The sequence below is a fragment of the Culex pipiens genome, chromosome 2, assembly GCF_016801865.2.
Source record: "Culex pipiens pallens isolate TS chromosome 2, TS_CPP_V2, whole genome shotgun sequence".
Taxonomy (NCBI): Eukaryota; Metazoa; Arthropoda; class Insecta; order Diptera; family Culicidae; genus Culex; species Culex pipiens.
Genome location: NC_068938.1, coordinates 189,486,734 through 189,558,822, shown reverse-complemented (window position 1 = coordinate 189,558,822; position 72,089 = coordinate 189,486,734). Strand labels below are relative to the sequence as shown.

The 72,089-nt window shown below is 36.5% G+C and overlaps 3 protein-coding genes across 3 annotated transcripts in view; 1 reads left to right on the top strand and 2 right to left on the bottom strand.

The window, feature by feature from the left end:
* The first annotated feature begins 6,079 nt into the window (after positions 1 to 6,079).
* Positions 6,080 to 27,361, top strand: LOC120428607 (RYamide receptor). The gene is made up of 7 exons (XM_039593629.2): positions 6,080 to 6,731; positions 16,431 to 16,516; positions 21,760 to 22,111; positions 23,017 to 23,371; positions 23,438 to 23,538; positions 24,084 to 24,174; positions 26,577 to 27,361. Exons 2-7 carry the CDS (start codon positions 16,432 to 16,434, stop codon positions 27,222 to 27,224), a joined length of 1,632 nt encoding a protein of 543 aa, XP_039449563.1. The 5' UTR covers positions 6,080 to 6,731; position 16,431; the 3' UTR covers positions 27,225 to 27,361.
* Positions 27,362 to 32,239: 4,878 nt separating this feature from the next.
* Positions 32,240 to 63,007, bottom strand: LOC120428604 (fatty acyl-CoA reductase wat). The gene is made up of 7 exons (XM_039593627.2): positions 62,550 to 63,007; positions 56,517 to 56,903; positions 56,080 to 56,236; positions 44,776 to 45,127; positions 44,424 to 44,543; positions 32,896 to 33,156; positions 32,240 to 32,620 (listed from the first exon to the last, which is right to left on the bottom strand). Exons 1-7 carry the CDS (start codon positions 62,835 to 62,837, stop codon positions 32,503 to 32,505), a joined length of 1,683 nt encoding a protein of 560 aa, XP_039449561.1. The 5' UTR covers positions 62,838 to 63,007; the 3' UTR covers positions 32,240 to 32,502.
* Positions 63,008 to 67,561: 4,554 nt separating this feature from the next.
* LOC120428609 (uncharacterized) overlaps positions 67,562 to 72,089 on the bottom strand; it is a 19,299-nt gene continuing 14,771 nt past the window's right edge. The window contains exon 6 of the mRNA XM_039593636.2: positions 67,562 to 67,666. Coding sequence (XP_039449570.1) covers positions 67,647 to 67,666 — 20 coding nt within the window. The 3' untranslated portion in view covers positions 67,562 to 67,646. The remainder of the gene's footprint in view (positions 67,667 to 72,089) is intronic.

Below are 72,089 nucleotides of genomic sequence, written 5' to 3'. Positions count from 1 at the left end.
CAACACCTATTTCATGGGGATACCAAAAAGTGCTGCTATGGAAGCCTACAGGGCAAAAACTAACGTTGTAAAATGTTTGTTATAGAAAAATCGTAAAACTATGAGAAAAACTGCGATTGGCCAAAAAGTTATTACCGTAGGCTTATAGTCCATGAAATTCCCTAACTTTTGACCTAGTTGAGTATGGGTGTTGGAGGCTGTTGCAAAAAGATATTAAGGTTTTAAAAAAATCAATTTTTAACAGTAATTTTCAAAAAAAAAAGGGTGGTTTTTGCATGGAAACCTGCCATATTATATATTTTTAGAAAGGTTTTGAAATTTGGATAAAGAATTTTCAATAACTGACTTACTTATCTAAAGTTACAAGCAGTTTAAAAATGCCTCAATCTATTTTCCTACGGCGGTGTATGTACAATATTGACAAAAAGTCTGTAGGCAGTCTGTTTCCATGAACCAGGTGGACACTTTATGGAGGTTGGAATCACTCTATAAATGAGAGGAAGGCACCAACCACCTAAAGGTGGATTAAGTAACGTTTTTAATATATTCAATCAATGTGACAAAATGAAACAGAATCATTATTTCACGCTGGTCATAATCGTTAAAATTAGGCTGTATTTTGATAATATTACTTTATTAACTTTTTTTTTAATTAAGGTTAGATGTTAGATCTTTTGATTCAAAATCAAATTTTTTGGCAGATTTTGGCGAATTCCGGACTTTTTTCAGACCTTCCCGATATCCCGACTTAAGTGGCCACCCTGGAGTCTCTTCAGAAAATTACCTTACAAAAAAGTTAACTGATATTATCTTGCAGAAAGTTATTTTGCAACAATGGAGCTGAAGATAAATTGCAGAAATCGATTTGAAGTTATCTTGTAATCTAGCGATCAAGAAACGATCTTCGAGTTTTTAAATTTACCAGGAATCGAAAGATGCCCGAGAACCAGCGAGTTGAAGTTACCGTTCCAACTTTTTTGGCAGGTTTGGGCGTCCGTGTAAGTTGGACAATGATGATGCGCTCGAAATTAAACTTTTCCATATATCCGTGACCACGCTATTGGACATGCGTTGGGCGTTTCAATGTACAAATTGGAAGTGGTCGTAATATTTTCCAAAATAAATTAATTAAAATAAATTCCTGTTCTAATCATTTGTACGTGCAAGATAACTTCAGTGGTTCTTATAAAACCAGACTACAAGTTTATTTCGATTTCATTCAAAATAATTGATCGAATAGTTTTATGAATAAATTAATTAAACTTAATTTTGTTTGATTTATTATAGAAAATATTTAATCAATAATTTCGAATTTAATCTAAATTATTTTGCGGTCTGGTTCTTTGAACCCAACTGAAGTTATCTTTCGAGTAAATATTAAAAAATGGGACTTATTTGCCTTATTTATTAAAGGAAATATTTTTATAAATTATTTTGAGTGAAACAAAATTGAAGTCTGGATCTAAGAGACCAACTAAAGTTATGTTGAGGGTTCAAATTTTAGAACGGAATTAATTTTGCTAAATTTGTTTTATAAAATATTTGATCGATTATCAAAATTATCTTGTAGTCTCGTTTTATGAAACCAACTGAAGTTATCTGGCAAATTAAAAATTGAAGAACAAAATTTATTTGGTTTAATATATTTTAGAAAATATTTTATCTCTTCAGGGTGACCACTCAAATCCCATTCATTGGACATGCGTTGGGAGTTTCAATGTACAAATTGGAAGTGGTCGTACCGCGCCTTCCTCACGAGATATCGAAAAATAGAGCTCAGATTCGTGATCAGTGATAAAAATTACCCCTTAGGACAAATTTTCACTGCTGTGTGAGTTGGCGGATAATTACCATATAACGTTACATAATGGAGGTATGTGTAATAATTCATAAACACCCATCTATTAAATGCCTCATCGCCAGCCATCAATTGCAAATGACTTCACACTTCTGTGAGCCAACATTGCAATGCACTCAAATTCCATGACTTGCAGTGGACGGATGTAAACCCTTTGCATTCACCACCGACCACACGCGTAACTTTGCATGACTGTCAGATCAAACGATTTTCGCGGTTTAATTGCGTAAATGCTTCGCTAATCCTGCCCCCGGGACCCGACCGTGCCCCCTCCCAGCCAAAGCGATTAAAGTGAATTTTATGGTTGTTCCTGCCACCCAAATACACCCACCACGCCGAGATCCATCACTCACTTGGGTTGTCTGGACAGTGGCACTTTAATTCCACGCGAATTATTCTCGTGTACCATATCGATTCGCACTCCATAAAATGTTGAACTCTGGCTGGCAGCACTGCTTGCCGGGTTATAATCAATAAATTTTACAACCTCTAGTTACAAAATTTACGACCTGCGTTTTATTGATTTGTTTACCGCAGGGGAAAGGGAGAGGGGGAATAAGGTGAGCGGGGTGTGTTAGTTTAGGCTTGGTGGTAATAAATCACTAACCACTAGTCGTTTGAACTGTCTGAGCGTGGGTGTTTCTGGTGGGAAATCGGAAGTGACGCGAAAGGGTCGACCGCAGTGTGCCAGACTGTGGAATTCAGAAGTAATCGGATTTGTGGGGAACATTGGCAGCCAAAAAGAAGCATCATTTGAGACTGACTGTAAATGTGATGGCAGGTTAAAAATATATAAAACTTAAATTAATGACAACAACCGCCATTAATCAAAGCAATTAACAAGATGATTTGGATGCGATAGAAGATTATATTTTCGATTTGAAGTTGATTAATGGCTTCGCACAAATGATTGCAGTTCTTTACAACAAAACATATTACAAAATTTTAATCAGTGTATCAAATCACTTATAATCTAATGAGTTTCAAAAAAAAATTGCAGCGCTTTACATGTTTTAAGTATTATTTTTTTTCAATACAAGTTTTCATTCGGAAACAAAGTAAAAGTAAAATTTGAAAATATGAAAAATGTGTAAAAAGCGCATCGAAATCGAACCAAAAATTTGTCGAGATATCATCTATGGAAAAACTAAATGAAATGACTGTGAAAAACTCGTTTTTCTATTTTTTTCTGATAGGCAGTAACTCAGCAATGAAGTTTTGGATCAATAAAATTAAAAAAAAAGAGAATTCATGGAAATTTTCCAGGCTCGATCAACATATTTTAAAGGGTTAATTTAACTTGCTCAGGCTAGAGCCTAAAATTTTCTACAAAATATGTTGTTATTTTGCTATGTTAAGGTTAAAGTGAAATATTTGCCTTTTTTGTGGGTAAACCCTAAAATATTAAAAAAAAGTCACTCATAAAATGCACGATACTTCGGGTCTACAAAAAAAAATAATACAAAAAATCATTTAGTAAAACTGTCTTTTTAAGAAACCGAACGAATGAATCGATATTTCTGAAAATTTTACTTGGAAACCTTAAAATTGACCACTGTTCTAGGGTCTACCCTGGTTAAAATAGTGGAAAACAGGGGCTTTTGTTGAACTAATGGAATAAAAAAAATTTAAAAAAATTAAACATACATAAGGCATATATTAAAATAGACTAGGCTGGTACAAATTTTATTCCAAATTATTATTCCTCAGCTCTAGTAATGGTCAAGAGTCCTCCCAGGCAAAAAAAAAAACAAATTTACAACCAATTTAACAAAATTCAAAGCTATTCTCTACGACCTTTGACAAAAATGTTTTTTTTTAATTAAAAAAATCTTTGAGGCATTTTTTTCTTACCAAGGAAGTAATTTTGCATAATTAGTTCGTCCATACAAAAGGCTATTCAAATATTCAAAAATCTGTATGTTGGGGTAGCATATTCTGATCGCTTTGGTGTCTTGGGAAATGCTGTAAGTATTTTATAGAACATTTCAGAAAAAATAGTAAACTCTAAAAAAATAACTTATTTTAAGAATTCGACATTTTAGATAAAATTTCTTGTTTGGATATGTTTTAAATGACGAAAAATGCAATCTTTCGAGCTATGGCACAAGTTCATTTTATTTGGCAGTGTTACCATTTTTTCGAAAAATAAAAAATAAATTGAAAGCGTGGAAAAAAGTATTTTTTTGCTTAATATCTTATTTTAAAATCAGTAAACATATTTTGAATTATGTCACATTTTCGCAAACATTTGATATGATCAAAGATATACGCTTTTGGGCATTTTTTTGCCTTCTATTGGATGGGGAAGTAAAACGTCGGTCCATTTGCGTAAAAGAGGTTTTGGGTGACTCACCACACTTAACCTTCGGACGCCTAGAAATTAGCAGAAACTTGCAACAGAGACCACAAAAGACCCGAGGGTCGTTAAAGTGGATTGCCTTGCTTTTTTTTGCCTTTTCAAATAGTAAGGTTGATTTAAAAAAAAAAATTCAGAAGTGGTCAAGTTTGGTTAAGACTTTTGAAGATAAACAAACACAATGAAAACAAAACATTTTTAGGGATTCATCTTTTATTACGTAACGAAGTTGGATCGAAGTTTTTTTTAAAATTTGTATGAAAATTTAGTTACGAGAGAGGAGGGGTCCAAAAATCCAAATTTTGGCGTAACGTAATAAAGGAACGCTCCCTTAGTAGATGTATAACTTGGAAATGGTGCACGATAATTTGTGTTACCATATTCGGTAGTTGAAAAATCGGTAAAGTTTAGTTCGGTAAACCATCTGTCAAAATGAACAAAATGTTACATAATTTCGGTTTTACGATGCACAATAAGGAACTTTACTACCGAATTTTGTTAATTTTTTACCGAATTCGTTAATTTTCAGTTCAGCGAACTATTCAGCAGTTGCAAATTCGGCAAAATTTACCGAATTCGGTAAAAAAAATCGGTTGTACAGTTGCAAATTTATTTTTACATCTGAAAATACAGCCGAGATATTTTATTGACTTTTTTCCACAATTGAAAATAATCATGAGTTTTTGAAAATTTTGCGTCACTGCCAAATGAGTTTTGACCAACTTGTTGCAGTTCTCTGCTGAAAAGATGGCAGTTTTGGTCATCTTATGCATATCCAACAATTAGAGTTTTCCAAAATGATTTTTTTGCGCAATCCTTTTATTTGTGCGTAAAGTCGAATTGAAAAAAATGTGAAAAGGGACCATCCATAAACCACGTAGACACCTAAGAAGGGAGGGTCAGCGATTGTCCACGAACCACACAAAAAAGATTAGTTTTGTATAGAAATTGTCCTCGAGGGGGGGAAGGTCGTTGGGAATTGAGATTTCAAAAATGTAAAATGTGCCACTTGGTTTATGGATGGTCTCAAACTTTTTTTTAGATTTGAACGACTTTTTTAAAAGAACTCCTAAGCCAACTAAGTCGAAGACATCAAATCGACCATAAAATCCGTTCTAATGATATGGGACCATCCATAAACCACTTGGCCACTTTTTTCGAAATCTCAAATTTCAAAATTGGTTAAAAGATTTGAAAAAAAAAACTTAATTTGATTAAATGTGCAAATGGAAACGTTATTCTGAATATTTCCCAATTGATCTTACAAGTTTTTTTTCAAGCAATAATTTTGGGGGGAAACGATAACTTGATATAAATATCCAAAGACCCTATTCATTATACCAATTGGCTCCATCAATTCAAACAAATTAATCATCTTATTGAAAATATTGGTAAAATGTTTCTTGCAAAAACTGTTTCGATTTCAATTAGTTCTAAAAACTATCGAACAATAAGTTTATTTATAGTAAATTTTCTTCACTTAACAAATTTTATTCGTTTGTAACATGAAATAAAATCACGACACCTTATGAGTTCTGCAAAAAAAAACAATATTGTTATTCTATTATTTTATTTTTTTATTTTTTTTATCCGCAAACCACCTCTCTCTCTCTCAACACGTGCCATCCGTTGGAAAACTCGCGCAACACGTGGTGGCGGCCACTCTCTTTCTCTTCTCCCGCATTCCTTCCCGCGAGTGACTCTCGCTGGAAAATGAGAGTGCGTGCTCTGTTTTGGCGCGCAATTTTCCGGCCTCGGCCTCCCTTTAAGACAGGGACAGAAGAAGGGAAGTCTGGACGTGGGGTTGGGGAGTCTTGGCAGTCTAGGACCATCCATTCACAGACACAGTTCAGTACGGTTCAGTTCGATTTCGACCGGCGCCGCGACAGGAAGCATTTTCTGAACGGGGGTTGCGTTTGAGGGATAAGTCAGTGCTCAAAGTAAAGAAGAGCAGCGGGGAAAATTGAAAAGAAGTTTTGCTTTCGATTTCGAAATCGGACGGAAAAGTTGGAAAAGAGGGAGTGGAGCAGATGAAGCGGAAAATTAATTTCCCATTGCCCGAGTGATGGTCAAGTGCGTAGAGAAATAAAAAAAAAGGAAAAACGAAAAAAAAAGTGAAGGTGAGCAAATGGAAAATGCAAAAAAAAAGGAAATAATTTAATGCTGATTTTCCGGGGGCAAAAAAAGCAAATACGAACCCAATACCTCCACTGATGGTGTTGATGGGGGAAAAGTTTTTCACTCAATTGTTGATCCAACCTTTGAAAAGAAGCTGCTGAAAGCGTGAGCTGCATGTTGATCCCAAGGAAGGAAATTGTGATTTAAAAGTTTTTCATCTAAATGGAATATTGTTCGATAAATGTGTTAACTGCAGGTCAAAAATATGATACCAGTTCAAAGGATGTAAAAGTTGTGCTAGAGTCGAGTTTTTGCTGACCAGTTGGAGGCGTTTCCCACGCAAGCATTGTTTGGATTAAAGTTAAAAGGGGTGCCAAATACCGATAGATTTGGAAGGTGAGCTGAGTTTATGGGTGTTTATTTTATTGATTGGATAAGTAAAAGACGTTGAAATAGAATCAAAAGATTTTCATGAAAGATCTTCCTGTGTGTCGTGTGGTTTACTTATAACATAAAATAAGTGTGTCATTTGTTGTATGGAATGTATTTTTTTATATTAATTTAAAATGTACAGTAGTTGTTTGGTAACTGGGCGTTGTTTAACTGGGCTGCTTTTTAACTGGGCGCTCGATAACTGGGCCGTAGCTCAGTTATCGACAGACAAACGTCAAAAAACCAAAACAAACCGAAATGACCGAGGGGTTAATGGATGCAAAAATCATGTCCAATAAATAAAAAAAACTTTTTTCAAACTTTTATTTAATTTCAAGTTACAACTAATGAAATATGAAAAGTAAGCATTGTAAATAAATTTGAGTAACTTTAATTTTTATATTTCATCTGGAAAATATTATGCATCGGTGGTCCCCTCGTTATTTTTTGTTCAGCCCAGTTAACGAGCAGCATTCGGGGACTGGGCTAAGTTCGCAGCCCAGTTACCGAACAAGTACTGTAGTTGTAAATATTTTAAATTTTCAAAGGATATCAGTTTCAGAGAAAACCTCTTGTAAAAAGTTTGCAAGAAATCAACTGAAATAATTGTTAAAAAACTATTATCAATTATAATAAACAATGCGGAATATATATTTTTTTGCAGTTAACGTGGTTCACGGATACATAGAAAAGACAAAAGTGTTAAATTTTGAGCGCATCAACCGGAAATGTCATGTACTCATGGTCATGGTCCCAAATGCTAATCTGAAAATTTGAGGAAAATTTGAGCTCATTTGGTTAAGGTTTGATGGTTCCATCTCAAGGGTGAAGTTTTAAAAGAATTTTTATCAATCTTATTTAAAAAAAATCAATATTAACTTTTTTTCTGAAAAAGTTTTCCTAACCCGATGCAATATTCTCATTCAAATGATTACTTATACAGCAGAGCAATTCTCTACCAAAACCGGAAATGGATTTTATTTGTATTTTTTGATTTGGCTCAAACTTTGTGGGGGCCTTCCCTATGACCAAAGAAGCCATTTTGCATCATTAGTTTGTCCATATAAATTTCCATACAAATTTGGCAGCTGTTCATACAAAAATGGTACGTATATATTCGAAAATCTGTAACTTTTGAAGGAATTTTTTGATCAATTTGGTGTCTTCGGCAAAGTTGTAGGTATTGTTAAGGACTATTTAGAAAAAAATAGGTACACGGAAAAAAAAAATTTCCGATTTTTTTATTAACTTTTTTTTTACAAAAACTCAAATTCCCAAAATACGTATTTTTTGATTTTCGAGATTTTTTGATATGTTTTAGGGGACAAAAATCCGCAACTTTTGAGCTATAGAGAAACATGGTCAAAAAATCTGCCGCCGAGTTATGATTTTTTGAAAAACTGGTGATTTTTGGAAAAAATCGATATTTCATACATAAAATTTTTTTGGCCTCATTTTTAAATGCAAAATTGAATTTGCAATCGAAAAGTACTTAACAGATTTTTTGATAAAGGGCTCCGTTTTCAAGATATAGGCACCGAAAATTTGATTTCAGCGAAATATTTGCAGTTTTTCGATTTTTAAAAATAGTGACCATGAGTGACCATTTCTAAAAATATTTTTTTTGAAAAGTTCAGAAAATTTGCTATAAAATTGTCTAAGAGACATTGAAGATTGGACCTCTGGTTGCTGAGATACAGCGGCTTAAAGAAAAAGAAACACGAAAATTGAAGTTTTCTAAGTCTCACCCAAACAGCCCACCATTTTCTAATGACGATATCTCAGCAATTAATGGTCCGATTTTCAATGTTAATACATGAAACATTCGTGAAATTTTCCGATCTTTTCGAAAAAAATATTTTGAAAAAAATTAAATCAATACTAGCATTTTTAATGGGCATAATATTCAAAGTTTGGCCCTTTTAAAATGTTACTCTTGATTTAATTTTTTTCAAAATATTTTTTTCGAAAAGATCGGAAAATTTCACGAATGTTTCATGTATTAACATTGAAAATCGGACCATTAATTGCTGAGATATCGTCATTAGAAAATGGTGGGCTGTTTGGGTGAGACTTAGAAAACTTCAATTTTCGTGTTTCTTTTTCTTTAAGCCGCTGTATCTCAGCAACCAGAGGTCCAATCTTCAATGTCTCTTAGACAATTTTATAGCAAATTTTCTGAACTTTTCAAAAAAAATATTTTTAGAAATGGTCACTCATGGTCACTATTTTTTAAAATTGAAAAACTGCAAATATTTCGCTAAAATCAAACTTTCGGTGGCTTTATCTTGAAAACGGAGCCCTTTATCAAAAAATCTGTAAAGTACTTTTCGATTGCAAATTCAATTTTGCATTAAAAAATGAGGCCAACAAAATTTTATGTATGAAATTTCGATTTTTTCCAAAAATCACCAGTTTTTCAAAAAATCATAACTCGGCGGCAGATTTTTTGACCATGTTTCTCTATAGCTCAAAAGTTGCGGATTTTTGTCCCCTAAAACATATCAAAAAATCTCGAAAATCAAAAAATACGTATTTTGGGAATTTGAGTTTTTGTGAAAAAAAAGTTAATAAAAAAATCGGGAAATTTTTTTTTCCGTGTACCTATTTTTTTCTAAATAGTCCTTAACAATACCTACAACTTTGCCGAAGACACCAAATTGATCAAAAAATTCCTTCAAAAGTTACAGATTTTCGAATATTTACGTACCATTTTTGTATGAACAGCTGCCAAATTTGTATGGAAATTTATATGGACAAACTAATGATGCAAAATGGCTTCTTTGGTCATAGGGAAGGCCCCCACAAAGTTTGAGCCAAATCAAAAAATACAAAAAATAAAAATGGTCGAAATCGGCCGGTTTTGTAGAGAATTGCTCAGCAATTCCCCACGAAAACAGCATGAAAAAAACAAAATGCTCGGATCGGGCTCAAAATTTGTCTGGGGGTTCCATGACCAAATTAATTAGACCAGTATTTTTTTGTTTGGCCATTAGGGTGACCTACGTCGTGTTAGGGTGGTCAGAAAAATGGCAATTTTCGGCAATTTTCGCAAATACCACTTTTTTCCAAAAATTTATAACTCCCCGCTATTTCAACCGATTTTATCTTAATACGCAAATTAAAGGTGATAAGTTGGCGTTTCAAAAAAAATAGTAAGCAGTTTCAAAAATCTAGCCTAACTTATGAGAAGGTCGTATGAAAAATCAAAATGTTGTTTTGACGATGTCTGGTCCAAAGAGCCTATGTCTGGAAATATTTTTATCGGATTCCTCGGACATTTTTTTCGTAACATACTAAAAAATGGAAGGAGCTTATTTACAGGATTCTAAGATATGATTTTTTGATTATAAAATCCGGGTTTTTCGACGAGCCGCGAGCAAAACCGGGAAAAGAAATTTTTTTCACTAAAACTGCGATAACTTTAAAATTTCAGCGATGGCCTATACATGATTGGATACAAAAATTTTCGTAATTGAAAGACGAAAAAAAAACCAAAATCACCTAAAAAAGCATCAAAATTAAGATCAGAAAATTTAACGAATTAGAGCGTCCAATTTCCCGTCCCGGGAAAAAAAATCTCGGGAATTCCCGGGATTTCCCGTAAAATTTTTTTCCGTTTCCCGGGATTTTTTGAAATTTCCCGGGAATTCCCGTAATTTAAGTGGAACTATGAATTTCTTAATTTTTTGGGACTTTTTTTACTTTATCAAAAAAATTATGAAAGAACTCAATTTCATTTTATAATTTAGTGTTTTTATAGAACTTATCAGTTCTTCCTAAAATTTCATGTCGAGGTTTATTTTAAATAATATAAATTTTTGAACTTTTCACAACAGAGAATAGATCTTGTTTATTTGTTGGGCAACAAAAATTACGATTTTATTGAAGGAAAATAAACTATTATAATTTTGGTAAGATTTTAAACGAAAATTGTTGTTATATGATTTAAAAATCAGGTATTCCTTCCCGCCAAGATCAAAATTGAGTTTTTTTTTATGTTTTTGTTTACCATGACCAAATTGGAGAAAAATTGAATTGGTATCATAAAATGTCTCAAAGAGGGTTGTGCAAGAAGAATTTGGTTTATTTGTTTAAATGTGTTCAAGAAATTACAGTTTAAAGTTGGAAATTTTTAGGGCCATAAAAACCAAGGGTCTAAGAGGTTTAAACATATACAAAATATCTAATCTTTAATGTTATGAAAATTCTTTTAACCAAAGATATTTGTTAAGCTCAATCGTAAAAAAAAATCAATAGCAAACTACTTCGTGTTATATAAATGGTGCCCAAAAATGCAAACATGCTTCAGAAACTCGCTACAAATTTATGAAAACTTTAAGTTGTGATTTCTTAAAAATGGTATTCCAAGAGAAAAAATGTATTTTAAATGTAAATTCAATGCTAGTCTATAAATGATGAGCTGAAACAGTAAGATTTGTTCTAGAAAATATATGTTTTCTGTATGCTTTTTGTTTTCATTTCAACTTAATGTGTCACTACTATTCTTGATCATGTTCTTTCATACTATTCACGGATACTTTATTTGAAAGCAATTTTATGGTTTTGGAGCATAGATATTTTACTCTTTGTCCAAATACTGTGATTAGAAAAATAATACTTCATAACAAAAAAATACTAATGATTATTTTTTATTTTTTAAACAAATTTTAAAAAAACAGCTTGAACAATTAGAAAATTTTCTTGAAATTTTATTTTTTTGACAAGCAGTCAAGGGATAAATAGATCCTAACTCTTATTTTGAATATTTAAGTTGCTAGTCTATTTAATTATATTGCAAAATAATAATCAGAACGAGGATGAGAACAACTTACAAAAATTTCAAATTTCCCGAGAATTCCCGGGATATCCCGGAAATTTTGTAACCCCGGGAAATTGGACGCTCATCACGAATGTTTAATTTATAAACATTGAAAATCGGACGTAAAAAAATAAATTTTCCTGTTTCTTTTTCTTTAAGCCGCTGTAGCTTAGCAACCAGAGATCCAATGTTTTATGTCTCTAAAACAATTTTATAGCAAATGGGAATGGACAATTATGGCCACCATTTTAAAAAGTAAAAGAAAACGGAATTTTTCGGACAAAATTTAACTTTGAATGGCTATTTAGAAAACGGAGCACTTAATCACAAAAGTACTTTTCGATTGAAAATTCGACTTTAAATTAAAAAATTGACTCAACAAATTTTATGTACAAGATTTAAATTTTTACAAAAATCACTATTTAAAAAAATCCTAACTCGTTGGCAAAATTTTGGTCCATACTTCTGATTTTTTTAAAAGATGCAGGGTTTTGTCCCTCAAAACTTTTTTTTTTCAAAAGTTCAAAAATACGGTTTTTGGGAAATTGAGTTTTTGTTAAAAAAAAGTTAATTAAAAATATTTTTTTTCCGTGTGCCTATTCTGAATAGTCCTCATCAATACCAACAACTTTGCCGAAGACACCAAATCAAATCAAAAATTCCTTGAAAAGTTACTGATTTTCGAATTTACGTAAAATGGTCGCAATCGGCAGATTTCGTAGAGAATTGCGCCAATGTCATATCAACGATAATTTGAGTGCACGTTGAAAGGAGGGTAATGCTTGTAATAAGATGCTGATCAATTGCTCCCAGAAAGGCGAATTCGATTTGAGTTCAGAATGGTGCGGGTGATTTCTCAAGTGCTCCCATTTTCATAAATCTTGACGATAATTGAGTTAAAACGCTTGCCTTGCCTTGTGTCATATTGGTTATAAGAATATGAGGTCAATCAACACCACTGGGCTTAAACTTTGCATATATTTCAAAAAAAAACAAAAAATACTCTGAAACCAAATAACGTCATCTTTTGGGAGAATTTTGAAAATTTTGCATTTCCCCATACATTTTTGCAAATGTTTACGTACAAACGCCAAAAGCGACCTTTAAACCAGTGTTGGGATTCAAGTGAGAAGAAGTAAAGCTTTTCTCACTCGCGAGCGAGGAAGAGAACTTGCAGTCCTTTTCTCTTCTCGCTCGCACACGCTTTTTTCTCGCTTTCTCGATCTCGCCGCGAGCCCCTCGTGCTAGCCATTCGTTCCAAGATAGCAATTTGTTTATCAGCTTTATGAATGCGAACGACACGATGGTATAGAAGTGTAACTTCAATAGTTGTGTTGTTGTTTTTTTCGTTGCCAACTCGTTTACTTCTCGTGAGCGGGCAATTCTTTCTCGCGAGCTAGCCCGTTCGCGAACGGGGGAGAGAACGGGCAATCAGCGAGTTGCTCTCGGCAGCTCGGGACTCGTGACGAGAACTCGAGACAGATGATTTTTTTTTCTCGCGAGGGTTCGAGAATGTCAACACTGCTTTAAACAATAACCGATTTGGCTTAAAATTGGCACGGTTACTGAAGCCGGGTCCCGTGGTGTAAGGTTCCCGGTGGCATTTTTCGAGACGAGATTTGTCTGATCACGCCTTCCGTCGGACGGGGAAGTAAATGTTGGCCTCGGTCTAACCTAGAAGTTAGGTCGTTAGCTCAATCCAGGTGTAGGATTCGTCCCTCTGGGCCCTGCCTCGGTGGAGTCACTGGTGGGCAGTTGGATTCACAATCCTGAGGTCGTCAGTTCGAATCCCGGGGTGGATGGAAACTTAGGTGTAAAAAGAGGTTTGCAATTGCCTCAACAAAATCAAGCCTGCGGACACCTAGTTTCGAGTAGGAATCTCGCAATCGAGAACGCCAAGGCAATGCTGTAGTGCGAATAATTTGATTTCATTATTTGAAACTTGCCAAAACCTAGTTCTTCTAACGTTGCGATGTGTACCTGTAAAAGTTTATCAGCTCATCTTTTCTAAGCTTCTCTTCAACCTAATGTGCCTAAAGGCAGCCTAGTATGCAAAAGTTCTACCGAAAAGGGTAGCAAATTTGCATACATATTTGCCGAGGGAGCAACTTAATCCGCGAAAATTTGCGAATACTTAGAAACACCCACGTGGGATGAAACATTTTATTCGGTGCCAACACATAAGAGCTTTATTCACAAAGCGCGAGCAGCGATGGATTTAAGGCAAACAAATTCAACGAGGGATCCTGAGTGTCAAACAAATATGGCATTCCAAGAACACAGCGTTAAAGTGATGAACCTTTCGTATGTTGCATTTGAGAAAGGTTCAATTCACTCGGGTATTGTTTGATAGATTTCGTTCTGAGAGATTCTGACTCTAGACGAACATTTGGTTTGATTTAAAAAAAAAAACTTATTCACTCTCAATCAGACAGTTTAAAAATTTCTTCTTTCATTTTAAATAAAATAAGTAAGTTACTTCCATGGCAAGTCAATTCTAACGTGCACACATGTTTAGTGAATATGCTACTCACGTCTTTTGTTCTCAAATTTATCGTTATCTTGTGGGTTTCTTAACCCCCACATTTAGGTTGGGGAAATCTTTGGTTCATCAATCTTAGAACCCGAAAAGAAAGGTTCACCACAAAGAAAATTACGGACCTGGTTGATTTCACGCATTATTAACTTCCAATTTGGAGGAAAGCCCCTTGTGCAGGACTCCCTTATCTGTTTTGTTTCAGACAGCATAAGGAACAAAATGGTCATTATTGTGTGTCCAAATGAACTTTTTGTTTCTCTTTGTAGACAATTTTATCTTTTTGTGTAATGAACCAAACAAATTTCACTTTGTTTTAAATATAAAGCTTGGAAGATTTTTACGGATTTTCCACCTTGTTTCCAGCAGTAAAAAGTCAATGTTTCATTTAAAGTGGAACTTTTGTACTTAGCTGATATTTTTTCAAATCAAAACAATGCACAATTAGGCTAAACCTGCAGCTTAACACTTAACACCATGGAATTGATTACGTGAATTCTTACTTAATTTGTACCGCAAATGGCGGCAAATTTATTATTAAACAAATTGACTGGTGAATCTAGTGGTGATGGTCTCATTCCCTGGATAATTTGGGAAAAGTAATAGATTTCCAGTGACAAATTGATCATAATGAACTCTTTCCCTTGGTATCCAGTTTTTTTTTTCCAAGTTACTTTTTGCGTTTCTCTTTGTTTCGTCGTCCGTGTCTGTCACGGGTGACCATGAACGGCCATGATCGATGACGACCAACTTTTTCAAAACTTTTTTTCGTAAAATCGTGATAACTCGTGATGTTTATAAGCAAACCCCTTATGTCTATATACCAAAATTTTTGTAATTGTCTGCTCTACAACTTTGTAGAACATTGTTACACTCTTAAAAATAACCCTGCAAAGTTAGAAAAAACACGAAATTTTAAAATGAAAAATTTTGTTCTAAATGAAAAAATGACCCTTCTGGGTCAATGTAGATTCGAAAAGAACATTAAATTTCCCATAAAATGACATGTTCCAAAAAATTTTACAGTCGAGTAACGGAAAATGGGAGAATTTTTAAAACTTTTTTAGTGTTTTTTTCGATGAAAAATACGTTTTTTTCGGAATTCTGAGTACGCCATCAAATCGGGCGTCTAATTTTACATAAAAGTCTCTTTGACACCAAATTTCTATCTCATCACCGTTTCAGGCTGCAAATTATTGAAAAACACCTCTTTTTCGCAAGTTCAAACATGGAAGGGGTCGTACCGCCCCTCCGTCACGAGATATCAAAAAACGGACCTCGGATTCGTGATCAGGGACAAAAGTTACCCCTTAGGACAAAGTTTCACGCAAATCGAAGAGGGGTCGGGGCAACTGCTGTGTGAGTTGGCGGAGAATTACCCAACAGAAAGTGTTATGGAATCTTCTTGGAAAATCCATTTTTGCATAAGGGTTAAATAACAGTTTATGTTATTATAACATAATTTGTTATTGGTCTAATATTGGTTGAAAGCCAAAACAACTTTGGAATAACATTTTTTGTTATGGAAGAACACCGCCAACTGTTTTTGGAATGATCGGATTAGTTGTTAAAATAACAAAAAATATTAACAAAGATTTGTTCGACGTATAACTAAAAATGTTTTTAATCTGTTATTACAATAACAATCCAATAACAAAAAATTCATAACGACGAATAACAAAACTTGTTATAAATAACATAAAATGTTTTTGGCCTAGTATTTTCAAATATCAAAAAATGTTATTCCCAAGTTATTTCCGTCTGCTCGGGATGGCTTGCCATAACAAAGTCGTAGATTCAGAGGTTGTCTTTAAAAATCATCGAGGAAAAACAAAAGCAGATTTTTAGAGTCTCAGTACTGCCAATTATTGAAAAAACGGCTAATATCCACTTTTGTCAAAATCAAGATTATCCCTCCAAGTGGTAGAGGATGCTCCAATGTATCTTCTGAAACTTGAATTTCACTAAAATATTGTTTGGTTTTGGCTGCCGAGGAAAATTTTATTTATAAAATTGAAGTAATTCATATAACATTTATTTGATCCTTACATAATACTAAAATAGATAACTAAAAATAACTGTATACAGAGGGTGTTAGTGCAAACCTTGGGCAAAACTGATGCCGAAATAATGCCATAAAACAAGTCAAGCACCCAAACCCGTAATATACTGAATATTGCTTTACTTTAATAAGATCATTTTTTCAATGCAATAAATTTTTGAATTTTGAAGAGTAATATCATTGGCAATACCACCAAGTGTGTAAACGCAAACTCACTCATCTTTTTTTCTGTACTCATTTCAGCATGCACGTTGCGGATACGATAACCTACCATTATGCAAATAACTACACGTTAAATATAAGTGATGCAGAAATAATCAACTCACACGGTAATGCAAAAAAAACATATTTGTATATTATAAATAAATTGAAAACATCTAAAGAGATAAACATTGACAAATCGGCTGAAATTACTTGCTTGCAAGGACAAATAAAATTGATGAAAATGCAAAATAGACAATATTTGTTTGGTTATGGTTGAATATTACCTGTTTTTGTGTATTCTTAACCTAGTCAAAAGAAACTGTGGATTTTACCAATTCATGATGTAATATTATGATGTATTTTGGCAGCTGGCCATACAAAAATGGTATGTAAATATTCAAACAGCTGTAACTTTTGAGTAAATTCTCTGATCAATTTGGTGTCTTCGGCAAAGTTGTAGGTTTTGTTGAGGACAATTGAGCAATTCTCTACCAAAACCGGAAATTGATTTTATTTGTATTTTTTGATTTGGCTCAAACTTTGTGGGGGCCTTCCCTATGACCAAAGAAGCCATTTTGCATCATTAGTTTGTCCATATAAATTTCCATACAAATTTGGCAGCTGTTCATACAAAAATGGTACGTATATATTCGAAAATCTGTAACTTTTGAAGGAATTTTTTGATCAATTTGGTGTCTTCGGCAAAGTTGTAGGTATTGTTAAGGACTATTTAGAAAAAAATAGGTACACGGAAAAAAAATTTCCCGATTTTTTTATTAACTTTTTTTTCACAAAAACTCAAATTCCCAAAATACGTATTTTTTGATTTTCGAGATTTTTTGATATGTTTTAGGGGACAAAAATCCGCAACTTTTGAGCTATAGAGGAACATGGTCAAAAAATCTGCCGTCGAGTTATGATTTTTTTGAAAAACTGGTGATTTTTGGAAAAAATCGAAATTTCATACATAAAATTTTTTTGACCTCATTTTTTTATGCAAAATTGAATTTGCAATCGAAAATTACTTTACAGATTTTTTGATAAAGGGCCCCGTTTTCAAGATATAGCCACCGAAAGTTTGATTTCAGCGAAATATTTGCAGTTTTTCGATTTTTAAAAATAGTGACCATGAGTGACCATTTCTAAAAATATTTTTTTTGAAAAGTTCAGAAAATTTGCTATAAAATTGTCTAAGAGACATTGAAGATTGGATCTCTGGTTGTTGAGATACAGCGGCTTAATGAAAAAGAAACACGAAAATTGAAGTTTTCTAAGTCTCACCCAAACAGCCCACCATTTTCTAATGACGATATCTCAGCAATTAATGATCCGATTTTCAATGTTAATACATGAAACATTCGTGAAATTTTCCGATCTTTTCGAAAAAAATATTTTGAAAAAAATTAAATCAATAATAGCATTTTTAATGGGCATAATATTCAAAGCTTGGCCCTTTTAAAATGTTAGTCTTGATTTAATTTTTTTCAAAATATTTTTTTCGAAAAGATCGGAAAATTTCACGAATGTTTCATGTATTAACATTGAAAATCGGACCATTAATTGCTGAGATATCGTCATTAGAAAATGGTGGGCTGTTTGGGTGAGACTTAGAAAACTTCAATTTTCGTGTTTCTTTTTCTTTAAGCCGCTGTATCTCAGCAACCAGAGGTCCAATCTTCAATGTCTCTTAGACAATTTTATAGAAAAATTTCTGAACTTTTCAAAAAAAAATATTTTTAGGAATGGTCACTCCTGGTCACTATTTTTAAAAATCGAAAAACTGCAAATATTTCGCCGAAATCAAACTTTCGGTGGCTATATCTTGAAAACGGAGCCCTTTATCAAAAAATCTGTAGAGTACTTTTCGATTGCAAATTAAATTTTGCATAAAAAAATGAGGCCAAAAAAATTTATTTTTGAAATTTCGATTTTTTCCAAAAATCACCAGTTTTTCAAAAAATCATAACTCGGCGGCAGATTTTTTGACCATGTTTCTCTATAGCTCAAAAGTTGCGGATTTTTGTCCCCTAAAACATATCAAAAAATCTCGAAAATCAAAAAATACGTATTTTGGGAAATTGAGTTTTTGTGAAAAAAAAGTTAATAAAAAAATCGGGAAATTTTTTTTTCCGTGTACCTATTTTTTTCTAAATAGTCCTTAACAATACCTACAACTTTGCCGAAGACACCAAATTGATCAAAAAATTCCTTCAAAAGTTACAGATTTTCGAATATATACGTACCATATTTGTATGAACAGCTGCCAAATTTGTATGGAAATTTATATGGACAAACTAATGATGCAAAATGGCTTCTTTGGTCATAGGGAAGGCCCCCACAAAGTTTGAGCCAAATCAAAAAATACAAAAAATAAAAATGGTCGAAATCGGCCGGTTTTGTAGAGAATTGCTCAATTGAGAAAAAATAGGTACACAAAAAAAAATCCAGATTTTTTAATCGACTTTTTTTTCACTAAAACTCAATTTCCCAAAATACGTATTTTTTGATTTTCGAGATTTTTTTATATGTTTTAGGGGACAAAAATCCGCAACTTTTGAGCCATAGAGAAAAATGGTCAAAAAATCTGCCGCCGAGTTATGAATTTTTAAAAAATAGTGATTTTCGGAAAAAATCGAAATTTCATGCAAAAACAAATTTGGCGTTATTTTTTTATGCAAAATTGAATTTGCAATCAAAAACTACTCTACAGATTTTTTGATAAAGAGCTCCGTTTTCAAGATATAGCTACCGAAAGTTTGATTTTAGCGAAATATTTGCAGTTTTTCGATTTTTAAAAAACGTGACCATGAGTGACCATTTCTAAAAATATTTTTTTTTTTAAAGGTTCAGAAAATTTGCTATAAAATTGTCAAAGAGACATTGAAGATTGGCCCTCGGGTTGCTTAGATACAGCCGTTTTAAGAAAAAGAAACACGAAAATTGAAGTTTTCTAAGTCTCGCCAAAACAACCCACCATTTTCTAATGTCGATTTGTCAGCAACTATCAAGAAATCAAGAAAATTCACTCAAAAGTTACAGCTGTTTGAATATTTACATACCATTTTTGTATGGACAGCAACCAAAATTGTATGGAGACTTGTATGGGTGAACCAATGACACAAAATAGCTTATTTAGTCAAATAAAAAAATATAAATAAAATCCATTTCCGGTTTTGGTAGAGAATTGCTCATTTGTGAAATTTTATGACCCCCTCGAAAGAATTATTTTTGAAGATATTGGAATCAAGACTAATATTTCAGAAGGACCAAACATTCTATAATACGCCCATTTGAAATGTGAGTCTTGATCTCAAAATTTCCAAAAACAATTCTTAACTAAGGATCATAAAATTTTACAAGTATGTCATTTTTCAGCATTGAAATTTGGACCATTAATTGCTGAGATATTGGCATTAGAAAATGTGGGAATGTTTGGATGAGACTTAACAAACTTAAATGTTTCTTGTTAAATTTTCCTGCGAATATTTAACTGAAATCAAGCTTCCGGTGGCTTTATCTTGAAAACGGGACACTGTATCAGAAAATCGATAGAGCACATTTCGATTGTAAATTCAATCTTCCATGAAAAATTGAGGTCAACTAAATTTTGTATGACATTTCGATTTTTTCAAAACATGACTGTTATTTCAAAAGTTCATAACTCGCAGCATTTTTTTCTCTCTATGGCACAAAAATTGCAAATATTTGTTCCCTAAAACATATTTAAAAATCTCGGAAAGCAAAAATTTGGACTTTGGGATATTGAGTTTATGTGAAAATACAAACTTAATAAAAAACATTCAACTTTGTTTCGTGTACCTATTTTTTCTTTATGGTCCTCATTAATACCGAGCAATTCCAAAATATTTTTACCGAAAAGCTCGTCCAATTTCCCATAAGTTTGCCTTTGACAGCATTTTAATTGGATGTATGGGCTTAAAGATATAAGCATAATTACATTGCTCTTAACTAAAAATAGTATTTTTTTTTTCAGTGTGGTAGAAACCTGGATAGTAAATAAGCTTACGTAAATATTAAAACGAGTCAAATTGAAAAGCTGTCAAAGGCAAATTTATGGGAAATTGGACGAGCTTCAAGTCTGTCATAAAGAAATTGCCAAAAACCACCAAAAAACCTATTTTTTCATCATTTTTATATTTAAGACCGCTGTATCTTCACAAGGATTGGACATAGGACAATGGTCAATATGGAGACTTTTATGTAAAATTGTCTGGAAAATCGATTCCCACTATCGGTTATCAAAAATTTTTGACGTTTAGACCACTTTTCAAAATAACTGTTTCAGTAAATGATTTTTGTATCTTTTTAGGAGAGACATACCATCCTGCAATTCTCGTTAGTCTTTTTGTAACATTTTAGGCTATTTCCTCAAAAATTTTGAACGAAAAAAATCGTGACATCACCTTGAAAATTAATTTTTAAACTTAAAAAACAAAAATCTCATAGAGGTGGCATGTATTTTTGTTTCAGTGTATTTTTTTAATAAAACCCGTCCAATTTCCCACAAGTTTGTCTATGACCACTTTTGATACGATGCAACGGCTTCGAGATATAGTGATTATTAAATTGCAAAATACAAAAATATTTAAATACCTTACGCCCTTCTCAAATGTTATTTTCGAGTACTAAGGCTCCACAAAAATGGCTTATATAGGCCTAGGATAACATGTCTACAAAGTTTCATTGAAATCGGAGAGGGTCGGATACAAAAGTACCAGACTAATTCCTGATTTGAGCTGGAATTGCTCTACATACAACTTTGCCGCAGACATTAAATTGATCAGGAAATTCTTTCAATAGTTACAGATTTTCGAATATTTAAAACTTTTAAAAATCTAAAACAAAAGTTATTTTGAAACTTTTTTCTTTCAGTTACTTTACCTAATCCATAGGCACCCGCAAACCTTGAGTCCAACTTTGAATTAATCAGAACCAAGAAACCAAGAAAGGAAAACTTGTTCATTGCACCATACAAAAAAAAAATTGAAGATATTAAATTTGATTTGTAATGCTAGGAAACAACAAAATGGCTTTATGTCAATGGTTAAATTGCAAAACAACACTTCAACGTGCTTGCTTTTCCGAAAGCCATCTAACGAAGTGAAATTCTCGTTGCAATAGTCATTCTGATGTGTATATGAGTTTTAGTGTTTTCTCTTGTTCGAAATGTGCATTTTTTGGACATTTCGTCAGGAAAGGTTTTTGTACAGCTACGCCCTTCTTTCGAAGAAAAATAGAAAAAAAAAAACACAGACTAACATTCCAAATGTGTGTTCCACCAAAGCAATAACACATTCCTCAACTCCCGGGCAAATCCTCGCTCCCTCTCTCTTTTCCTCTTCCGCAGACGTCCTGTACGACGTTCCGGTGGGGCTGGTCGTGCTGCTGTCGGTGTTCTACGGCACCATCAGCGTCCTGGCTGTGATAGGCAACTCGCTGGTGATATGGATCGTCCTGACGACGAAGCAGATGCAAACTATTACAAACATGTTTATAGCGAACCTGGCCCTGGCCGACGTCATCATCGCGATGTTCGCGATTCCGTTCCAGTTCCAGGCCGCCGTGCTGCAGCGGTGGAACCTGCCGGACTTTATGTGCCCGTTCTGTCCGTTCGTGCAGCTGCTCAGCGTCAACGTGTCCGTGTTCACGCTGACGGCGATCGCCGTCGACCGGCACCGGGCCATCATCAACCCGTTGAGGTAGGTGGTAGGTTGCTGGGTAGATATTACGCTCAGTCCCATTATCCAATTGAACCATAAATGAGGTTTTTAAAACTTTGTAAGGTTTTAAATGTAGTTCAGCAACAAGTCGTCAGCTGTGTGCTATCTTGTGACATAGACCATTTTGGTCGAAAATGAGTTAATGATGACGTTTTGCTATAATTAACAAACACTACAAGATGCTTCAACACGATTTTGGAAACTCGCTTCCGTTTCCCGGATATCGCAATACACACTTGTGACATAGACCAATTTACCATCAAAATGATCGTGCACACTTGTGACACGTCATACATGTTGTTGGAAAATGTGGAAAATTTGTCTTGTTTTTCACAAATTTATGTTGATACTCATTTTCTGAAGGCAATGCAATCATTTGTTTTTGAAAATATACTGATTAAGTCAGTTAAACTATTGATTTAAGCCTATTTTAGTTTGTATGGGAATTCTGTGCACACTTGTGACACGTAGTACAATTTTACTTTCGAAACACACTTGTGACACGGGCTTTTCAGATTTTTGATTACATAATTTACTGTATCTTTTAACTGGTGTAACCAAATTAGTTGAAACTTGGAGCGTTTGTTAAGCGATAGTATACGAACCGATTGCTTCAAAAGTTTGGCTCTACCATTCAATGTTTTGAAAATATTTATCATCAAACTTTAAAAATAGTTTTTCTCGAATAGTACTAAATGGTCGTTGTCACAAGATAGCACAAAGCTGACGAAGTATCTAGGTGGGATAGAGCCTAACCTGCATCTGGCTAAACACTGGGAAATCAAGGAAAAACGTAATCAGTTTAGGCTGATCCAAACATCACCATGTCCATGAAACATCCTCTCACAAACGAATTAGCCTGCAACAAATTTCTCCTCCTCCAGGGCCCGCACCTCCAAAAACATCTCCAAGTTCGTGATCAGCGCCATCTGGACGTTGTCGTTTTCGCTGGCCGCCCCGATGCTGGTCGCCCTGCGGGTCGAACCGGTTTCCAACCTGGTCCTGGGGGAAAACAACGACACGTACGTCAACGTGACGAAACCCTTCTGCCAGGTGGTCAACTTTGAGCAGTCCGAGATGCTGTTCTATCGGTACATTTTGACGCTGGTGCAGTACTTTGTCCCGCTGTGCGTCATCAGCTTCGTGTACATCCAGATGGCGTTCCGGCTGTGGGGCTCGAAAACGCCCGGAAATGCGCAAGATTCGCGCGACATCACCATGCTGAAGAACAAGAAGAAGGTTGGTATGAGAGGAAGGGGGGCAACGCCCGGATGCATGCAACTGCTAACGCATTGTTTTTCTTAGGTTATCAAAATGTTGATCATCGTGGTAGCCCTCTTCGGCATCTGCTGGTTTCCGCTGCAGCTGTACAATATTCTGCACGTAACGTGGCCAGAGGTTAACCAGTGAGTATTCATCCCTCCTATGGAGTGCTAATTAGTTTTCAGAATTCATAATTCAAAACAATAAAATTCAAATCAACACTCTGCAATGATATGATTGCATTAGGGTGCCCAGAATATGGGACTATTTTCAGAACATCGCTCCACAAGCTGAATATTGTTCCATGAGCTACTTTAGCCGTAAAACTTGATCCTGAAAAGTTATTAGTGATTTAAAAATGACATTTTTTTTATTAAAAACATTTTTTTTTTCATTTTTGGGCTCGGGGATCAATGGGTTAATCTCAACCAATTACGCTCAAAAATGGCACAGATGCTCAAAATAACCCAAAAAAAAAACTTTTTTCGCTTGCGGAGCAGGAGGTCACTTTTTCTGGGCACCCTTATATACGTTCCATCGAATCACACTCATAAATATTACACACGATTCTAACTTAATTAATTCATAGAATTTCCTTCCTGCTTTTTCCAACGGAAACCACTTCATCAGCACTATTAGATTTTAATTAATATTTCGAAATCCACTCTATCTTTCCAATTCAAATAAGGTACCGGTACATCAATATCATCTGGTTCATATGCGACTGGCTGGCGATGAGCAACAGCTGCTACAATCCGTTCATTTATGGCATTTATAATGTGAGTAATGTTGGAACAAACTCATTATTCTGTTTAAAAAAATCATTAGCTAAATACAAAAAAAAATATTGAATTTTTTATTGGACATAAACAAACATTAGATTTATTAAGTGGTTAGGACGAGAGTATTATTTGCCAAGGATAAAAAAAAAATCATCCATTAAAAAAGGAGACCTTTAACGTAACGAATCTCATTGACCACCACGATGTTCGATGTAATGTCGGTGTGCTTATGAAAGAATAATTATTTTATGTTCAAGTTTCTTAACCGGAAAAATGTATTAACTTAAGGATATACTCTGCCTTCTGATTTGGTTGTAGTTTTCCATCATTTTGGTCATTTTGGTCATTTTGGTCATTTTGGTCATTTTGGTCATTTTGGTCATTTTGATCATTTTGGTCATTTTGTTCATTTCGTTCATTTTGGTCATTTTGGTCATTTTGGTCATTTTGGTCATTTTGGTCATTTTGGTCATTTTGGTCATTTTGGTCATTTTGGTCATTTTGGTCATTTTGGTCATTTTTGTCATTTTGGTCATTTTGGTCATTTTGGTCATTTTGGTCATTTTGGTAATTTTGGTAATTTTGGTCATTTTGGTCATTTTGGTCATTTCGGTCATTTCGATCATTTTGGTCATTTCGGTCATTTTGGTCATTTTGGTCATTTTGGTCATTTTGATCATTTTGGTCATTTTGGTCATTTTGATCATTTCGTTCATTATGGTCGTTTCGGTCAATTTGGTCAATTTGGTTTTTGGTCATTTTGGTCATTTTGGTCATTTTGGTCATTTTGGTAATTTTGGTCATTTCGGTCATTTTGGTCCTTTTGGTCATTTTGGTCATTTTGGTCATTTTGGACATTTTGGTCATTTTGATCATTTTGATCATTTTGGTCATTTTGGTAATTTTGTTAATTTTGTTAATTTTGGTCATTTTGGTAATTTTGGTCATTTTGGTCGTTTTGGTAATTTTGGTCATTTCGTTCATTATGGTCGTTTCGGTCAATTTGGTCAATTTGGTTTTTGGTCATTTTGGTCATTTTGGTCATCTTGGTCATTTTGGTCATTTTGGTCATTTTGGTCATTTTGGTCATTTTGGTCATTTTGGCCATTTTGGTCATTTTGGTCATTTTGGTCATTTTGGTCATTTTGGTCATTTTGGTCATTTTGGTCATTTTGGTCATTTTGGTCATTTTGGTCATTTTGGTCATTTTGGTCATTTTGGTCATTTTGGTCATTTTGGTCATTTTGGTCATTTTGGTCATTTTGGTCATTTTGGCCATTTTGGTCATTTTGGTCATTTTGGTCATTTTTGTCATTTTGGTCATTTTGGTCATTTTGGTCATTTTGGTCATTTTGGTCATTCTGGTCATTTTGGTCATTTTAACATGTAAAATTTTGACTATCGTCACCCTGGAATTCGAAATAGAAATTTTCAACACAACTGTTTGCATGGTACATGTTTTAAATATTCTAAACATAAACTCAAATCCTTTATATGTCACCCCCGGTCTACGGTACGTGAGGAATGTCGTCGTTTGGTCCATATTGTTATTGAAATGATTATTAAAATTGAATAACAAAATGTGTTAAAAAATGTAACATTCATTGAACAATACCCAAGCTTTTAATTATGTTTAAATGTTTAGTGATACCTCAGACACTGAAACTTGTTGCGTCACTTTCGTTCTCATTTTGTGTCGCCCAAAATATTAAAGAGCTAACACGGTTCCCGCTTGTAGCCGCCTGTATTACAAAAAAAACACGTTTAACTATCGTCAATCATCATATTTCATCTTGCTGTCAACGGCTAGCGTTCCAAATCTATATTTACTTGCCGATGACAGCAACAGCAAAAACAACGCCGTATCGTGACGTCGTAAAAACTTTATTAATTAACTTGGCTTGATTAGCTTTCTGCTTCACTTGATGCTATCTTGACAGAGTTGTCACTGTAATTGTAACAGTTTCATTGTTTCAGTAATTCAATTTTCGGTATGATTCACATGGAACAAGCAAACTTAAATATTTAAATAAATGTTAATCGTACATAAAGCAATCCCAACTTTCTATTGCAATTCCGCTGTGAAACTAATTACTTTTCCTGTAATTCTGGATTGACGTAACGGACTTCTTTTCATCGCTAAAAATAAAAGTTCTGAAAATATTTTTCAGCATCTATTCGCGTGCTGAAAAGTTGAACTTTGCAGCACTTGTATTGAAAAGTAACACTTATTTATACAATTTTGAACTTTGTTACTTTTCTTGATGACAGAACCTCGTTGGATAAAAGTATTGCGTCAAGAAAGCATAACGACTACCCATTGACGTTGTATGTTTGCTTCCGGCACTATCAGCTAATCTAGTTTCATCACTCTTTATCTCTTGCCCTCCTTATCACAGGAAAAGTTCAAACGTGAGTTCCACAAGCGGTTTCCGTTCCGGGGCCGAGGCCAGGGCGGCTACCACCAGGACCAGTCGATTGATAAAACCCTGTCTATATTCACCCGCGTCAGCTCGGTCCGGTCCAGCTACGCGACGTCCTCGATCCGGAACAAGCACGCCACCGGACGGCCGGCAGGGGCCATCGGTGGCTTTGGAACTGGCACAAACTTTTACCACCAGCAGGCACTGCAGTACAAAACGACGAATCTCAACAACCAGGACCGCAGTCCGAACGGCCGACTCAACAACGGTCCACCGCCGTGGGATTCCAAGGGTTGTTCCTGCCGCAAGTCGACCAACAGCAACGGTTCGAACTCCGCCAGCGTGCAGCTGCTCGGCGCCGGAACCGACTCCGCGTTTCCCCGCAACGAACCGGATTGTCCGCCGAGCGAGCGGAAGCTAATCAACGGAACAGGAACGGCGGACAAGATCGATTTTATCGACATAGTCTCGTTGAATCATCCCCACCCGGACAGTGCCGATGACGGCGAGGTGGACGACGAGAATGGTCAGAACGATCTGAACCGGAGACAACAGTCGGTGGCTTCCGGGGATCGGTTTCACTTGTACTGTAACAACTTGCAGACCTTTAAGCTGTATGACTAGGTCCGGCAATGAGACAGGGTTGGGTAAAAGTGGCAGCTAAAATAAGAATGATTAATTAATTGGAGTTGTATTCAATTTCCCTTTCTATTGAAACCAAAGAGCACAAGAAATATATCTATGTATACCTGTTGAAACACTAACAACTACGCTGAATGTTGATAAGTGGTTTTATGCTCCATGATTAATTGAAGATTTTCAAAATTAACCGCAGCTACAAAACCAATTATCATTTTTTCATGTTATAATATTTACTGATGACATCTCTCAATTTTTTTAGCAGTTTTCAGTCTTTAAGGTAAGTTAAAATATTGCAACCGATATCTCGTGATGGTGGGGCGTTACGACCCCTTTAATTTTTCTAGATATTTACTAAGACACGTTTGTCAGCTATTAGTAGCTTGAATCCGTGAAGAGATACGTCTGATTTGATGGCGTTCTCAAAATTACGAAGAAACGTATTATCATCAAAAAAAAGTTTAAAAATAGTTTTAAAAATTTCATTTTATCGAAAATTTAATGTACAAAAAAAAACATTTTAAAATTACGTGTTCTTTTGTAACATTGCAGAGTAATTGTTAGAGTATAACAATATCACCATCGCACTATCATTGATGCATGTTTCGGTGCGTTCCTCGTCTCTTAAAATTTCTCTTCTCTTTCGCAGCCGAGTGATGGTCGGCTTGCTATCGCGAATATCGAAAGCCCATCACATCGACGAGAAATATTCTCGATTTCATTGGTAAGTTTTCAAACGAGAATTTACAATGAACTCACTTTCATGAGCGATGAACTCCAATGCATGTAAAAAGTCACAAACAGGAATAAGGGAGCAGGAAATAGGACGCGAATGTCAAGAAAATGAAGAAATTCGACGATAAACGAGGGAGAACTGAGCGAAAAGAGACCGGAAATGGACATTTTTCTCTCAATTCTCTCTCATTTTGCACTAACGATGAACGTTTCGACCGAACGATGATCATTTTGCTTCGTGCGTGTTTGAAAAGATCGCTGGCTCTGATGGAACTATCGTTCAAACAGAAGAGACACGCACACGAAATTGCTGTATACATACACTGGAGCTCACGCACACAAATGAACTCATTTCTACAGGGCTCACGGGCGAGAGAATTTCACGATTGCTCTTTCCCTTGCTTTTTGAGCGAGGGGACTGGCTGTGTGAGAGATTTTTTTCCGTCTTACGTATCGGTTTGTTCGTTGCTCGCTATTTCATCAGCGTCGTTTTCGCTTCGCTTCCTCGATGCAGTTTTGGGAGAGCGCCGAAAATTTGATGATTTGAGCGAGGGACGATATCTAAAAGCCCTCGCCATCGGCGAGGAAACGAGAAAATACCATCCCTGTTGGGCACTATGCACAATTTGTGATGAAACATGTAAACAATTTAAAGTTTGACTGAAACCTGGTACTACGTTTTGTTCAGAAACTCATGCCGAACATTTTGCTACAACATGCTCATGAAAAGATGATTTCTATAAAAAGTTATATAACAAATATTATTACAAAAATAAAAAAAGGTGCAAAAAAAGTGTGTACACCTTTCAAAAAATTAACATAAATAATGTTATTTGTTGACAAATCACCATAAATCCAGTCTCCCCACTTCAAATAGGCATCCTTGACTGATTAAAAAAATAATTTGGATTGAATATAAAGTTTACTAAATACTTAGTATAATAGTTTATATAACTCTGGAAATTCTATTTAAAACTTATCTAAACTTAATTCTGCAAACTTTCAATTTAACTATATGTCAATATATTACCAAAGAACTGCTAAAGAAACATTTTGGAGTGGGTATAACACCGTTTTGGGGGTCTTTGTATCGCTAGAATAGATTTTTTGTCGGAAAATCCGCCGGCATCCGTACCGGTCCACAATTCACAAATCACTATGTGGCATCGGAAAGGGCATAAAATTTTCGATCTTTTGATAACCATACATCTAGGTTTTCTATAAAACCCACGTTTTTAAATACCTAGGCAACCTAGAAATGTTTACTCATGGTCACTATTTTTAAAAATCGAAAAACTGTAAATATTTCGCTAAAATCAAACTTTCGGTGGCTTTAGAACGGTGAACGGAGCCCTTTATCAAAAAAATCTGTTAAGTACTTTTTAATTGCAAATTAAATTTCTCATAAAAAATATAGTCAATTTTTTTTGTATGAAATTTCGACTTTTTTCAAAAATTACTATTTTTTCAAAAAATCATAACTTAGCAGCAGATTTTTTGACTTACATGGGTGAACCAATGACACAAAACAGCTTCTTTGGTCATAGGGAAGACCCTCACAAAGTTTGAGCCAAATCAAAAAATACAAATAAAATCCATTTCCGGTTTTGATAGAGAATTGCTCATTTATGTTTGTTTTTGATAGTATTTGGCCTATTCTACCACCTCCTGTCATAACATTTTGCCATTCTATTTTTTTCCATGTTTTGAAAGTAACTTTTTCATTTTTTTGTATTTTTTCACATTTTCTGCTATAGAATGGCCCCATTAACATTCAAATTAAAAAGAAATGCGTAGAGGCATGGGCTTGGACACTACCGCATACATTACTGCATACTTCTTTTTACCTAAAATTTAGGAAACAAGCCTTACCTGACAAACTTCGTTCTGCCTTTTTTTTTCGTTTGCTGACGTATAGCTTGTTTGCTTATTCAGCCTCCTATGATCAAAATTTGAGTTTACGTAAATTTTCCCATACAATCTGCAGATGCTCCGGAATCGGTCCCAAAGTGGCCAAAGTGGCATTTTTTTAGCATATAAACCTTCCTTGAGCTTACACGAACCTAACGCAACAAAATGCGCAAAAACAAAAAAGGGTTAATTTGATTTGCGCATTACTTTTCATCAGGGCTGTGGAGTCGGAGTCGGAGTCGGAGCCGGAGTCGGTGGAGTCGGGTCTTTTTGGGGAACTGGAGTCGGAGTCGGAGTCGGAGTCGTCAAAACTCGAACAGCTGGAGTCGGAGCCGGAGTCGGAGTCGGCTAAATTTTTAAGCTGGAGTCGGAGTCGGAGTCGGAGCCGAAAATTTCTGATAACCCGGAGTTGTCTAAAATTCAACAAAAATTATGTTTTTTTATTGTTTAGTATTTGTTATAATGCAGGTTAATTCACAAAACTTCTTATTTTTGAATTGTTTTGTTTTAAGTCGCGTGCATTGCGTTGCCATTTTTTCATTTTTTTTTAAATAGATTTATCAGATGAGCAATTCTCTACGAAATATGCCGATTTCAACCTATTTTAATGTTTGTTTTTTTTTTTTTTGCTATTTGACTCAAACTTTATGGGGGCCTTCCCACAAGAAGCCATCTTGTTTCATTGATTCACTTCACGTAATCTTTATACAATTTTGACAGAAGTTCATATAAAGGTACGTAAATATTCAAGATCTGTAACTTTTCAAGGAATTTTTTGATTGATTGACACCAAGTCTTCGACAAAGTTGTAGGTATTAATGAGAACTATTAAAAAACAGGTTCACGGACAAAAAAATGGATGACTTTCTAAATAACTTCTATTTTCAAAATTTCATTTTCCCAAAATCGGTATATTAAATTTTTTAGTTTTTTGTAAGTTTTAGTTGACATCCCGCATCTTTTAAGCCATTCTGAAGTATGGACCAAAATTTTGTCGAAGAGTTATGATTTTTTAATAGCGATTTATGTCAAAATTGAAATCTTGTACTTAACATTTTCTGAACTAATTGTTTATGTAAAATCGAATTTGCCATCGAAGAGTACTTTACACAATGAATGTTTGGCCCTTTTGAAATGTTAGTAATTAGAAAATTTCACGAATGTTTCATTTTTCTATATTGAAAATCAGACCATTAATTACTGATATATAGACATTAGAAAATGGAGGGTTGTTTGGGTTAGACTAAAAAAATCAATTTTCCTGTTTCTTTTATCCGCTATATCTCAGCAACCAGTGATCCAATCTTCTTAGACGAAATAGTAGAAAATTTTCTGAACTTTTCGATAAAATTTTTTTAGGAATGGACAATCATGGACACTATGTAAAAAAAAATGGGATTTTTCGGACAAAATTAAACTTTGAAGGCTATATTTTTAAAACGGTGCACGTAATAAAAAAATGTGTATAGTACTTTTTGATTGCAAATTCGATTTTACATAAAAATGATGTCAAAAAAATTTAAGTACGTGATTTATTTATTTTTTTCAAAAATCGCAATTTTTAAAAAATTATATATCGTCGGCAAAATTTTGGTCCATACTTCTGAATTGTTCTTGTGAAAAGATTTCAAAACTGGAGATATTTTTTGATTTCTGTTTCAATTACGTTTAATACTTGTTACCTGGATTTTTTTTCAGTTTTGTGATTTGAACTTATTTTCCTTGAGAAATACATTACAATTAGAGAGTATTAAAATAATCATATTTATCAATGTTTTCGAAATAATAGTCAAATAACTTTTGAAACATTTAAAAATATGTGGAGCCGGAGTCGGAGTCGGAGCTAACCATTTGTTAAAAGCTGGAGTCGGAGTCGGAGTCGGAGTCGGCTAGAGTTTGTAGGCCGGAGTTGGAGTCGGAGTCGGAGTTGGTTCGAGCTGAAAGCCGGAGCCGGAGTCGAAGTCGGAGTCGGCTAATCTCAGAAAGCCGGAGTCGGAGTCGGAGTCGGAGTCGGCTTCATTATATGGATGCATGAATTTGATTGAAATAAGCATACAGAATAATAGTGGAAACTTCTGAATTGCTTTGAGTATAGAATTACACGGAGACACTGTTAAAGGCAAATCCTGATATCGAAGGATTAATTTCCGTTTTGACCAATGATTCGTTAAGATTGGGTAACCCTTCAATTGCTTGGTTTGCCTCTCTGTGTGCAGAAGTAATATTATAAAAACGATTTCAATGCACTTCGCAAAAACAATTCTTCGAACAGCATGTTTTATTCAATTTCATACCTTTCAAAAATACAATACAGTTGACGGAAACTATTTAGTTTACCGTTGTTGACAGTCAACATGTATATAGATTCCAATTTCTCTAAATTCAACATAAAAATTTCACTTGTATTGACACAAAACTGTCCACATTGAAACACTAAACGAACGTTGTATGTCCAGTGATTTTCCACACACACAAAAAACACAGTGAAACTTCCAACTTTTCCATCCAACTTATCCGACCACTGTGGTGAAACCACCTCTTTGATTTTGCACAATTTGTTGGCATTTCCTGTCAAGTTGTGGAAAATTTACGCCGAGATGAGGGGGAGGGAGCAGAGTTATGCAATCAAAAGTGCAAACAAATTTTCCGCCACAAACTTGGACGTGACTCGGGTCATCCGCAGGCAGACCCAGATCCACACCAGCTTTTGGACGAGCCTTTTCATGAATTGAAACCTGAAATGGAGAAGTGGGAGAAAAAGATTAATTAAAATGTGCACTTGATTGGTCAACATGTCGATTCAATGTTATTTGTTAGTTATGAAGTTTGTTGAGTTGGCACAAGAACTTTTATTTGATTTTGAATTTCCATGATTTTTTAAATTCCTAAAATATGATTTTATGCCTGGTGGGTTACTTTCAACGAACCACTGAAGAAATAATCCCCTTACAACAGCTTATCAACTTGACTAACAGATAATCCAATCAACCAGCCTGTCTACACCGCTTACCTCCGATTCGCTGCCGGTTTCCATCGATCCCCGCGAACAGCCCCCTCCCGGAACCAGTATCGCCGGATACCGGGGATGTACGTCCGGAAGTACTCCGCCCAGTTGATGGTTCCCATGTCGAACTCGAGCAGCCGGCTCTCGTCCGCGGACAGCAGCCCTCGCAGTCTCCGAACGTTTCCATTGGCGATGGTCCACTCGCGGGTGCCAAAGTAGGACATAAGCTCCAGGAACCGCCCTGTCTTCTGCATGGCCTTTCGATAGCTGCAAAAACAAAATGTGTGCAAGATAAGCTTCATTATTAATTACTGTACAGGAGAAGAGGAAAAAAACTTCTGGAATTACTTTTTCCTTCAATCTCATTCCATTTATCACAAGTTGACTTTCCTTATTTTATCGCTGATGAAATCTCTATTGATTTCCTGCCGACAGTAAGCTTATCGAATTTACTGACGGTGACGCAGATGTCAAAAAAGTTCAACCTTGTCCAACGGAAAGCCATCCACTCTGATGGAGTAAATGGAGTTGGGGTGGAGAAAATTGGTTGGGCAATGCGTGTCCAAGTGTCCGCTGATGGCGGATGGATTGAAATTGGGAAAACATTCCAGACCGGATGAGTCAAAATGGAAGATTTGATTTGAAGGCGGTCCGGTAAATGTTGCTACTTTTGGACGGAAATCGTGCATTGAGTTTTTGTTAACATTTAAAAATTTTAAAGTTACTCAGACCCTCGTTCAATTTGTGCAGATCTTTTTTTTCTAATTTTAAAGTTTCTGGTTAAGTTTTGGTTAGGCTCCTTAAATTTTATTGATTTTCCAACACACAGTTTTTAGCTTTTTCAAGGTTGTGCGTCTTGAAATTTTCCGGATTTTAGACTCCCTACTCTCTTTTCCGCCCCTTTTCTTCCTGATATGTATAACATTGATGTTATGGACTACCTACCCGAGCATGGGTAAATAACAAGGGAAATGCAAAATAATACCATTCAATGGTATCAATACCAAGTTTTGGTTTTCGAGAGCCCTTGAAAAAATGTCTAAAGTGTAAATAAATACCAATCATTGGTATTATACCAAATTTTGGTATTGTTTTGTTATTGGGCAAATTTTAGGAAAATGTCGAATTTTGACATACTGTTTCTTACTTACATACCGTAAAACGGGGTGACTTTGATAGCCGGAGTGACTTTGATAGGTTTGCGATTTGTGTGTGTGTGTGCAACCAACCAAACGGGGCCACGCGGCCGCTTCTTACAAATTGAGTTGTTTCCATGTATTTTAGATTTATATTCTATACATGCAAATAACTCGCATAGGCATTTGGAAGGTGTTAGCTCTGCCGAGCTTCGGTGACCCATTTCTACGCAGGCTAGCCGTGCGCGAGGTACCTCAGCTTGAATCGACAAGCCCCGCCCTGAAGAACGTTTGCATCAATCGGATTCAAACGTTATTTAGAACTTCCGGATCTTTGTCAACTGGACAAAGACCCAGCACGTATTTAGTAAGCAGATTTTTTTTTATTTTGGTTTTTTTGGATTGATCTCACCAAATTTCAGCTGACTTCCTCTAAAGATGTAGTTCCCCAACATAACCAGCTCCTCCTAGCCTCCCTCATTGTCGGTTGATGGAAAACATATAAAAAACCAGATTTCACACACATCAACGGAGGAAACACCACGAAAGTCCGCTTCAAAGTATTACAGTAAAATTTCTTCTTAACTAGCTCGTGTATAAAAAAAAAACAACGCAGAATTTGTCACCAGAACACAGATCTTCTCATTCCTCCTGTTCCTCTTCTAAGCGCGTTTTCGTCACTTTCTTCTTTTCTTCTTGAGCCCCAAATTTTTTTTCCGATTCTTCAACTTCACGACATCTCCCGGGCTTTTAACGCCACGGTCACCAGATCTGAACTAGCCACCGCACGTTTTCAACCCGGTGTCCTACCGAACGCGTGTCACCGGCCTGGGATTTTGTGCCGCACCATTCGGCCGGAACTAATCAGCACTCCAAAACGTCCCCCAGCTCATTTTCAAAATTATATTATCAAATTAATCAAAAAAAATAAAATAAAAAAAAAACAAGTAACAAAAACAAGATTCCACATTTTCTTTTTTTTCCTCTGTCTTGTCAAAACCAGTCACAGATTCAATAAGCATTTAGAGGCAACATTTGGCAGAGTTCGTCGTTCACCAATGTGCCCGTAATGCTTAATGTTTCTTATGATTTTGAAACAAAATAAAAAACTCTACACACGCGCAGCGATTTTTTAACTTTGACGCAACGTAACAACAATATTAAATATTGCAAATTTTGCAGTGTGTATTGTCCGTTTCTCTCGAAGGTACACGCCGCGCGGCATTTCAGAATGTGCCGCAGACACTGTTGCCAGCGATTTTCTGCACTTTTAGTGCAATAAAAAACATACCCGGCAACAATGCCATGCAATTCGAAGAAGAAGATCAACAAAAACAAAACGCACTGTTTGACAGCGCGCATTTGCCGAAAGTGCGGCGCGTCGTTTCGAGGCTGGTATGCCGCGTGTCTTTTTCGGGAATCGACTTTGATAGGTTTGCGATTTTTCCGCAAAATGAAGAGTACAATTAAAATACGTAAGGAATGGTTCAGAAACATACTGACCGTGGTAGAGAAGTGTTCAAAGTACCTCAAGAAGAACTTTTCATAAATTTTTGAAAGGTTTATAAAGTTAGTTAACTGTAGTTAAGAAAATGTTGATGAAAGTCATTATTTTAAACTTCTCAAAGTGTCATGATTTTCTCAATGATCATGATTTTTAATCGGAAAACGGAATGCATTTTCGGATTCTTTGGACAATTTTCCACTAGGAGAAGGTTAAATAAGTTTGTAAATAATAAATAATATGTTTCAAATACACACAGTTAAAAAAATCTCCAAATTTATAGGCATTTTCAGTTGAACAAATTTCATGTAAAATGTGAAAACTTGTGATTCGTGCTTCGAATTCAGTATAAAATGCAATATAAATCGATAATTTTATAAACAAAATCCTCCTCCGTGTACGCACGAGAGCAAGCAGCAGTCAAGTGCTTAGTGCTCTATCGTTTTTTCGAAATTTACCGCCGTAACTAACCGCGATTCCCCGCGAGTTTGCTCCTGCAGCATGCCAAAGGCCGGCCGTGGTCGTGGCAGTTCGAGTGCGGCCTCGAAAAACCCGCGAAGTTCGTCTACCGGCCGTGTGCAAAAAGGTAAACAAACCAACGCCGTGTCGACCGCCATCGCGCAGGGGAGCGTGAGCGCAGAAGGCATCGACAAAAAGTTACTTCATCCCGGATATGTTCCAAGATCACCAGTGCGAACCCGTTCAGGTACTTCCGGTGCCACGACCAACACGTCAACATCCGCCAACATTCCCATCAGGAACGAGTTCCAGATGCTGAGCGACGACGAAGAAAACAACAACAACACCGACGGTAGCAGCACTACCGACGACGACGAATACGATGGACGTGCACGGAAGAAAGTGTCGACGTCAAAAACGAACAATTCTCCAAAGGAACGTAGACCACCTCCAATCTATGTTTTGGACACGTTGGCGGACGATATTGACGAGTTGCTGGAAGGCCTCGGATATTGTCTGAAAATCGGTAAGTCGTCAGTGCAAGTCTACACATTTGACAGCAAGAACTTCGACCTGGTTGTGGAGAAATTGAAGAGTAATAACTTCAAGTTCTACACATTCGACCCCGTGCAGAAGACCGCCGTTAAGGTCGTCTTGCAGGGGTACCAAGACCGCCCGATCTCCGACCTCAAGAAGGACCTCTCGGGTGCTGGAATAACGCCGCGTGACATAAAAGTCCTCTCGCGGAAGACAACGGTCACAGGTACACACGCACTGTACCTGTTGTACTTCGACCGCGGCACCGTCAAAATACAAGACCTGCGGAAAACTAAGGCGTTGGACGGTTTTTGGGTAAACTGGCGGTTTTACTCAAAAAACCCGACGGACGCAGCGCAATGCCACCGTTGCCAAAAATTTGGCCACGGCTCGCGGAACTGCAACCTCCCGCCCCGCTGCGTGAAGTGCGGTGAAACACACCTCTCTGAGGCGTGTGCACTGCCGTGCAAGGCGGACCTGGGGGACAAGGCAGAGCAAACCAAGGCGCGCATCAAGTGCGCCAACTGTGGAGGTAACCATACCAGCAACTACCGTGGATGCAGCGCACGGAAAACCTACCTCGAGGAGCAGGAAAAGAGGAAGAAGAAAGCAGCAGCGTCCCACCCTCCTCAGCGAAGTACGAGCGTAACCGTGCCGGCTGCTGGGCAGCGTACGGTTCCCGCGGACAACTCAGCATTCCCTCCTGGCTGGGGGCAATCGTTTGCCAGCGTGGTTGCTGCCGGTAGCGGCAGTGCGGCCCAGCAAGAAGTCACCGGGGAAGATCTCTTCACCCTGCCGGAGTTCTTTGCTCTCGCGGGGGAAATGATGACGCGGTTCCGGACCTGCCGTAACAAGGCGGAGCAATTCCTGGCCCTTGGGGAGCTGATGATCAAGCACATCTACAAATGATTAAATACTGTGATTTAGTTATAAGCTTTTTCTCTTTCTTTCCCCTTTCCTTTGCAATTTTAGCAAGTTTTTTTTTGAATTTTTCTTGCTCTTGTTAGTGCCTTAGTTATAGAAATAATTGTTCCAAAATGGATTATGATGCAACACACAGCTGAAAGGAACTCCAAAACTCTGTTATGAATTGCAAAAGAACTGATTGTATCTTGATTATTCACCAATAAAACCGAATTGAAAATTGAAATTTATAAACAAAACTAGTTTTGACAAATTTCCGGCAAAATTCCGATTTTTTAACAATATTACCTAAAATTTTTATGTATTTTGTTAAAAAGCTTATAAACTTAGTAAACTTAACATAAACATTGATTAATTTTTTCTTACAAACTATATCAGCTACTTTAGTGATGGTACATTTAACGTACAAATAAAGTTTGAACATCTTAAATATGATTTTAACAAAAAAAAACTATGACTATCAAAGTCACCCCGGAAAATAAACTAAGAATTTTTAACGTAACTATTTTTCTAAACACTATTTAAAAAACTTTTTTTTCCAAAATAGTGCATGGACTTTGTGTGGCCTACCCCAGTACATGTTTTAAAAATAATAATCTTGAGAAAAACCTTACCTGTTGGAAAATAATCTAAAAACAGATTGAAATCCTATCAAAGTCACTCCGGTTTACGGTACTTAAAAACGCAAATGTACTCCAAATTAATGCCAACTTTTTTATTTTGGTCTCAAAAAGTCTTTTAATGATCTTCATAAATTAGGGAATACCATACATTGGTATTATAAAGATATTTTAAATAAAAATATTATAAAATAATGGTGATTCAATAAAAAATCTATTTGAAATGATGTTTAACATTCTTAAAAGTATGCTGATACATTTGAAAATGATAAGAAAAACAATAGGTTTAACGTGAAAAATTTAAAATTGTAGAATGGATTTTACTTAACATTGTTTGCCTTTTTCGTCAAAATCGATAAACTCAAAAAAATAATGTCAATCTTTGATAATTTGATAAAATAACTCTTTCAATACCAAAATGTTGGTATGCATGTGGCATTCGAACTTCGTTTAAAATCCTTTTAATATTGGATTTGTGTTGAATCCTATTCAGCTGGAATCATGCATCCTCGAATATCCCACAAAAAAAAACATGTTGATGCAGCAGCAGCTCGTTTTTAACAAGCGTTGATAGCTCAGTTGGTAAACGGGTAGCTAAAATGGTGTCTGCACCTTACCTGTCATGAGTTCGATTCCAGTATTCCTCTAGTTTTCTTTACCTGATATATTTTGGCTCTCCAAAGCAAGAGTTCGTTTTCCTGCCTGTTCGAAGGATTTAAATATAGCATCAAAATTCTACCCATTTCTCATTGCAATCCCATTAGCCAAATTAAATTCCAGCTGTAATCCTATAGAGAATTTTCATTGTTTTTTGTCCAATGAGATTTTTATTTACCCGTAAAGTTGTTTTTTGTCTGGTATTCATTTGCCCTTGGAATGGCACGTTTTGGTATTGCTTTAGTCTTCCCCATACAGTTTTTTGGTATGATTTCATGTTATTATACCATCTATTACTGGGCAACCAAGGGCACATTTTGGTATTTGTTATTGTGCCAAGTAATACCAAAATATGGTATTCCCGTGTTATTTACCCCTGCTCGGGTAAAGCTGCGTCCAAGTTCTAAAATGTTGGCTTTTCTTGTATTATGCATTGTAAATAATTATGCAAGTTTAGAAGCAGAATAAAGAAGGTTAAGAATTAAGAACTAAGCAGAATTTTTAACGATATTAAATAAATATGTTTCCATTGAAGAACAATTCTCTACCTAAACCGAAAATAGATTTTTTTTTATTTGGCTCTGATTTTCCCGGAAAAAGAAAAATCCGCCGTTTTTTAATTTTCAAAATAAATTTTTCAATATTTCGGCCTTTGAAATTAAAGCGCATTGATTTTTATTTACTTTTTAAGGTAGCTGTAAGGCCGTTGCAAATATTTTTGAAAGTTTATGTCGACCCCCCCCCCCCCACCCCCTTCAAAATTGGTCCAAAAAATCAAGGGGCAAAAAAAATATTTTTTCAAAAAACTTCAAAATTTTAATGAAAATAAAAGTCAAATCAACTGAAAACAATCTAAAATGCATTTTTCTGCATTGATGATCATATTTAGCATGTTTGGGCTGGATTTAAAATATTTGAATTTTATGAAATTCCAATGTTCAGCACCGCAAAACTTTATTTTTGGCAAAAAAATAAATTTTCGTCAATACTTAGGTATTTTGGAAACTAATGATTGAAAAACAACTGGACAATGCACCTGTGCATTTCAATGCTTTTTAATCACTTTTTTCATTCAAATGTTAAAATCGTGGCACGTTAATCCCCCCCCCCCCCTCGACTTTGGTCAGAGTCGAGGGACATAAACTTCAAAAAATATTTGCAACGGCCTTACTCAGCAACAAAAAGACAAATTTTCAATGCTTCTGAAAAAAAAAAGTTTTACCTGGTGTTCATTATTTTACAATAAGGCATGTACAATTGTTTTTTTTAGGTTTTTGCAAATCTCCCGAACCCTTTATATTTTTCCCATAAAATCAAATAAAGTAAGTATTGCTGAAAAATATAATTTTCATTGGTAAAACCTACACTATCACATAATCATAGTAATACTTTTCAGCACTGAAACGGGTGCAGATAAGTTGAACTTTTCAACACGACCCAAGTAATATTTTAGGCTTTATCAAGGCTGTCACAATCGCTATAAAACCTGTCAGCCAAAACCAACATTAAAACCACTAAGTTGTAACAGCCTCCCCAGAACCCCGATAAACCTCTGTTAAAACCCAAAAGAACCTCCGCAAAAGGTTGTCCCGGCCTATTTATAAAACCTACATAGGAGTTCAAGGCTTTAACATTGAATCCTAACAACCTCCTCAAAGCCTTAATAAAACCTTTGTTAAAACCCAGTTAGGAGTTATGGAAAAATGACATTTCATACGTCTTCAAACGTCTTATGCCAGACAGATTTTATTCTGGAAAAATAGTCTTTGTCTTGCCAAATGATATAATGGAGATGGTTTACGAAAATGGCGATGATGAAATAATATATATTGGAGGTAGTTAAAATAATTTGCAGTTGCTGACTTAATTTCAGCTGCGGTTAAAATTTTATCGATATATGTAGGGATGATAAAGCCAAAAAAAATCAACTCGCTCTATCAAAAACAATTCTTTCGTAATTACAATTTTTAATTTAAAAAATATTTTTTTGCGATTTTTTTGAAAGAAATGTTCAACACATTTTTGAACGTCGATGGTTATACTAGTTATGTCAGAAATTCATCATGAATGTGTGTTTTAATCAAATGCTTATCAAATTTATTGCTTTTTCAACTTTTTCTACCAAGATGGCGGTCAATCACAAACAATCAAACCACGCGTTTATCGCCATATTTATGCATTGCTATTTGGCCGCGTTAAAAACTTTTTTAGGAGCTTATGGTTTTAAGCATGCTTTTTGCATGCCTAAAGGCAATCGACAGCCACAACACTCTTGGTTTTAAAGAAGCATGAGATGAAACCATTAGGCATGACATTGCCATCGGGTTTTCAAGACTCTCTTAAAACTTTCATAAAACCTTTTTGAAAGCAATTTGGCTTTCATTGCCAACAGGTTTTATGTCCGAGGCATAAAACCTTCTTAGAACCTTTAAATCAGCTCATGCTTATTGGTTACTGTGAAAGCCAACATAAAACTTACAAGCAATCAAGATGCTACCATATAACCTCAATAAAACTAGGTGGTGGCTAGTTGGTTTAAAAATGTTACTTGGGTAGTATCGAATTGTAACATTTTTCAATATTTTTTTGTTCTGAACGATTAATTTACTAAACACTCGAATGTTTGACATAAAATTCCATTAAAGAAGCGTTTTTCGGAATTCCAAAAAATGTTGTAAGCAACTCGTTGACAAACTTGATTTTTTCAGCACTCGTCGTATTTATCCAACTCGGTAAACCTCGTTGGATAAATGTACAACTCGTGCTGAAAAAAACTTCTTTTTGCAACTTGTTGCTTAAACTATAATTAATTTTGTTATATTTTATTTTGATGAAACTTTGTCAATAACCCATACAAGCCTCCATAAAAAAATATTTTTTAAATCAAGAAATATAATGAAAAGTCACATCACAAACACCAATCAAAGTCAAACCCATCAAAAGCAACAAACAAGAGATATTGCATTCTGCACAAGCACTGTTTCCTGTTATCCAATATTTACACGCAAGTAGCAAGAATCATTCAACGTTACCAGCTTTCAATCTTGAACAGAAAAGTGTTTGCTTGATCCCACTTCACTTCATGCAAAAAAATCCCCCCTTTTAAGGAGAGTCCTTTTGAAGTCGTTATATCTGACACAAAAGTTATAAGGTGACCAGTTTTCAACAGGTAGAAAATCACATAATTTCATGTTACAGAAAATTTATTAAATCCACTTAAACATGATTTTCAATCACTCCTGAAAGTTTCAGGAAGATATTTCATGATTAAACTGAGTAAGAGACAATTAAAGCTCAGAATTTTGCCATGCGCAAAGCGAGCTGTCAAAATTTGTGAGCGTTTTTCTCCAAACACCGAGTTGATTTACGGGTGCCACAATACCTCGATATGGGATGGACCAATATGAATATGAAAAACATAGAAATATTTTAATCTTTTTTTAAATAAACTATTTGAAAATCGGCCTTCGTCATGCACACGGAATAGGTTTAAAGAGTCTTCACCAAAATTTTGAGCCGATTTGGTCAAAGCAGTGTTGAGATATCGTGGCACCCGTTTTTTGAAACAGCTAACTTCAAATAGCTATATCTCACCATTGGTACAATTTGTTTTGTTAATAAATAAAAATGTTTATTTGAATGCCCTGAAAACAGATTCAAAAAAATATGTGTGTGCTCAAACCAACCACTGACATTTTTGCCGATTTCCATGTATGTAACCCCTTAATTTGAAAATTTGTAAAAGCTAGTAAGTTTGAATTCTTCATTAATTGAACCCTGCCTTCAAAATTTTAACAAAAATTCAGAGGGGGAACAAAAAATATTAAATTTTATTGCCGAAAATAATAATTTAAATTGAAAAAAAAACTTGTTAAATCGATTATGACCCAAAAAGGACGTATTGCTTAAGGGTGTAAAGCAACCAAGGAAGTTGTTGTCTTCTTATTTCAAAATTGTCAAGCTTTCGGACACAATTTTGCAACAATCTAGTTGTAAAAATAGTAAAATTTTGTTGTAAATTATTTTGTAGACAGTATTTTAGGCGATGAATAACAAATTATATCGACAGTTCATGTAGTTTTGAAGACACTAAAATGTTTGTAACAAAAATCTTGGTGCAAAAGCTCTGGTTGATGTGCACCGTTAAATCGTTTATTTATGTATTTTGCCTTTCTCACTGCTCTAAAAATGAACTTTTCACAGGAAGCTCGTAAACCCACCTTGATGTATACCTATCGACTAAGAATCGAAAACTGAACAAATGTGTGTGTGTGTGTGTGTGTGTGTGTGTGTGTGTGTGTGTGTGTGTGTGTGTGTGTGTGTGTGTGTGTGTGTGTGTGTGTGTGTGTGTGTGTGTGTGTGTGTGTGTGTGTGGGAGCGTTCTTTTATAACGTAACGGGGGGAGTGAGGGTCGGATGCCGTGTTTACTCAAATACCACCATGTTATACATCGTTAGACAGGTAATTAAAGTACCTTCCAAACGAGTACAATATTCCGAAGATCTGGCAACCTTGTCTTAGGTAATGACCACAGGTCTCACTTATCTGTATACATCACCCGACCTATTATTGGATAGGTAATTGAAATACCTTTCAAACTGCTCCAAAAGTTTGAAGATCTGGCAACTCTGTCTCATGTTATGACCACTTGTGTGATATTTATGAACTTTTCGTTAGATTAAATTAGATTAGGCCAGTTTGTCTCAACCGGTGAGGAATTCCCGCCTGAGGGGGAATTTGGACTTTCTTTGGGGAGAATGAGGATGCAAATGAAATTCAAAGCCTTTCACGTGTTTGCAATCTTTCATGTTTTCATATAAATCACAAGAAAAATGATCAGTTCTTAAATATATTTGAAAAAGGTTTTGTTTATTATCATGATCATTGTCATCAACAAAATTCATTTTGCTGTCAGTAAATCTCTTTAAAGCTCTTTAAAAAAAAAACTTTTTAAATATTTTTTGGTGAGCTCTTGATTTTTTTTAGAACATAAGTGTGGTTTTATGTTGAAACAAGTACAAGTAAAAGTATTTTTTTCTCATTAAAAAACTGTGAATTTATATTTTTGTTGACAAACAGTTGACAGTTATTTCATTAAACATAAAAATGAAAAAAATATATCCAAAAATGATTTGTAAAAAAATAAATTCTGTAAACATTTTAACACAATTTAAATTTGTTTTATTGTTGTTGTTCCCTTTCTATCATCAATAAAGACATATTTTTATTCCTGGAAATAAACAAACTAATTACTTTTTTCCGTTCAGCTCTTTTTTGAATTCTTATGTCTTTCATTTCTTTTAAAAATATTTTTTTCAATTATTGTAGGTTGAATCATACAAATTGAAAAGAACAAAGAAATCATTTAATTCCGCGATCACAAGTTCACAATATTGTAAAATAAAAAATCATGGTTTTGAAACATCAAACTTTTATCAAATTGTTAATCCAAAATTATGTTTTTTTTATACAATTTTACCAAAACTAATTTAAAATAAGAGAGGAGGGAATTTAGGTCTTGCAAATAAGCCAAAGATGGAACAAATAATCCCTGTGTGACATCCAGATGACTCCAGGACGGTCAAAACAAATGATCACGTACTAGCTTCATTCCAGTTCTAAAAAACAAACTTATCGTTCAACGTTATTGTTTCGGTCACCCTAGCCGAGCACCGGAAACTAGCACATCGTACTTACATTGGCTTTTTTCGGCGAAACCGCTGCACCACATCAAGGAAAAAGGCAGGAACGGTGTGAAAGCAGAACGACAGAGCCCGGAAAAGTGGCCCGTGCGCTGTGATGATGTACGAGTAGTTCCTGGAAGCAGGGTGTCAACGTAACAGGAATTAGCTTTGCACAATGGAAGAGATTTCCGATACATGGCTTGATGGAATAGGGGAAAAATGTGTACAACAATTTTAAGAGAAGGTTACTCTGATAAATTGGTATGTTTCCGCTATTCCCCTCGATTATAAGATTTTTTTCAAAAAGGACCAAGTAAAAATCCTTCTCCTACTTCTACGACGAGCCATTCAATCACCACACTCACCACACCATCTGATGTAATCGACTCTCGAAGCCCAGATGGACCATGTCCATGTACTTTCCCCAGGTCAGACTGAACGCCGGATACATGTAGTTGTACGTGGGCAGCAGCTCGCTATTTTCTTCTCCGACAGCTTTGGCCGCCCCCGCGGCCCTTTGCCGGCTTCTCCTCCAGATGTCGTAAGCGGCCACAATGATGGCGTTGACACAGTAGTCCACCGGAACGAGGTTGGCCCGTTTGCCGGCACCGCCCCAGATGGTGTGGATTAGTCCCTTCACCGTCCACATGCACACGCCGGAGGGACCGTTTAGGTTGTCCGTCCAGCCGGGCACCGGTTCCTGGTAGGTGGATATCACTGTGAAGCAGTGAGAAGAGCAGAAAGGATTTTAGTTACACCCAAAGGAAAAATATATCTCAAAATCTGCAACAGTGGATTTGCTGCAGAAAATGTCACATTTTATAACATTTTTTGCAGCAAGCCCCTAGATCATTTTTGCCCGCGTGTAAACATCTGCAGTTCTCACCAACACATATAACGCTGGCCCGTCCCCGAGCAACACTCCAAAGAGAAGCATATGTTGGTGCTCTTTCACTCACTTTTCATCAAGCGTCCATGGCGCGGTGGTAGCGTGTCGGATTACTAACCAAGAAGTTGGTGGTTCAATCCTCGTTCTGTTAAGGGTTTTTTTTTTGTGGAATACAACCAAAAAGCCGTCGGTAATGTCGATAATCGTCGGTAACGGGCAAAAATGTCATACCCCTATATCGCAAAAAATGCATGAGGACAGTTTTCATGCAGATTCTGATATACTTTCATGCCGCCATGCATCACAATCATGCGACTGCCAGTTGGGTGTAGGAGTAACGTTTAATAGTCCCAAAACCGATGAACCGAGATACTAGATCGTAAATTGAAACTCTAATTACAAACTCCCCGAGCAGACGGATATAACTTGGGAATAACATTGTTTGATATTTGAAAATACTAGAACAATAACATTTTATGATATTTATAGGTAATTCTCCACCAACTCACACGAAATCGGAAAAAGTTGCCCCGACCCCTCTTCATTTTGGTCCTTGATCACGAATCCGAGGTCCATTTTTCGATATCTCGTGACGGTGGGGCGGTACGACCCCTTTCATTATTCTGGTTTTTTACTAAGACAAGTTTTTCAGTGATTTGTAGCTCGCAACCGTGAAGAGATAGAAATTTGGTGTCAAAGGGACTTTTATGTAAAATTAGACGCCCGATTCGATGGCGTACTCAAAATTCCGAAAAAAACCTATTTTTCATCAAAAATAGTTAAACAATTGTTTTAAAATCGCTGCCATTTCCCGTTACTCAACTGTCAAAAATCGTGAGACATGTCATTTTATGGGAAATTTAATGTACCGTTTGAATCTGAAATAACCCAGAAGGGTCATTTTTTCATTTAGAACAATTTTTTTCATTTTAAAATTACGTTTTTTTCTAACTTTGCAGGGTTACATTTTAGAGTGTAACAATATTCTACAAAGTTGTAGAGCAGACAAAAACAAAAATTTTGATATATAGACATAAGGAGTTTGCAAGTATTTTTCACGAGTTATCGGAATTTTACAAAAAAGTTTTTTGAAAAAGTTATGATTTTGACCATTTTTGACCAGATTTTCGAATTTTTAACCCCAAAAACTCAATCGTAAGCTTTTGAAAGTATTTTTTTTCGGAAAGTTCAGCTAATTTTGCATAAGAATGACCCCTTGGACGATTGTTGTGGCTTGTGCACTGCTTGTATGTGGGGATTTCTCGAAAAAAAAAAATCAAACCGGATACACTCACTCACCACAAAAATATTTTTATTTTTTTTGAAAAAAAAATTCTGATTCTCGCAATGCACGAGTCACAACAATCGTCCAAGGGGTCATTCTTATGAAAAATCAGCTGAACTTTCCGAAAAAAATACTTTCAAAAGCATACGATTGAGTTTTTGAGGTTAAAAATTCGAAAAAAAAACTGGTCAAAAATGGTCAAAATCATAACATTTTCAATTTTTTTTTGTAAAATTCCGATAACTGTGAAGAATAATGTTATGTCTATACATCAAAATTTTTGTTTTTGTCTGTTCTACTACTTTGTAGAACATTGTTACACTCTAAAATGTAACCCTGCAAAGTTAGAAAAAACACGTAATTTTAAAATGAAAAATTTTGTTCTAAATGAAAAAATTACCCTTCTGGGTTATTTCAGATTCAAACGGTACATTAAATTTCCCATAAAATGACATTTCTCACGATTTTTGACAGTTGAGTAACGGGAAATGGCAGCTATTTTAAAACTATTTTTAAACTTTTTGACAAAGAACTTTGTCTTAAAGCTCTATCTGCGGTGTCAATGCAAAATTTTTCGAAAATGTAGCGTTACCGTCGCAAGCCCTCGGCGTGACATTCTGTTTCTGTTGCGTAGATGCCGTGAAAACTATTTAAGCTAAAAGTTAGCCTCTGGAGGATTTAGTGTCCATCAGACTTTCATCAAAGACGGACCTTACGTTGGGAATTTTATTGCTCACACACACACACGCAGGTGGTGCACGAACTTGAGAGGAGGTCCAAGAAGTTATTGACGGTAGCCAGAACGGTCCCCGGAATACTGAAATGATCGGGAACAAATTGGTAGGATATCGGCCACACCCGGAGTGGCCAGTGCCCTGTGGGAAGGTTCTACCGGGAGGACATTTACGGAACCATACAAATTTGGGCAATATGGGTAACAAAATTCATGGTTTTTGATACTGGTAATGAAAATGACCATTTTGGCAGGATTGGCCACACCAGGAGTGGCCATTGCCCTGAGGGAAGGTTCTACCGGGAGGACATTTACGGAACCATACAAATTTGGGCAATATGGGTATCAAAATTCATGGTTTTTGATACTGGTAATGAAAATGACCATTTTGGCAGGATTGGCCACACCCGGAGTGGCCATTGCCCTGAGGGAAGGTTCTACCGGGAGGAAATTTACGGAACCATACAAATTTGGGCAATATGGGTATCAAAATTCATGGTTTTTGATACTGGTAATGAAAATGGCCATTTTGGCAGGATTGGCCACACCCGGAGTGGCCATTGCCCTGAGGGAAGGTTCTACCGGGAGGACATTTACGGAACCATACAAATTTGGGCAATATGGGTATCAAAATTCATGGTTTTTGATACTGGTAATGAAAATGGCCACTTTGGCAGGATTGGCCACACCCGGAGTGGCCATTGCCCTGAGGGAAGGTTCTACCGGGAGGACATTTACGGAACCATACAAATTTGGGCAATATGGGTATCAAAATTCATGGTTTTTGATACTGGTGATGAAAATGGCCATTTTGGCAGAATTGGCCACACCCGGAGTGGCCATTGCCCTGAGGGAAGGTTCTACCGGGAGGACATTTACGGAACCATACGTCTTTGGCAGAATTGGCCACACCCGGAGTGGCCAGTGCCCTGAGGGAAGGTTCTACCGGGAGGACATTTACGGAACCATACGACTTGGGGCAATATGCGTATCAAAATTCATGGTTTTTGATACTGGTGATGAAAATGGCCATTTTGGCAGAATTGGCCACACCCGGAGTGGCCAGTGCCCTGAGGGAAGGTTCTACCGGGAGGACATTTACGGAACCATACGACTTGGGGCAATATGCGTATCAAAATTCATGGTTTTTGATACTGGTGATGAAAATGGCCATTTTGGCAGAATTGGCCACACACGGAGTGGCCATTGCCCTGAGGGAAGGTTCTACCGGGAGGACATTTACGGAACCATACAAATTTGGGCAATATGGGTATCAAAATTCATGGTTTTTGATACTGGTGATGAAAATGGCCATTTTGGCAGGATTGGCCACACCCGGAGTGGCCATTGCCCTGAGGGAAGGTTCTACCGGGAGGACATTTACGGAACCATACAAATTTGGGCAATATGGGTATCAAAATTCATGGTTTTTGATACTGGTAATGAAAATGGCCATTTTGGCAGGATTGACCACACCCGGAGTGGCCATTGCCCTGAGGGAAGGTTCTACCGGGAGGACATTTACAGAACCATACGTCTTGGGGCAATATGCGTATCAAAATTCATGGTTTTTGATACTGGTGATGAAAATGGCTATTTTGGCAGAATTGGCCACACACGGAGTGGCCATTGCCCTGAGGGAAGGTTCTACCGGGAGGACATTTACGGAACCATACGTCTTTGGCAGGATTGGCCACACCCGGAGTGGCCAGTGCCCTGAGGGAAGGTTCTACCGGGAGGACATTTACGGAACCATACGTCTTAGGGCAATATGCGTATCAAAATTCATGGTTTTTGATACTGGTGATGAAAATGGCCATTTTGGCAGAATTGGCCACACCCGGAGTGGCCAGTGCCCTGAGGGAAGGTTCTACCGGGAGGACATTTACGGAACCATACGACTTGGGGCAATATGCGTATCAAAATTCATGGTTTTTGATACTGGTGATGAAAATGGCCATTTTGGCAGAATTGGCCACACACGGAGTGGCCATTGCCCTGAGGGAAGGTTCTACCGGGAGGACATTTACGGAACCATACAAATTTGGGCAATATGGGTATCAAAATTCATGGTTTTTGATACTGGTGATGAAAATGGCCATTTTGGCAGGATTGGCCACACCCGGAGTGGCCATTGCCCTGAGGGAAGGTTCTACCGGGAGGACATTTACGGAACCATACGACTTGGGGCAATATGCGTATCAAAATTCATGGTTTTTGATACTGGTGATGAAAATGGCCATTTTGGCAGGATTGGCCACACCCGAAGTGGCCAGTGCCCTGAGGGAAGGTTCTACCGGGAGGACATTTACGGAACCATACGTCTTAGGGCAATATGCGTATCAAAATTCATGGTTTTTGATACTGGTGATGAAAATGGCCATTTTGGCAGAATTGGCCACACCCGGAGTGGCCAGTGCCCTTAGGGAAGGTTCTACCGGGAGGACATTTACGGAACCATACGACTTGGGGCAATATGCGTATCAAAATTCATGGTTTTTGATACTGGTGATGAAAATGGCCATTTTGGCAGGATTGGCCACACCCGAAGTGGCCAGTGCCCTGAGGGAAGGTTCTACCGGGAGGACATTTACGGAACCATACGTCTTAGGGCAATATGCGTATCAAAATTCATGGTTTTTGATACTGGTGATGAAAATGGCCATTTTGGCAGAATTGGCCACACCCGGAGTGGCCAGTGCCCTGAGGGAAGGTTCTACCGGGAGGACATTTACGGAACCATACGACTTGGGGCAATATGCGTATCAAAATTCATGGTTTTTGATACTGGTGATGAAAATGGCCATTTTGGCAGGATTGACCACACCCGGAGTGGCCATTGCCCTGAGGGAAGGTTCTACCGGGAGGACATTTACGGAACCATACAAATTTGGGCAATATGGGTATCAAAATTCATGGTTTTTGATACTGGTGATGAAAATGGCCATTTTGGCAGGATTGGCCACACCCGGAGTGGCCATTGCCCTGAGGGAAGGTTCTACCGGGAGGACATTTACGGAACCATACAAATTTGGGCAATATGGGTATCAAAATTCATGGTTTTTGATACTGGTAATGAAAATGGCCATTTTGGCAGGATTGACCACACCCGGAGTGGCCATTGCCCTGAGGGAAGGTTCTACCGGGAGGACATTTACAGAACCATACGTCTTGGGGCAATATGCGTATCAAAATTCATGGTTTTTGATACTGGTGATGAAAATGGCCATTTTGGCAGGATTGGCCACACCCGGAGTGGCCATTGCCCTGAGGGAAGGTTCTACCGGGAGGACATTTACGGAACCATACGTCTTTGGCAGAATTGGCCACACCCGGAGTGGCCAGTGCCCTGAGGGAAGGTTCTACCGGGAGGACATTTACGGAACCATACGACTTGGGGCAATATGCGTATCAAAATTCATGGTTTTTGATACTGGTGATGAAAATGGCCATTTTGGCAGGATTGGCCACACCCGGAGTGGCCAGTGCCCTGAGGGAAGGTTCTACCGGGAGGACATTTACGGAACCATACGTCTTAGGGCAATATGCGTATCAAAATTCATGGTTTTTGATACTGGTGATGAAAATTGCCATTTTGGCAGAATTGGCCACACCCGGAGTGGCCAGTGCCCTGAGGGAAGGTTCTACCGGGAGGACATTTACGGAACCATACGACTTGGGGCAATATGCGTATCAAAATTCATGGTTTTTGATACTGGTGATGAAAATGGCTATTTTGGCAGAATTGGCCACACACGGAGTGGCCATTGCCCTGAGGGAAGGTTCTACCGGGAGGACATTTACGGAACCATACAAATTTGGCCAATATGGGTATCAAAATTCATGGTTTTTGATACTGGTAATGAAAATGGCCATTTTGGCAGGATTGGCCACACCCGGAGTGGCCATTGCCCTGAGGGAAGGTTCTACCGGGAGGAAATTTACGGAACCATACGACTTGGGGCAATATGCGTATCAAAATTCATGGTTATTGATACTGGTGATAAAAATGGCAATTTTGGCAGGATTGGCCACACCCGGAGTGGCCATTGCCCTGAGGGAAGGTTCTACCGGGAGGACATTTACGGAACCATACAAATTTGGGCAATATGGGTATCAAAATTCATGTTTTTTGATACTGGTAATGAAAATGGCCATTTTGGCAGGATTGGCCACACCCGGAGTGGCCAGTGCCCTGAGGGAAGGTTCTACCGGGAGGACATTTACGGAACCATACAAATTTGGGCAATATGGGTATCAAAATTCATGGTTTTGACAAAAAACTTTGTCCTAAGGGCACTGTCTACGGGTGTCAATCCAAAATTTCGCGAAGCGAAAGTGTAACGATGTGTGTAATTGTTTAAACGCTTATAGCTTCCACCCAATTCAAGCAATCTGCATGCTTTATCCACCAAACGAAAGGGGAAGTCTTAAATTGCAAGTAGACTATTTCACAAAGTTGATAAAAAGTATTCAAAAGTTAAGATGAAAATAAAAAATGAATGCAGGAAAAATACCGGCTGCTGATTGGCTGAGAGCACTTAGCAAATTTTGCATCCTCTCCTGTTTTCGTGGAACTGTCACGCGAGAATGTTGCACCACTGTTGCCACATTTCATGCGAACTATTTAAGCTAACGGATAGCCTCAGAAAAATTCAGTGCCTTACGAGGTTTCGACAAAAGCGGATCCACGGTGGTAATTTTATTGCTCACACACACACACGCACACATTGAAAGACACAGTTTGTGCACTAAATTGGGAGGAATTCTGTTCTTATGAAGATTGTAAGGACGGTCACCGGACCAGAATGATTTGGGGCAATGGGCTTGGGACCACATTTATAGGATATTGGCCACACCCGGAGTGGCCAGTGCCCTCGGGAAGGTTCTACCGTGGGGACATTAATCGAACCATACGGCTTGGGGCAATATAGGTATCAAAATTCATGGTTTTTTAAACTGGTAATAAAAATGGCCATTTTGACCGGATTGGCCACACCCGGAGTGGCCAGTGCCCTCGGGAAGGTTCTACCGGGGGGACATTAATCGAACCATACGACTTAGGGCAATATGGGTATCAAAATTCATGGTTTGGCCACTACGGGTGTGGCCAATTCGGGTGTGGCCAATCCGGTCAAAATTGTCATTTTCATTACCAGTTTCAAAAACCATGAATTTGGATTCCCATATTGCACCAAGTCGTATGGTTCGATTAATGTCCCCCTGGTAGAACCTTCCCGAGGGCACTGGCCACTCCGGGTGTGGCCAATCCAGTCAAAATGGCCATTTTCATTATCAGTTTCAAAAACCATGAATTTTGATACCTATATTGCCCCAAGTCGTATGGTTCGATTAATGTCCCCCCGGTAGAACCTTCCCCAGGGCACTGGCCACTCCGGGTGTGGCCAATCCAGTCAAAATGCCCATTTTCATTACCAGTTTCAATAACCATGAATTTTGATACCCATATTGGCCCAAGTCGTATGGTTCGAATAATGTCCCCCCGGTAGAACCTTCCCGAGGGCACTGGCCACTCCGAGTGCGGCCAATCCAGTCAAAATGGCCATTTTCATTATCAGTTTCAAAAACCATGAATTTTGATACCTATATTGGCCCAAGTCGTATGGTTCGATTAATGTCCCCCCCGGGTAGAACCTTCCCGAGGGCACTGGCCACTCCGAGTGTGGCCAATCCAGTCAAAATGCCCATTTTTATTACCAGTTTCAATAACCATGAATTTTGATACCCATATTGGCCCAAGTCGTATGGTTCGAATAATGTCCCCCCGGTAGAACCTTACGGAGGGCAATTGCCACTCCGGGTGTGGCCAATCCAGTCAAAATGCCCATTTTCATTACCAGTTTCAATAACCATGAATTTTGATACCCATATTGGCCCAAGTCGTATGGTTCGAATAATGTCCCCCCGGTAGAACCTTACCGAGGGCACTGGCCACTCCGGGTGTGGCCAATATCCTATAAATGTGGTCCCAAGCCCATTGCCCCAAATCATTCTGGTCCGGTGACCGTCCTTACAATCTTCATAAGAACAGAATTCCTCCCAATTTAGTGCACAAACTGTGTCTTCCAATGTGTGCGTGTGTGTGTGTGAGCAATAAAATTAACACCGTGGATCCGCTTTTGTCGAAACCTCGTAAGGCACTGAATTTTTCTGAGGCTATCTGTTAGCTTAAATAGTTCGCATGAAATATGGCAACATGGTGCAAATTTTGCCTCCTCTCCTGTTTTCGTGGAACTGTCACGCGAGAATGTTGCACCACTGTTGCCACATTTCATGCGAACTATTTAAGCTAACAGATAGCCTCAGAAAAATTCAGTGCCTTACGAGGTTTCGACAAAAGCGGATCCACGGTGGTAATTTTATTGCTCACACACACACACACACACACGCACACATTGAAAGACACAGTTTGTGCACTAAATTGGGAGGAATTCTGTTCTTATGAAGATTGTAAGGACGGTCACCGGACCAGAATGATTTGGGGCAATGGGCTTGGGACCACATTTATAGGATATTGGCCACACCCGGAGTGGCCAGTGCCCTCAGGAAGGTTCTACCGTGGGGACATTAATCGAACCATACGACTTGGGGCAATATGGGTAGGGACCATCCATAAACCACGTGGACACTTTAGGTGGGGGGGGGGGTAATGGCGATTGTCCACGATCCATACAAATTTCTTTTTTTGTATGGTTAATTGTCCACGAGGGGAGGGGGGGGGGGTTTAAAAGATTCCCAAAAAAGTGTCCACGTGGTTTATGGATGGTCCCGTATCGAAATTCATGGTTTTTGAAACCGGTAATGAAAATGGCCATTTTGACCGAATTGGTAACACCCGGAGTGGCCAGTGTCCTCGGGAAGATTCTACCGGGGGGACATTAATCGAACCATACGACTTGGGGCAATATAGGTATCAAAATTCATGGTTTTTGAAACTTGTAATGAAAATGGCCATTTTGACCGGATTGGCCACACCCGGAGTGGCCAGTGTCCTCGGGAAGATTCTACCGGGGGGACATTAATCGAACCATACGACTTGGGGCAATATGGGTATCAAAATTCATGGTTTTTGAAACTTGTAATGAAAATGGGCATTTTGACTGGATTGGCCACACCCGGAGTGGCCATGGCCCTGAGGGAAGGTTCTACCGGGGGGACATTTATCGAACCATACGACTTGGGGCAATATGCGTATCAAAATTCATGGTTTTTGATACTGGTGATGAAAATGGCCATTTTGACAGGATTGGCCACACCCGGAGTGGCCATGGCCCTGAGGGAAGGTTCTAACGGGGGGCCATTTATCGAACCATACGACTTGGGGCAATATGGGTATCAAAATTCATGGTTTTTGAAACTGGTAATGAAAATGGCCATTTTGACCGGATTGGCCACACCCGGAGTGGCCAGTGCCCTCGGGAAGGTTCTACCGGGGGGACATTAATCGAACCATACGACTTGGGGCAATATGGGTATCAAAATTCATGGTTATTGAAACTGGTAATGAAAATGGGCATTTTGACTGGATTGGCCACACCCGGAGTGGCCAGTGCCCTCGGGAAGGTTCTACCGTGGGGACATTAATCGTACCATACGACTTGGGGCAATATGGGTATCAAAATTCATGATTTTTTAAACTGGTAATGAAAATGGCCATTTTGACCGGATAGGCCACACCCGGAGTGGCAATTGCCCTCGGGAAGGTTCTACCGGGGGGACATTAATCGAACTATTCGACTTGGGGCAATATGGGTACCAAAATTCATGGTTTTTGATACTGGACATGAAAATTACCATTTTGATTGGACATTTTCCGAACCATACTTGTTTTGGCAATTGATTTCCGCAGAGGTGCCAAAGATTGAAAACATTTTATAGGAATAAATTATTTAGGATTAAATACATAGGCAATGTTTTAAAAATATAAAATAAAATAGAATATTTTTTAGGAGTTTTGTACAAAGTTCTTTGTCATATTGGTCATGTAGAACATAACCACCTGCACCTTTTTTTGATGAAAAATAGGTTTTTTCAGAGTTTTGAGTACGCCATCACTTCGGGCGTCTAATTTTACACAAAAGTCCCTTTGACACCAAATTTCTATCTCTTCACGGTTGCGAGCTACAAATCACTGAAAAACGTGTCTTAGTAAAAAACCAGAAAAATGAAAGGGGTCGTACCGCCCCACCGTCACGAAATATCGAAAAATGGACCTCGGATTCGTGATCAGGAACCAAAATTACCCCTTAGAGCAAAGTTTTACGCAAATCGAAGAGGGGTCGGGGCAACTGCTGTGTGAGTTGGCGGAGAATGACAATTATAACAAGATTTGTTATTCATCGTTATGATTTTTTTGTTATTGGATTGTTATTGTAATAACAGACTTATAACATTTTGAGTCATTCTTCGAACAAATCTTTGTTATTATTTTTTGTTATTTTAACAACTAATCCGATCATCCCAATAACAGGAGGAGGTATTCTTCCATAACAAAAAATGTTATTCCAAAGTTGTGTTGGCTTTCAACCAATATCAGACCAATAACAAATTTTGCTATGATAACATAAACTTTTATTAAACCATTATGCAAAAATTGATTTTTTAAGAAGATTCCAATACACTTTTTGTTATTTTAGCAGTATTTGTTATTGAAATGGCATGGCCTGTTATTACCGTCTGCCCGGGTCTTGAATCACTAATCCGAACCTCCCAATCAAAACCATCAGCTCAAAGTAGAGTACCTATCGGTGGCCGGAAAATTCCGATCGGCAGCTGCGCGTAGTCCTTCTGGATCATAACTTCGGCGCATTGTTTGCTGAACGTGTACGTATTGGGCATCGGCCCGAGGAAACAGTGCTGGAACCGGTCCATTTCCTGCTCGCTCAGCGCGTTCGTCAGCTTGGGGGAGGGTGATGAAGTACATAGAATTTCAATTCATACATCATTTTGCTAGAATTCATTATTATCAATTCTATGGAAGGAAATGGCAGCCCTCCACCATTTCTGGCAAATTTTCACTCGGAACTAAATTTCAGTTTGCAAATTTCAATCAATTTATATTATATTACTGGGAATGGTACCACAACCCATGAATCTCGATTTGCATAATTACAAAATGTAATCATCCAAATCTCCAAACAGATTAAAATCAACCTTCCCGGGAAATCCTTGTTGTTACCTGCAGGATCATCCCATGGTCCATCGGGATGTCATCGTACACACGTTCCTCAATGGCCGTCCGGTGGCAGTTCGAGTACAGCGTTGACACGTGCACCACCGACCGAAGCCGGGGCATCCGCCGGGCCAACTGAAGCACCTTCCCCGTACCGCCCACGTTGGTGGCCAACGCGTTCCGGATGGATTCGTTAAATTTGACCGACGCCAGCACGTTGAAGATAATTTCGGTTTCCGCCAGGAGACGCTCCTCGATGGCAGTGGAGTCATCGTCGCCCACGGCGTCCCGAGGGAACAATGTCGTGCCGTTGTTCAGGTCGATTTGGACGGCCTCCACCTTGGCGTAGAGCGAATCCATGCTGGGATAGCAGCAGCGTGCTTTTTCAAAGACCTGTGGAAGGACGTTAATGAGGTGTCAAAACATGGATAGACCGTTAGAATCGGGCTGAGAACAGCTTTGGAAACAATGACCTGCTAGAAGGGAAACGTTAAAAAAATGAAAATAAGCTCGTCAAAATTCCCATAAGTTTGCCGTTAACTCTGATTTTCATTGGAATTATTGGCTTACGTATATAAGCTTATTTATATTGCTCATAACTTAAAAAAAAACAGGTTATTTTTTCAGTGGCATAACACCGCTGTATCGTTAGGCGTCATCCATTAAGTACGTACGCTCTTAGGGGGAAAGGGGGGTTACTGTAGGTGTGACAAGATGTGACGAAGGGGGGAGGGGGGGTTTGCGAGACTGTGACGTCACGCTAGGTTTTTTTTTATGATTGCATAATATTAATTCGAAATGTACACAATTAAATTAAATCCTTTTTTCTAAAATTGTTTGCTTACTATTATTAAAAAGTATCACATTATAATTAATTATATAGTAACTTTTTTTTTATTCAGCTGGAACTTCAATATTTTGCAAATTCTTAATAAATAAAAATAAATGCTTTGAAAGCAGAGTGTTCATAAGAAAACTGCTATAGATGATTTGAACTTATTAGATACAAAGCAGTGAAAAACAGTTTTCAAGATTTTTTAATACTTGAATGTTATACCAGGTCTTCTTATTTTTAAAAGATACAAAACTGTTTTTTTATATCGCAATGTTTATTTTTAAAATTGAATACATAGCTACCTTTTTTTTATATTAAAATTGGGAAAAATACCAAAATTATGATAGCTTAAAGAAATAAAAACTATAAAAAATCCCATCGAAAACAAGGGGGGTGGGGTCTGGCAAAATGTGACGTACATTTTGAGGGGGGGGTTCAACCTTGTGTGACAAAGTGTGACATAGGGGAGAGGGGGGGGGGGGTTAATTTTGGCCGATTTTAGCGAGACATACTTTATGGATGACGCCTTACAAGGATTTAATTTAGGACATTGGTCAATATGGGGACTTTTATGTGAAATTACCTAATTACTTTTCACTTTTATTGAACACATAATGTCAAATTGATATAAAATAAATTAAAATATTTCTATTAATGTCTCTAAATGAAATAATTGAAAATAGTTCATTCAATAGCTCTTTTAAAAATAAAACTTGATAAAAATAAAATAAAATTACTCAAAAACGAAAACAAGGACAGAAAGCATTTAATTTTCTTCAAAATTTTAATTTTTTTTCCGCCAGCCAACACAGCAGTTGCCCCGACCCCTCTTCGATTTGCGTGAAACTTTATCCAAAGCGGTAACTTTTGTCCCTGATCACGAATCCGAGGTCCATTTTATGATATCTCATGACGGAGGGGCGTTACGACCCCTTCCATTTTTGAACATGCAAAAAAGAGGTGTTTTTCAATAATTTGCAGCCTGAAACGGTGATGAGATAGAAATTTGGTGTCAAAGGGACTTTTATGTAAAATTGGACGCCCGATTTGATGGCGTACTCAAAATTCCGAAAAACGTTTTTTCACCAAAATAAACACTTAAAAAGTTGTAAAAACTCTGCCATTTTCCGTAGCTCAACTCAACTCAACTATTTTGAAACATTTAGAACATCATTTTTCATATAAGAACAAAATTCTTCATTTTAAAATTTCGTGTTTTTGTTTTTTTTTTAAAGTTGGTCGTCGTTGGTCATGGCCGTTCATGGTCACCCGCAACAGACACGGAAGACAAAACAATAAGAAACGCAAAAAGTAACTTTTTCAAAACTTGTTTTTTGTACAATCACGATAACTTGTAGAATATTATTACTTTCTAAAAAATAACACTGCAAAGTTAGAAAAAAACACGAAATTTAAAAATGAAAAATGTTGTTCTAAATGAAAAATTACCCTTCTGGGTTAATGTAAATTCGAAAAGTACATCAAATTTCCTATAAAATGACATGTTCCAAAAAAATTTACAGTTGAGTAACGGAAAATGTCAGAATTTTGTTGTTTTGCAGACAAACGTTTTCTAAAATAAAAAACTAAGGTTTTATGAGGTACTGTTGTACTTCGAAATTAGAAATATAAAAAAAATCAGCTGGTTAAATCATGCTCAGAACAAATATCAACGTGGGATTTTTAAATTGTTTTCAGTTTATTACAAATCAAATTCCATTGAATTATTAAAGTTGTATAAAAAAAGGCTCCCCGGAATTATAGAGCCGTATGGCATTCTGCTTTCTATAATGACTTTCTTAATTTGGTATGTCATCATTTTGTTTTTTTTTTCTTTTTTTTTCGAGCATATCAAAAATACGGATAACAGTATAAAATTTATGCTGATTTTAATTTCTGCATCTTAGACCGGGCCGTGGCTTAATGGCTCCCGCCTCATGAGCGGAAGGTTCAGGGTTCGATTCCCGACCGGTCTCCTTGAAGTTTTTCGACTATAACTGAACTTTGAATATGAATAAAAAACGAACGGAATCAGGTGGGATTTAAACTCTCACACCTTTGGATTGGTAGTCAGATGTTCTAGCCATTTGGCCACCGAAGGGGTTGACACCCCTTGAGTGAATTAATCCGTAGTGGTGAATTAATGTCACAAGGTCATTTACTATATAATACAACAATCCCTTCCCTAACGATTCCCCACCACCATTATAATCTATAAATAACTCGAACCGGTTGGTACGGTATGTCCCCGGCTTCTTCTTCTTCCCCTTATGATTCTATGAAATGTGGGTTCCGTTCATAGAATCTGTCTCATGCGGTTAATGCAACGCAGTAGGCCGGGCCGCTTTAATGAGTGTAATACACTTCGGGGGTTCTCGGAAGTACTGCAATCATTAATAATGACAAGAAGGAACTTGAGGCGTAATCTAACCATAAGTTCTTCCCGGATGCTTTATTCGGACTGGCTGCGCTTGTGTTCGATTAGATTAGATTAGATTAGATTAGATTTTAATTTCTGCATCTGAAAATCAGCCGATTCTAACCGCGGACTTAAACCATACAAAAAATGTTTTAAGCTCATGGAATTATTTGAAAAACTGTGTTCAACAATATTTTTAAATGTTTGAATTAACTTAAAAATGATAAAATCAATGAAAAATTTGTCTCAGAAATATTAGCACATTTTCCAGGAAATCATCTTAACTCTTTCAGGACTGTCAATTTCTGGAGGCCATAAAAAGTTACTTTTTTTTACTATAACCGACTTTAACCTTCGGGAAGTCGCGTGTTTTGGCATTTCTTAAAAGTGCTGTTACAAAGTTTGTACAAAGTACACGTACGCGACTGCCCGTGGGTTAAACGGCTATCGTTTGAAATCTGTGCATTATCGAAGATATTTAAGTATATTTCGAATAAATATTTGAGCAACATAAACATGACAAATTTTTGACAGCCTGTTAAAGGAAACCAAACAAATCTTCTGTTCTGTGAAATTTGCATAAGTTTTCAATTAATTATTAAAAAATTACATTTTTCACTAGGTCATGGTCATGGTATTGTCTTTTCTTGTTGTCTAGCTTCGCTTAACGACATGGCGAAAATAAATTGAGGTTTATTGAGTTTTCACGAAGAACAAATAAAATTAAAAATAACTTCATGTATACCAAATTTGCTCTTCAAGACGAGTGAGATGAGAGCATAAGGTTTAAAGTCACCAAATTCAACATCTTTTGAAATAAAAAAAATTGGACTCTATCGTACAAAAGTTTTCAGAGAGAATTATGGTAAATAAGACCATCTACATACAGAGCCCTTTTTTCTTTTTTAATCTTTCTTTGACACTCTTATTTTAAATAAAAAAAACTGTTATAGTAAAATATAAACAAAACTTTAATAACTCAAAAGTTACTTTAATTACCCATGAATTACTTTGAATTACTCTTATTACCAATTAATTAATAAGTAAATAATTAAAATCAAAGTAATAAATAATTATTCACCAGCCTTGCTGGGAACCCTGGGAATCAGTATAGTATTTCATTATGGGTTACATACACAGCAAAAGAAAAGTGTAAATTTGGAAGGTGTAATTTTTGAAGGTTGAAGATACACTCTTTTATGATGTAATTTTACCTCAATTTAAACTGAAAATTCGACATTGCACCAGAATAGTGGTGAAATTACACATTTTCATGAGTAAAATTACACATTTATTGTGACATAAAAGATGTACCCCTTCCCAGATGTAATATTACCATGATTTTTTTCTCTGTATCACCTGCGCTTTTTATGAAGCTTTTTGCAACATCTTAGGCAATATGCTACAAAAATTTCGAACAAAAAAAAACGTAGACTTGCTTTCAAATAAGACTTAAAAAATAAACTTAAAAATATAAAAAAATCTTAGGGAACCGGCGAACTTTGACCACTATTCAATATGATGCAATGGCTCCGAAAAACAGCAATACTAAAATTAGGAAGAACGATATAACGTTATGATATTTTTGAAATGTGTATAACAACTAATCATAAAAGGGACCATCCACAAACCACTTTTTTGGAAATCTCAACCCCCCCCACCCCATCGTGGACAATTTTCTTACAAATAAAATCTTTTTTGTAAGCGTGGACAATCGCCAGACCACAATATGTTTATTTTTTATTTTTTGGGAAACCGGGGAAAAATACGAAAAAATCTTGGAAAATTTGTCCCTTGAAATCCCGGAATACAATTTTCAGTATCAACTCGGATCACTTTGCACTTTTCGGCAAAATTGTAGAAGGTTAAATTTCACATCAAAATTTTACCATTTTACTTTGCAACAATATCTCTAAAAAGATGCACATAAATATAAAAAAATCTGTTTGGTACTTCTCGATTGTTATTTCGATTTAACATTAAAAACTGTAATCAAACAAATTGCTAGGGAATCAATAAAAAAAAATCATTCTTCCCTAAGGCTCAAAAGTTACTGGTTCATTCTTTTTTTCGCTGAAACATTTAAAAAATAATTAAAATTAAAAAAAAACACGCACGGATTCCGAGAAATCGGTTTCCTGTGAAAAAAGTTAATTTATAAATCGGATTTGTTTTTCTTCCGTGAACCGATATTTCTGAATAGACGTCATCATTACCTTCAACTTTGCCGAAGACTCCAGCTCGATTAGGAAATTCCTTCATAAGATACAGATTTTCGAATATTTTCGTACCATTTTTGTATGGGCAGCTGCAAAATTGTATGGTGACTTTTATGGGTGAACCAAATGACTTCTTTGATCATATGTAAGGTCTCCACAAAGTTTGGGCCAATAAAAAAATACAAAAATATGTCCATATTTTCAGTCATTTCACCGTTTTTCGTAATCCTTAATCCTATTTTTGCACTGCATTCTAATTTTTAAAATAACACTCCACTAATTTTTCCCTTATAATTTCAAAAATAAACCAACTTGCTATGACATGACATAATTTACCAGCTGATTAAATCCAATCATCGTGACTATCATTTAGCTCGTCCCCAGAGCGCTCAAACTCAATTTACTATCACATTCCACGGTGATAACGGTTCACCAGTCGCAACGAGCGCGCAAATTCAATCTGGATCAAATCATCACGCGTGGAATCACACTTATGTTGTTGGTACAGTTTCAAACCACTCCGCGATGGTAGGTCGGATAGAAATCACAACTCCCCGATCACGTACCGGGTCCTGCAGCAGCCGCACCAACCGTTCCCGCGCACTCAGGTTATCCTTCCGGCGAATTAACAGAAATATCTTCCGCACGTTCAAACATCGCAGCGCTTTCTCGAGCAGAACCTTTCCCAGAAATCCGGTCCCCCCGGTGATGAGCACGGTGGCATCGTGGTACATGGCCAGCACTCGGTTTTCCTGACCACCGGCGGGCTCTTCGTGGTCATCATCACTGCTGATGCTGCTGCTGTTGCTCCAAGAACAACGTTCTGCCGCGGAAACCGATTCCGCGGTCTCCATGTTTAAGTTCGGCGAATTCAAAAGCACCAACAACCACTCGGCGAGCACCCCGGAAGTGCACTGGAACCGACGGGGGATAAGGCGCAAGGTTCACCCAGCGACCTACAAAGGCGTTGGGAGGTGCTGAATGAACCGACGGCAGGTTTTACCACCCCGTGAGGAGTGGTTGATTCTCGAGCGGTACCTGCTTTGAATTATTCAAAAAGGGTGGAATGATTGGAGTGGGATTTATTAGTTTAGGAGAGATTTGAGTGTCCAGTGTTTGTCTCCAGAATATTAAACAGGCAAATAACACCAATCGAATGTGTCAACAAAATCAGATCAGAAAAAAAAGTTTTATTCGGTATATTCGGGTTCTCGAACAATTTTACATATGATTAACACCAAACTCATTAACAGTTTCAAGCCATTGCTGATATACAACGCCTAGAAGAAAACACTTTGGGATTGCTTTGTAAAACTGCACGCACCATGTATCAATGCATTGAAGTGCTAACCACTGTAAGTAGGCCTTATGGCCTATCTACACTAGGGTGCCAATAAAAAAAATCGACATCAGGGATACCCTCTGCCCGATTCCTTAGGCAAAAATAAGTATCTGTGTAAATTTTTAGCCAAATCGGTTAAGGTTTAAAGGTCGCTTTTAATCGTTGGAATTTATATTGGGAAAATCGCAAAAATGTATGCAGAAAAACATCGTTTCAGTGTTTTTCTGCCAGGTGGCTCTGGTCTCTTCCAAATTTGTTCAAGAGTGAGATTGTAAGAAATTTAATTCCCTACAACTTTGCCCAAGGGTGCAAAACGATCGGAGTTGATCCTGATTTTTGGTGACCTTTTTTCAGTTTAAAATTATTTTCTTATATATCACAGTTTAAAAAAACATGGCAAAATTACATCTATAAAGAGGTACATCTTTTATGATAAAAAAAAGGTTTAATTTTACTCTAATGATGTGTAAATTTACATCTGGCATCTATACCGTAAACCGGGGTGACTTTGATAGGATTTTAATTTGTTTTTGGAATATCTTCCAACAGGTAAGGTTTTTCTCAAGATTATTATTTTTAAAACATGTACTGGGGTAGGCCACACAAAATCCATGCAATATTTTGGAAAAAAAAGTTTTTTCAATAGTGTTTGGAAAAATAGTTACATTAAAAATTCTAAGTTTAAATTCCGGGGTGACTTTGATAGTCATAGTTTTTCTTGTTAAAATCATATTTAAGATGTTCAAACTTTATTTGTAGGTTAAATGTACCATCACTAAAGTAGCTGATAAAGCTTTTAAGAAAAAAATCAATGTTTATATTTAGTTAACTAAGTTCATAAGCTTTTTAACAAAATACATTTAAATATTAGGTAAAATTTGTTAAAAAGTCAGAATTTTGCCAGAAATTTTTTTAAACTCGTTTTTTAAATAAAATGATCGATTTATATTCTATACTACACTGAGTTCGAAGCACGAATCACAAGTTTTCACATTTTACAAGAAATTTGTTCAACTGAATTTGCTTGTAAATTAGGATATTTTTTTTAATTGTGTTTCAAAAACACATATTATTTATTATTTATAAACTTAATTAACCTTCTCCTAGTGGAAAATTGTCCAATGAATCCGAAAATGCATTCCGTTTACCGATTCAAAATCATGTTCATTGAGAAAATCATCACACTTTGAAAAGTTTACAATAATGACTTTCATCAACATTTTCTTAACTATAGTTTACTAACTTTTTAAACTTTTCAAAATTTTATGAAAGGTTCTTCTTGAGGTACTTTGAACACTTCTCTACCACGGCCAGTATGATTTTAAACCATTCCGTACGTATTTTAATTGTACTCTTCATTTTGCGGAAAAATCGCGAACCTATCAAAGTCACCCCGGGTATCAAAATCACCCCGTTTTACGGTACATCTTACATCTATACGAGATTCGTAGAGGTACATTGGCTTTGATCGTCTAGTTTTCACAGCGGTGAGTTGGCCATGCGGGCTGGGGCGCGGACTTAGTAAGCTAAAAACAGTGTTGTGATTTTGAGCGCTCATCCGCTCATGAGCGAGTATTTTTCACTCATCGGTGAGGAGGAGCGCTACGCGAGCTGGCTCACGTTTGCACGTGCTCATGTTTGCTCATTTATTTTTATGAGCGCAAATGTTCATCGCTCGTGCTCGTGCTCATGTTTGCTCATTGAGCAAAATGAGCGGTATTTTTTACCTGTAACGGGTATACGATAATAACTTCAGGGTGGAATAGGCTAATCTTAATAATATTGGATGAAGATATTTTTCATAATTTTTGTTTTGAAGCTTATTTTGGAGTCAGAGTTAAGGTGTCAAATTAAGATCTGTACACAGTAAAAAATCATGGTAATATTACATCTGGGAAGGGGTACATCATTTATGTCAGAAAAAAGCGTAATTTTACCTCTGAAAATGTGTAGTTTTACAACTTTTCTGATGCTATGCCACTTTTTCAGTCTAAATTGAGGTAAAATTCCAACTTTAAAGAGGTAATACTCAACCTTCCACAATTACACCTTCCAAATTTACACTATTTTTTAACTGTGTAGTAATAATCCGATTAATACAAATTAAGTTGATAAAAGAGTAACACATGAAAGTGAACTATTTAATTAAGCTGAAAAGTATCTTGTAAGGTGAACACATTTTTTTTCTTGTTAGCACGTTTCGTCATGTTTTAAATTTCTGGGCACCTCATCTTGATTAATCAATTATTTGTAAATAATTTTGCATAGTAAATGTCACATCTGCGTTTTAGATTAATTTAACATAAAGTATCTTATTTATGTGCTGGAGTCAATCCAAATAAATAAATGAGAAATGAGCGTACCCACAGGTAAAAACACGTTTTAATATAAAAAATCGATTGCCATCCTTTTAACAGCCTTTTTAAGACCTAAAAAAGCCGTTCCTAGAAAATTTACTCTAAATTTGAAAATTAAATAAGCTAAAAAGAGTGTCTGGAATTATAAGCAAATTAAGTCACCTTAAATGCTAATCAGCCATTTTTCATTAATCGTGAATTTAATCAAAAGTAGTTTTGATCCTATATACCTTTTTTTTTCATCGCATTGCTAATAACTCATCAGGATCAACTCGGATCTTCTTGCATCACCCTAATCTACAATCACTTTACTAAAAAAATAAGCTTAGAACTTAGCTCATCTGTATTTTTTTTTTGGAACATATCATTTTTAGGGAAATTTAATGTACTTTTCGAATATGCATTAACCCAGAATGGTCATTTTTTCATCGAAAACAAAAAATTTCATTTTAAAATTTCGTGTTTTTTGTTACATTACACTGTAAAGTTTACAGGGTTGAGGGGTTTTCTTGTAATCATCACGAGTTATCGCGATTTTACGAAAAAAAGTTTTGAAAAAGTTTATTTTTGCGTTTCTCTTTGTTTTGCCGTTCGTGTCTGTCTCGGGTGACCATGACCGGCCATGATCAAGTAATACCAACATTTGGTATTTTCATGTCATTTTTTAGTGCAGCAGTTGCAGTTAGCGAGAAAACGGAAATGATCCATATGCAACAGCCAAATCTACTCACCTGATGATTCCATGTTGTTCTTAGTGATATTCTTCACCACATCGAATATATTTTTCATTGACGAACGGCTCTTAAAGCTTCTGAAAAATAAGTGTTATTAAAATTAAATTGGATTGAAATTCACCAAAATTCAATAATCTGTCGCTTTGAGACATCATTTTAGCGCTAAATTAATTATTTTGTCAAAATTGGTCATAATTTTTCCCATAGTTTCAGAGGAATTTGATAAAATACTGTAATACCAAAATATGGTGTCCGACCATTGACAAATCCTGCAATATTGCAATATCAAAACAATACCTTGAATTGGTATGATGCCAAATTTTGCTCTTGCATAATGCTTAAGACAAATTTTAAAGGGTCCAGGAATACCAAAATTTGGTATTGATACCAGAGAAAGGTATTATTACACATTTCCCTTGTTATTTACCCATGCTCGGGATATGGGTTTATGGCCAATAAACAAAAACTTTTCCACAGAACAAATGATACAAAGCCCGAAGGCATCATCCCAACACATCATCCTGCCAAAATAATTGGCATGGTTAAGTCCTACGGTGCACCGGAACCGGATCCAATTGGCCACCAATCGACATCAGCTCAGTGCACCGTTTCCGAAGCTGTTCCGGTGCACCAAAGATCTTGACCGTGTCATTTATATTTGCAGGACGACGTATTCATTTCAAGCGCCAGCTTCCCCTAACCTCCTATTACTTTATACTCGAACGACACAGCACTTGCAATAACACACCTCGAAAACACACACTCGTCCTTTCGAAGCAAGTCCTGTCCCGCCGGGTGAGTGATGACAAACCAATAAGAGAAGCGAGAACCGTCACCACCACCACCATCGTGACCAATACAATCTATGATATGCGAACACAAAGCCCCCTCATGCCACTGCCCTGTTGTAATAATTGATATGGGAATATTGACCATCGGCTGGGTTCAATCCAAACTAGCCGCCCAGGTACAGTGTGGAATGGGACAAAGGTATCATTCGACGTCACGAACTGATATTCTATTGAAATAGTGAAGTAGATTGAATCAACTTTAGTGCTGAAAAAAAAACAGAGCTCGATAGCAATGTACAACTAATATTGGCAGAATGTTTCGAAGAATAATCATAACATAAACAAACCCTTTTTTTTTCTTTCTTTTTAGTGAAAATTTATTCCAACGTTATGATTCCAATGAATAAACAGCATAAAAAAAAAGTTCTTCACAGTTCACTTAATAATAGGGACTCATGCCTGAAAAGATAAACAGTTTTAAGGTAGAATAGATATTTTTTGAAAAAAAAGAAAGGTGCAAATTGCGTACAAAACCAAGTTTTTACATACATTTGCTACGGACGCGAAAAACAGACACTTTAAAACGTAAAAATGATTGATGAAATAAATTTGAAAACAAAACATTTTAATTTTCAACCTGACATACAAAACAGTTCAACCGACTTCTGTTAAGAAAAACACTATTCATTTTGATGATGATTGGATGATTTGAAACTTTACTTCTCTTGATCCTTTTTTTCTGTCGCATTTTATACTTGTATTTCCTTTGTTCAGTTACGTTTTGGTATCAAATCGAACACAAAGCACGCGTTAAATTCAAGGGAACACAAAAAAAACTCTGCGCACTTTCTGAAACTCTCATCATGCAAAAGCGCATAAAACAAGTTAGACAAGTTAATTAGACATTTATGATTTCATAAAAATGAAATAAAATAAAAAGAAAAAACGAAGCATTCAATTACTAAAATGGAATCCTCACTTTTAACAACACTTCAAAGAATCAATCAAGAAGTTTTCTGCAACGCCGAGATTTTTTCATCTCAGCTAGAAACTTTCCCGCCGAGATTAAGTGAGTATGTGCCGACAATCCAAAAACCGATAACTGCCATTATCGGGAAAACAGCATAACCGAATTACCTATAATGGCTGCAGACAACTAGGGATAGGGAAAAATCAGTTTTAAATCATTCGATTGTAGTTGATCTAATATTCTTAAAAAAAATAGAGTAGCTCAACGTTTTAATACAGAATCTTTGAAGTTATCAAATTTTATTGAAACAATCATTCCGGGATAATTTTTCAAAGTGTTTTCTACCTTCAAGACTTTTTTTTCAAATAATTGGATCAAAAAGTATCACTAAATGCTTCAAAGATAGTAACAGTTATAGTACTATCACAACATTTCAAAATAAACTATAAATTCATGAGAATATTTCGCTCTTCCTAGAGTGTTACGTCTGTTTAGTTGTGCAGTCCAAGTATTCACACTTTGTAAAAAGGCCGAAGAGTGCTCTGTCTGAATAAAACTAAAAAATCAAACAATATTCATTGTTTACTGAATACGCAAAGTATCGAGTCATCGATTGTACATGTTTTTGGGGAAATTATTTTTTTTTTGATTACTATTAGTGAAATTCAGCGATCTTTTTGACATGAGTAGTTATGTGACGAAGAGGTTTTTTAAATTATTAATATAAATTTCTTCTACACAGCAAAAAAGTTGAATTTTAGATAGTTTTGGTGATTGGTTGAATATAACCTCTTTTTGAGCATTTTTCCTTAAAAAACGAGTAAAAATATGAACCTAGAGGGTGACGATTCTCGAGATTTTCAATTTCCCGGGAATCGAGAGTTGAATTTGTCCATTTCCCGGGAATTCCCGGGACCCGGGAGTTTTTTTTTACTATGCCAATAGTGGCAAAATTCAAAAAGAAAAGTATTAAATTCATTATTTATTCGTTAAATTAAGAGCGAGTCCACGAACAGGGCATACCCCTTTGTATGGGACGTCGTTTGGACCTCACCAATCTGTCAGAAATTTTCAGGGGTTGTTTGTACATATAAAACTAGCATCTGGCCAAAATATGAGCACTCTAGGTCAACGGGAAGTGGGGCAAATCGGGACACAAAGTTTGAAGGTTTAAAAACGTCAAAAGCTCAAAAAGGCTATAACTCAGGCAAAATTCAATTTAATTTCAAAATTCAAAATGCATCTGAAAGGGCTTAAAAAATGCAACAAAATGCAGGGTAGAGCATCCCAATTGGTTGAATCTGAAGGGAGTTATTGGCATTTTAGTGAAAAAATAGCATTATTTTCAAACTCAAATAAAAAAGTCTTCCATCCAGATATCAACTCGGTTCGACCTGCAGCTTGTAGGGGACATCTGGGACTACCATCCGAGACTGAGAACGCTTTGGGTAAGGCAGTTAAACGTATTTAATAGATACTTTTACTTTTAGTGAATTTTTTGGTTGTACATTTTTGCTCGGGGGACCCCTTAGATCAAATTTTCCGATGATAATTTTATCATATTCGTGTTCCTGAGACAATTTCACAATAGAAAAATGCATAAAAATGTTTATTTTCATCCATTTTAACCCTTTAAAAATTAAAAGTTCAAAAAAAAACTTATATTCACAGTTATTTAAAATCAAGTTCGTTTCCAAGGATACTAGATGACACCAGAAAAAAGCAGCTTCTTAACTTTTTTAAACTTTTATTTTTAAGAGGGTTAAAATGGATGAAAATAAACATTTTTATGCATGTTTCTATTGTGAAATTGTCTCAGGAACACAAATATGATAAAATTACCACCGGAAAATTTGATCTAAGGGGTCCCCGAGCAAAAATGTACAACCAAAAAATTCACTAAAAGTAAAAGTATCTATTTAATACGTTTTACTGCCTTACCCAAAGCGTTCTCAGTCTCGGATGGTAGTCCCAGATGTCCCCTACAAGCTGCAGGTCGAACCGAGTTGATATCTGGATGGAACACTTTTTTATTTGAGTTTGAAAATTATGCTATTTTTTCACTAAAATGCCAATAACTCCCTTTAGATTTAACCAATTGGGATGCTCTACCCTGCATTTTGTTGCATTTTTTAAGCCCTTTCAGATGCATTTTGAATTTTGAAATTAAATTGAATTTTTCCTGAGTTATAGCCTTTTTAAGCTTTTGACGTTTTTAAACCTTTAAACTTTGTGTCCCGATTTGCCCCACTTCCCGTTGACCTAGAGTGCTCATATTTTGGCCAGATGCTAGTTTTATATGTACAAACAACCCCTGAAAATTTCAGGCAGATTGCTGATGTCGATGCGAGATGGGTATGCTTTGCTCGTGGACTCGCTCTTAAGTATCCTCAAAATTTTGAGGAACTATATAGTTTACTACAATTGTTTTAAAATGTTTACCAATCATAATTCGCAATGAGTGACTTTTCAAATGTTGCACAAACTTGTTCCATGAACTTCTTATTATTAAATTTTTGTGAAGTAAAAACATAGCTAATATATAATTTCCCAGTATCGAGATTTTTGCAATATGATAAATAACGACTCAAAATAACAATTTAAACTTTTTTTTATCTTTTTTAAGGTCAACTGTAAATTTAAATTGAAGATATATTTACAGTTATCAGGAAAACCGGAGTATTCACAATTGGCGAACCTTAACTTTACAAAGATTACCGCTCCAGAGTTTTTTTTTTCCCAAAATATAATGTAATATTGAGGTTGACGTGAAACATAAATTGACATCGCTTTGACATAAAAAAAAGAAATTACCTTGAAAATTAACTTAGGTACCTAGAAAAAAAAAAGACAATTGCTATGCTCGAGAGAAGATATGGAATTTGAACTTATCTTGAAAAAGCTTTTACCTCTTAGAAATAATAAATAAAAATAATATTTCTAGAGTTTTTTTCATAACGTCCTATAAACACTCTGGATTTATAAAAAAGAAAACATTGAATTTCATTTCTGGGGTGTAACTGCAGAGTATGTTTTAAGGTAAATTTTGGGGTCCACATTTTTTGGCTTCTCTAAATTATAGTTATTGGATTTTTTGACAAGTTAAAATTTAAAAATAAAAAAAATATATATGAATAGGAAGATTAGAGAACCATTGGTTAATTTGAATTTGAACATAGAACATTAAACACCCAATGTTACAAAACAATTTTGAATTTTTCAAATACTTCTTGATTAGTTTATATAATTTTGCTTCAAAATTTATAAGTTTAAAATTTCCCGGGAGTCTCGACCGAATTTCCCGGGAATCGAGAAGTCCAAAAATGGTCGATTTCCCGGGAAATTTTTCCCGGGAATTCCCGCTCGTCACCCTCTATATGAACCCGATGAAAATTCACCAGTTCCTGATGTGTAAGCAAAGACAGAACTATGAAAAATAATTGAGTTTTGAAACAATACTTTTGGAAATTTTGTCTTTCAAAACCAAACTTTTTGGTTTTTATTATTAAATAAAAATACATCGGTAAAGTTTAAAAGTTCATTATTTTTTATACGAACAAAAAATAATGAGATTGTTAAAATCAAATTTATGTCCATATTTGCGTTATTAACGACTTGGAAATTATAAGCATAAGGTAGTTTTCAAAAATTTTGAACATGAATTGGCAGTAAATAAGAGCAATTCCATGTCAAATAGGGAATCGGTTGTACCGGACCCTCTCCGATTTCAATGAAACTTTGTAGACATGTTATCCTAGGCATATATAAGCCATTTTTGTGTATATGGAGCCAGTTTCACTCGATAATGACATTTGAGAAGGGCGTAAGTGTTTTCAATATTTTTGTATTTCATAATTTAAATATTGCTGTATCTCGAAGCCGTTGCATCGTATCAAAAAGTGGTCAAAGACA

What these genes read in the sequence shown, in the direction of transcription:
- LOC120428607 (XM_039593629.2), top strand. Translation starts at nt 16,432, where the DNA reads ATGCACGTTGCGGATACGATAACCTACCATTATGCAAATAACTACACG. An exon ending in TGCTGAAGAACAAGAAGAAG is followed by an intron (nt 23,372 to 23,437) that starts GTTGGTATGAGA and finishes TGTTTTTCTTAG; the next exon opens with GTTATCAAAATGTTGATCAT. An exon ending in TCATTTATGGCATTTATAAT is followed by an intron (nt 24,175 to 26,576) that starts GTGAGTAATGTT and finishes TCCTTATCACAG; the next exon opens with GAAAAGTTCAAACGTGAGTT.
- LOC120428604 (XM_039593627.2), bottom strand. Translation starts at nt 62,837, where the DNA reads ATGGAGACCGCGGAATCGGTTTCCGCGGCAGAACGTTGTTCTTGGAGC. An exon ending in AATTTTCCGGCCACCGATAG is followed by an intron (nt 45,128 to 56,079) that starts GTACTCTACTTT and finishes ACTGCTTCACAG; the next exon opens with TGATATCCACCTACCAGGAA. An exon ending in CGATTACATCAGATGGTGTG is followed by an intron (nt 44,544 to 44,775) that starts GTGAGTGTGGTG and finishes CCCTGCTTCCAG; the next exon opens with GAACTACTCGTACATCATCA.